Source organism: Quercus lobata, chromosome 4 (genome assembly GCF_001633185.2).
Source record: "Quercus lobata isolate SW786 chromosome 4, ValleyOak3.0 Primary Assembly, whole genome shotgun sequence".
NCBI lineage: Eukaryota > Viridiplantae > Streptophyta > Magnoliopsida > Fagales > Fagaceae > Quercus > Quercus lobata.
The window spans coordinates 48,549,691-48,621,779 of record NC_044907.1 but is presented as its reverse complement, the minus strand read 5'-3'; the positions used below and the strand labels follow the sequence as shown (position 1 = coordinate 48,621,779).

The window sequence follows — 72,089 nt, the reverse complement described above, 5'->3', positions numbered from 1 at the left end:
TAGGAGCATACTTTTGGTGACATGGAGGGTAAATAACAGAAGCACGAGGGTCACAATCCCAGGATGGTAGAAAATTCCTCAATAGTTGGGTAGAGTTCAGCATTGCCAAACCAAAAAACATGATCTTCAATATCCCAAAATCTAACAGTAGCAAAACTTAGTCTCCAAGCATAAAAATCATGTTTAGGGGTCTTGAAATAAGGTTTTTATAATGTTTTGATAACCTTTTTTTATTTCTCATAAAAATGGTATCAAAACTTTGCTAAAATGGTTTATTAAAAATTGCTCTAAAGGCACCCATTAACATGACCCTTATTCTTTTTATTCTTTTAGGAAGTGAAATAAGAAAATGCAGAAAATTCGAATTTAATTAAGTAGGTCAACATGTGTCAATTTTTTATTTGTGGAGTATAGAGTAAAGCAAAAAAAAGTGGGACAGAAAATTTGGACTTAATCCAATCAGACCATAAGTGATTGTTTAATCATATAACTAATCAGATAAGCCGTGCTTTTGCAAGGACCTAAACATGCCTATAACATGGCAGGACTACAATAATTTTCATATAAGTATTTGTCATACAACGAATTCAAGCCACCGAGAAGGTTTATGTTTGTGTGACCCAAAGATGACAAAACAAGTTGGTTAAGATAGCTTGGTTTTGCAGAAAGATCAGTGTGCTAGCGCCAGCACAGACATATAATAAAGTAATTATAGTTAAAGGTGCCACATGTTAATGAATTTGATGAAAAATTTAAGTTTGATCAAAGTGCTGCATTTTGAAGAAGCTGAAGAGAAGAGCCTGAGCATCTAGTTTTACATAAACTAGTCGCACATCCACACGTTGTGCGTGATAATTTTGTTAGAGTTATCTCATGTATATATATATATATATATGTATATATGTATGTATGTATGTATTTATTATTGTTATTATTATTATTATTATTGTTTTACTTTTGTCTATATAACTTATGTAAAATTCTTATATGGTAAAATTATCCAAATCATGCTATGTAATAGAATAATATTATATTCTTTATAATGTAATAGAATAACATTTAACAATCAAAATTCGTCAAAATGAGCACTATGATCGCTTTTGCTCTCGGTGATCTAACTCTAAATATGGTCATTCTCACTTTTGCACCTTTTGTAGGACTTGAGGCCATTTTATTGAATATTGTCGAAAGCATGTCCATGTCACACTAGAGGCCCGGCTACCTCAAATTAGTTAGATAATTTTTCATACAATTTTTTCTCACTTTGATAAGTATGGGTGGGATTCACAGTTTTTTCATTGAATTTAAGCTTTTTCAATTGGTGGTTGAGGAAGGAGGAAATTTTTTCTCCTTAAATATTTTTGAACGGGGCAAACACTTCATGAAGTCAGTATTCATAGGCAAGAATGCAGCGTTATGGTTGATGAAGAATATAGAACACATTATGGTCGGAATCAATCCCAAATAGTTTTTTACGCTTAAGGAAGGAGATATCGCATACACATTGCAGCAAGGATCAAACTCTTTTGGTCAGCTTCTTTTAGTGTCTGAACTCAAAGTTGGCGGGTGTCAAAGGTCTATCATAATCCCTGGAGGCAAAGCACAAAATGGTTGGAAGGTCTTTGGGCTTGAATCGAGGAAGATGTTGGAACCTGACCAATATGCTTTAGGTGGTTCAGGCAAGGCCAAATTTGTGCTCATCCACAGAGGAGAATGTCAGGGTTTCATCCCTCTCAGTCTTTTGTTAAGACATTGAAGGGTCAGGTGCAGTCAAGGGATGTGATTCAGTCACAACATATTACAACCAAGGATAAAGATAAGAATATGATTCAAGAGGAATTTGTGGAGAGGCAGAATCAATCAAGGGGGTTGTTGGCGATGAATCCAAAACTTATAGGTGCTAAGGGGGGGAATATTCAGGTGGGCAAGCCTAGTACAATGGTGGTGGGAGGAGGGGATAGGAGGGAGCAATGCATTGATGTGGATACTAATTTAGGAGAGCAAATTCCGGCAGAAAATGGGAAACAATTCCCATTAAGTTTCAGTTTGAATTCAAAATCAAATAAAAATGGGAAGAGGAGTGATATTAGGAGATCATGCTTGATAGGGAGTGGATTAATTGTGGAGGTTGATGAGAAAGGAAAGAGACGGGTTTCTTGGGATAGCACTAAAGAGGGAGTAAAAAACTTTAAATGGGTAACATGAGCCGATATAGAACTTGGCAAATGTAAGTTGGGTTTGGGCCCTAACAAGTTGGTAGCCCAACAGACACTTAGTAATTCTAGTTTAGGCCCAAGTACCACAAGCCCAAACACTTTTGAGCCTGGGGAGTGTTCCAAAGATTCTGTAGGGCCTATACTCTCTTCCCATAGTCTCGAGAAGGTTGGGGAGAGCCCTTTGGTGCCTCCGATGAGCTCTATGGTGCTGGCACAGGTGGCGAGATGTCTTGTGATGCCATAGAAGGCATGGGTTAAGGCTGAGAATGCCCAAAAGAGTTGCTCGATGCCTTTGATGAGTACTGTTTCTCTGATACAAGTGGCGTGATGCACCAAGACACCTCATAAGGACTATGATGAGGCCAAGAAGGCTGGAGAGAGCCTTTTGGTGCCTCCGATGAGCTCAGTGGTGCTGGCACAGGTGGCTAGATGTATCGTGATGCCACAGAAGGCGTGGGTTAAGGCCGAGAAGGCTGGAAAGAGACTCTCAGTGCCTCTGATGAGTATTGTTTCGCCAATACAGGTGGCGTGATGTACCACGTCTCAGAAGGACTATGATGAGGTCAAGAAGGCTGGAGAGAGCCTTTCGATGTCTTCGACGAGTGTTGTGACCTCGACACAAGTGGTGCATTGTCCCGCTAAGCCTTGGAAAGTTTGTTCTGACATCGAGAAGGATGAAGAGATTCCTTCGGTGTCTCCGATGAGTATAGAATTGTCGGAAAAGGTGACGTACTGCCTCTAGAAGCCTTAGAAGATGGTAAAGAGTGTCATCTGCGATGGAATTTGCTCTTTTGGCTTCAAACTAATGAATGGAAGATCAGGTTTGATAGTTCTATGGTCGTTGAACCTCATCCCGTTGCCATGATTGGTTAGCCCTTCTTTCTTCGATCTTCTTATAGGGTTGTCGAGAGCTAGTCTTTTGGGCTTGGGAGATATGGGTGGGAAGGAGAATGTAGTGTTTCATGCAGATTCTCTTAGCTTATCTAGGGTTTCCTTTTCAGCGACAGATGCAATGGTTTTATCAGTGGGTTTCGGTGAGAGCGAGGAATTCTCAGATTGTGCTCCTCTGAAGATTATTACTCCAAATGGGTTGACTACTTCGGTAGAACAAGAGGAGGACGATGAGATTTTGAGCCTTGAGGCTAAGTTGAATATTTTTGGATGGGTGAAGCAAAAAATTTCCGGTTTCAGTAAATTGGTTGGGCTTTCTATGAGCCGTCATGAGACACTATGCATTGCTCTATTACAAAGGTTGGAATCTGTGAAGGAGGCAACCAATGTGTTACATAGGGAAGTCAGTGGTAATCAAAAAGTTGTTAAATCTAAGAACAAGGGAAGAAGAGAGCTAAGAAATTTGGTCTCATTGGTGAATTATGATTGGAGATAGAATGTTTAATTGGTGCTTCTGTCAGTAGTTGGGAGACTTTAGTTGTTATGAAGCTAAAAATGATTTCAGGGAATGTTAGAGGTTTAAATGATCCTCAGAAACGTTTGGTAGTGAAAAATTTGTTACAAAAGTGGAAGTGTGATGTAGTATGTCTATAGGAGACAAAGATTGCAAGGATTAATAGACAAATGGTTTGTAGTTTGTGGAGTTGTCCGTATGTGGATTGGGTTGCTTTGGAGGCGGATCAGACTGCTGGTGGGGTATTGATTATGTAGGATAAGAGGGCTTTGGAAAAGATGGAGGCCATGGTTGGTACTTTCTTAGTATCAGTTAAGTGGCAAGGGGTGGTAGACGGTTTTATATGGGCATGCTAAGGGGTTTATTTTTCATATTAATTGCTCAGTAGAATCCATGGCCCGGAAAAAATTCAAACGATTGGAATTAAGAAGAAATAGGTTTCTAAATATATAAATAGAATAGTTTTTGTTAGAAGTCAATCATTGCACATGAGGAGAGAAAAAAAAAATCAAATGAAAAGATAACGTATCAAGTCTAAAAGGAATTTCATAGAACAAATGTCATGTTGTACAAAAATAACATATACAGAACAACTAAATAGGTGAATTCAAAGCAACCCAAACTAAGCATTTAAAGAAAAACACATGTAATAAAATTAACAATTAAAGAGAGAAAAAAACTTCAATCACAAAACTAAATCACATAAGCTCAATATAAAGTTCTAAAGAACATAACAATTTATCAACCTAAAGCAGAGATGCAAAAAAAAAAAAAAAAATTCACCAAAAAATTGAGAGAGAGAGAGGGTCTTTTTTTGTGAGGGAAAAGAATGTAAAGAATTGAAGAGAGATTGACAAATTTATAGTAAGAGTGTGAATAAGAAATGACAAAAAAAAGGAAGATGAAGAGTGATACGTTTTAACGTAGAGGGTAGTGGGGAGATGAAAATGTAAGGTAGAGGGTAATGGAGAGATGAAAAGGTAAGGGATAGAAAAATGTTAGAGAAAGTATAAATATTTTTTAAAAAATTAGTAAATGTTAAAAAAAATTATAGGAAAATTGGAAAAAAAAATGATAATGATGTGGACACTGATGAGGCTTAACTGGAGTGTAGCAACAATAAATTCTACCCTTAAGCTTTTAGATATATATAGATTATGGACCATCACTAGCAAGCTAACCCAAAAGGCTTTTCATGGGAGTCTAGTAATTCCGAAGGGGCATAGTTAAATTGAATCAGCTAATTTTTTATACCTACTCAAATTAACATGGTTTGGCTAATAAGTTCTTGCGCATATGATTCATCTTCCAACTATCAACACAATTCATGCCAACCTAACAAAACTACCCATCTTTTATCACTGTAATAGTATAGTGCCCATGTAATATAGTGACAATCTCCATAGCTCTTTTGATCATCCTCCACACTAAAAATTTAGCTCCATCATGTGTCACGGCCATTCTGAACCCTAGCATCAGTACTGATCTTATAAAATGATAAAGGCAACATTGCAGGCATAAGGGTATGCATGGAGCTTCCTAGATCAGTAGCTGACATGCACAAATCCAAATTTCCTAACCTGAAGGCACGAAATTATCATGGAAGTGAAAACCCAAGCCCAAAAATAGGATCACAAAATTGCAATAGCTTTGAATGTAGAGGTTGTACCTTTCTAGGATCAAAATCAGATAAAAAGAAAATATTAATGTAGGTGTAAATCCACCACCAATACCATTCTAGTAAAGATATAAAGGCCCATAAGTTATGAAAATTATTCATCAGAAGAACATTAAATAATATCATTGCAAATGCCATTTTAGCCTAGCTTGTTCTATATAAGTATGCATGAAGGCTTCCTCCAATGAAGTCGTATATGGTAATAAATCACCTTCAAACAAATGAAGTTGAGAGGTAAGGTGGCATTTAATCAACTCCAGCTGAACATAGCTGAGAGACAAGCTTGACTACTCCCCACATGGGTGCATCATTCTGCAAGTAATACAATAAGCTGTATTAGCAATATAATCCTTATTAAGGATACGATATCTTTGGCAAAATCTAGCTAGACTACCCCAACATCCAGACGGGCGTAGTAATACTAATTTTTGTGCTTGTGTAGAGATCTCTTGTAACCAAAACAGTCTTAACTTTACATCATAGAGAGTTGACTCCCACATTTTTTTCTGATCAGAAGTTCCATTAATGTAGACCCTGCATACAAAATGCTTCAATACTTGGGATGTCATATGGTCAAGAAGATTACTGATGCGGGGGCAACAAGGACAAGGAAGAAGCTTTATCAAGGCCATTTCAAATTTATAAGTTTCAGTTTATTCAATTTTAGACAATAAGGATATTTTAGGAATCTAATAAAATATGGAACGGGACAGATCTACGGGATGTAATTAATTGGAATTTCATGTTTTGTAATAAGGCCACACTTGTTCTATTCATGGTTTTAATTTGAGCCCGAGATAGCTTGTAGACCAAGTTGGCTTCTGGTTTTAAGTAGATGCAATAGGCGTTAATTTTTTTTTTTTTTTTTAATCATTGGTTTATGAATTTTGTAGAGTTTGGAACTTTGATGCGGCCATAGAAGATTAATTTTTTACTACTTCACCAATTCGTCTATTCAAGATTTATTTTATGGGGTCCATATGTGAAGTCCAATCAAAGTTTGGTCATGTGGTTTTAAAAATCTACTTGTGTCCTAGAGTTAAATCAATTTTTAATTTAGGTTTCTGTTCGTATCAACCCAAAAAAAAAAAAGTCTTTGTTTAACACAATATGCTCAATTTTGTATTAATGGCAAAAAAAAACCTGTAATTTCTTCAATCCCTTGAATAAAAGGTATTTTGATAGTTTAGTCTTTTTTTTTTTTTTTTTTTTTGGGAAGAATTTTGATAGTTTAGTTGAGTCTAGAATTTTCTAGATCATAAGTATCTAAGATTTTAATTCATTTATGTCCAATTTAGTCTTTTTTTTCTAAACTATTATCAATAGAACATATATTTTTGGTGTCCACTTTTCAAATTTTCCAAAATGCCCTCACACATTAATCACAATAAATTTTAAAAATTTCAAATCATAGGACCAAATAAGGGAAATAATAAATTTCAAACACCTAAAATTTAGGTACATTTAAAATTTAAAACAGATTCCCTCATATTCCCCAAATTCATATAACTAAATGTATGTTTCTGGCTTTAGAATATTAAAATAGAGTATAAATATGAAGTTCTTATAGCTTCTTCTACTTTTCTATTTTTTTTTTTTTTAAATTTTTAAAAACACATGTAGTTCATGTAAGAGACTAGTTAGTTATAAATCTTATTAGAATTCAAACTAAAATTTCTAATACTACTAGTACAAGAAAGAGTTCTTACACATATTTATGCTCAATATACTTAAAGGATAGTGCTCAATATACTCAAAAGATAGATGGAATTGATTAATTATTGGGTGTTTTCAAGCACCTTTGTGTGTTCTTTTCTCATTTTTTCTTCTCTCTTTCCCTCCTCTTTCTTGTGTTATTATTCACAGGTACTATTTTGCATAGTTATCAGAATCAAACCAAAGGTCGACCTGGCTAAAGGATTGGTTCATTAGTTCAACCATACATTAATTAATTATAATAAAATATTTTATATTTATAAAAATAAGTATAAAAAAAGTCATTAATGTAAATTATAAAAAGGAAAATAGAAAAATTATATCATATGACAGAAATTTAGAACAAATAAAAAACTAAACACATCATTCATGCAATTGTAAAATGTTATATAATTATATATAAATTATAGAGGCATGTAGATAATCCATTCTAATATATATAAGATTTAACAACTAATAATATAAATACACTGAAAAGTAAATTCTTGAAGTAACATTATAGTTTAATAAATTAAAAAAATACATAAAATAAGAATAACATACTTAAGGTTTTCAGGTTTGACACATCTCCTAGTAGCTCTTAGTGGCTAGAAGTACTTTTTTGCTTATTTGAATAGCTATCATAGTTAGGCTTGAAATACCATTGTATCCATCAAAATAAGAATAGCTATCGTAGTGGTAAATGGTATTGACTGAAAAAATATAATAATAAACAAAAATGTAACTTTTCTAATAGTAATGCACAGAATGACACAAACAAGTAGGTCTGGGGCTTAAGATTCTCTTATTTTTCCATTCGGTCTTGTCTTATCTGTGGTTCAAAGCAATTCACCTGTAAAGTTTCTGTGGTTTTCACAGTTTGAGACTGTATCGTTGCTTATCCGGTATGTAACTTCAAACCATTCCAGATTTTATTTCGAAACACAGTTTAACCAGTGGTCCGGTACGGCATTTATAATACTTCTATTTTGTTCATTCAGCACATAAACACAAAATTTCTTTCTTTCCTTCTTCAAAACCCTAAGTCAAGCTGTATCTCTTACCTATCGAAATCCATAAACCTCACTTTCTCTATCAAAAAGCCATAAAAAATAATAAATAAATAAATAAAACTCAACAACCCCTAGCCAATCTCAAGCCCTAACCCTTTCTTTTGCAACTCAAAACCCAAGATCCAGAAATCAAGCCCTCACCCTTTCTTCTACAACTCAAGACCCTAGATCTGGAAATCCTACTAGAACTTAATTCACCACAAGTACATGTTAGACATATTCCCCAATTAATCCAACATCACTCTCTTCAGTTAGGTTCTTAGGAAAACCCTTATGTTTTAGGTTATTTTTCTCTCTTTCTTATCACAAATCTGGTCCTACATCAATTACCCAAAGACAAAGTCATTCTAACAAAATGAATGTTGCCAAATCCACAGATTCATCTAGATAGCTATACAAGATTTTTCATCAGATATTTTGATTGCTTAATTTAGTCAGATAAAATCATTGCCTAAGGTTGTGACAGCAGTCCAGGAGAAGAATACCGATTAACAAGACTATTCTTGAGGCACACCAAAAGGAGGAAATAGACAAACCAAATATGTGTTGTTACAAGGCATTCAACTCACTAGGCCCACTGGTGCATGTAGTAACTTATTTACCAATTAGAAAAAGAAAAGGAATTCAACTCACCAGGTAAACAACATCAAAGGCTTTGCTGTAGCTACTAAGAGATTTCTCAATATGGTCATTCCTGAAATACCATTTTATAGGGTTTAGTAACTAAAAAAGTATGTGATTACAGAATTAATAATAAGCAAGGAAGATGGACAAGTAAAAGAAGCCTCAATATCATGATTAAAAACTAACAAATAGATTGCCTGTCCTCAGTATTATTTTTTATGCGTGATTACAAGGATACAACATTAGTGGTGCTTTAAAGCTTTAACTAAAACAAGTGATCACTCAAATCTGCAACTGAAAATGACCATAGCTTCCCGCAGAACCAAATAACTGATCCTTTTCTTTCAGCAGCTATTGCACTTTACACACAGATTCCAACTTGCCAATCAATATAAATTTTATGGCATGGTTTTTACTCTTTTTTGGAGGGTGTGGGGGATGGGGGAGAGGGGGGATTGGTTACTAGTCATGCCCAAAGGTGACACAAATAGAGTGCCCATCTCAAAGTATTTATAACAAGAAAAACTCACCTTAACCAGTCCTTGGTAATATAATCAAGCATCTATAATTTAGTGATAATCTGATATTGATAACAAAGACAGTCACTTTTTTAAGCATCTTTTTCCCATTAATCAAAACTAATCCCTATTTCTCTTCCACAATTACAAAGAAAACATCTTCTACGTCCACACTTAGCACTGCATAGCTTGATAACCTGCTAACTGTAAAGTATTCCTCTACAATCTTAACAAAGTGTTTGTTTCACAGAAACAGGTCAATAACAAATCATATGATCTTATAAACCATCTTTCAGCAGCAATGTAATCAATCTATACACAATTGAAAAATAAAATTAATAGCTTTGAAAAGGCACCCTCAGTTGAACAACACAAATTCCTGTAAAGAATAAGAGGCTAGAAGTCTAAAATACGTTTTACTTGCAAATTATTGTAATTACAACTTCAGATGGAGTTTAAGGAACTTGGCAGTTTGGAAAGCACAGCTCTTATCTTTCCATTTAGCTGCAGGCTGTTGGATCAATTGCACCCTCTTCTGGTTTCAACAGCATGTATGCACCTCCTACCTCAATCTATTTTCCATCAGGCAGGCTACCCACATCCATTCTTACCTTAAAACAAGGACATTATAATTGACACCTTGTTTTCTTTTTTTATTTCCTTTTGAATGGTATGGTGTGAATACACACTTGCCTTGTTGGTATTTTGGCCCTTATGAACTAAGTGACTATAGGTGAGGTCATTCTTCTAAATTAGAGTCAATGATGGGCTTCAACGCTGAACCCAAATCTCACTCTCCTTTGATTAGATTTTAACAAAGAGTTGCATGATGTTAACTAGAGCAGTTACCTTTATCCAATGCCAGTGAGAGCAAGCCCTAGCTCATTCTATCTTCCTAGTTTCTGTTTTTGGATACGTAATGATATTTTATTAAGAGAATAGACTACTATATGCGCACAACAATGAACACAATGTACCCTAAAAAACAATGCACAAAAACAAAATCATTCTTTGAAATCTACAAGGGAATTGCTATTTAAGACCCCACCCACACACAAGACCAATCATATATAGATCTAATCATCAATGATTCCAACTGAGAAATTGATCTTTCTGGATCTTCAAAAGTTTGTCTGTTTCGTTCCCTCCACAATATCCACATCAAACATAGAGGGACAACATACCAAATATCCAATGAGTGCGTCCCAAACCAATTTCTACGTGCAAACAAGAGATCAACTACCCACTTAGGTAACCCATTTAATCCCAAAAACTCTAAAGACAAAGCTCCACAAAGCATAAGCAAGATCACAATGTATCAATAGATGATACACCATCTCCCCACTGAACCAACCAACTAAATATGAACCTCTCTTGATTAGATTATCACAAGTAAGAATCATCCACCATGTTGCTATCCAAACAAAGAATGAAACCCTTTTTGGAGCCTTTACCCATAAAAAACTCTTCCTAGTTTCTTGAACTGCTCAAGAACATTCCTGAACAAGAAACTTGTTGGATATGTTGCTACGCTACAGTCTCCATCCTCAAACAAAAATCCTAATCAGGAAAACCAAAAGAGCTCTAACATGAAAAGAATAAAATCAGCAAAAAGGATTTGGAAACAAACATTTAGTTTACAGAAATAGAAATATTAAACAAAGTGCAGAAACAGTAAAAAAAAAAAAAATTAGATCTATTGTCTGGTACCAGGATTTGAGAAATTTGAAATGTTCGATTGTTATCCAAGAGCATTGTGCAGTGAAGGAACTAAATATGCATTCTATATGCTTTTACAGCGACTGATGTTAATCCAAAATTAATTTTCCTAGAACTCTTCATAAATGTTTCAAAATATATTTTCCAATGACAAAAAGAAAAAGGAAATATGATAGCGTCTCACAAGCACTTTACATTACATGAGGATATAAGTACATGTAGTGATAACTTCATAGAATTCAGACAAAGGAAGACTTATATGTTTAAAGATGGTTAATGAACAGGGATATATGTACAATTTATTCAAGTGATATACTAATATAATAAGAATAGTTTTTTCTTTTTTTTCTTTTTTTTTTCTTTTTTTCTTTTTTTATATAAGTAATATAATAAGAATAGTGGGTGTTGGGAAAGTTTAGAAAACTTACAGAAAACCCACTGATATTCGAGTCTCATAGTTCAAACCATCAGACATTCCCAAGTCTCCAATGTGATCACCAAGAAGCAGCACATTGGTCCTCCTCTTCACCGAGGCATTGTCATCAGTTGACCCATTAATATCACCCAATCGGTCATGTAAAGGAGCAGCCATATCAAGAGCATGCTCATTTTTATTGAGGCTATGAATAGTCTTCCCTGTAAATATTTGCAAGCATAATTAAAAACAGATCCAATATGAAAACCCTGTTTTATAGGTCTAATATAAAAACCCGAAGACAAAAGTAACCAGAAATGATTAAGTTATTATACATTACTTGCTTAAAGATTTTTTAACGATATGTATATAACGGAAATACTAACATAGGTATGAAATTAATATTCTGTTGTAAACTGGCACTACTCAAGGATCATTCAATTGATACCCAAAAAACTTGTCATCAATCAAATATGAACTTGACAAAATAATCACGTCAATTTCACTATACGACTTTCTTGTGTGTTAGTTTTATCAAATAGACACAAATATCTCAAAAGAACTCATTTCCACTGTTTCAGAAAGGAGTTCATAAAACTCAAAGAATGCGTGCCAGATTTTCTAAGCTGGCACAGCAAACTCCATGGACAGAAACTCAGAAAGTAATCTAATCAGGCCATTATAGATCAATTGAAAGCTTCAGACATGCAACTTTATGTAGATTACAGGAAACGCATGAATATGAAGTGGAACTCACTCCTATTATTATAATAAGTTTCTTCAAGGGTTAGAAGAACTAAAGGATACCTTTAAAAGAGACAAGGCGACCGTCACTGTCAAATATCATTCTGTTTGAGACAATTTTAACATTTTTGAAAGATCTATGAAGTTTCTGCCTCAGGACCTAGTACGGTGAGAAAAAAGGCATCGACGCTTAAAAAGAGTTCAAGTCAGGCCTAAACTTAATGAATAAAGGTGACGTGTTTGGAATATGAACCACTGTAAGGAAAAATTTGTTAAACTAACCTCTTCTATGATATCAGCAAGCCCTGCGGAAAATATAAGAACAGGAATGTCTCTTTCCTGCAAATTATAAATAGACAGAGTAAAATATTAAAAAAAGGCAGAATGTCTCGGATAACCAATAACCAACATAAAGCGATCAGCTAAACTAGCTAGTACTATACAAAACAGACCCAAAATCAAAAGACCAAATTTTTCATTGGATAGCTTGGAATACTTTGTGTCACAATCATACAAGTCCCAGATTAGAGTCCAGCGAAAAAGAAAATACCTTGGTTGAGATTAGACTTACCTCCAAAAATTCAAAAAGTTCAGCAACACCCTCCCTAAAAGCAATTGAGGCATTAGCAACGGATTGCTTTATTGCATCATATGTAAGGCCTCCCTCAATAAGAAGTGCATGAGTTTTCCCCCACCTGCAACAATGGAATCAACAGTTATATTCATAGGCCATATAATTAACAAGGGATAATTTTCCAACAAACATCAACATTTAGATGGATAATTTTCTTATTGGTACCAAATGGGTCTTGTACCCATGACCTTATCGTCCACCCACACTTATGAGACAAGGAAGTGCCATTAAAGCAAGGGCTCAATGGAATTGTTGGGGAATAACTAAATTGTCTCATTTAGATGCTTATAAGCTACAATAATGGGTATATTAGATTAAAGAAATGCATCACAGTTATTGATTTCATGTACCACTCCTCCATGAGCCTTGTTTTCTCTTCGATTGGAATTGTTGGGGAAAACTCTAATGGATGATAATATTCAAATAATTGCCGCCTCTTGGCATCAAATTCTGGATTCTCCTGTCGCAAAAGGCCATGACTGCCTACACATGTTATTAGAGAAAACTGAAAGCTAATCCTACAAACAGAGTAATAAGAAAGAAAATAATTACATAACAAAGTAATTGCCGTAAAGACTTACTTGACCCAAGTTGGCCATTGATCGAATACTTTGTTAATGTGCGATCAAAATCTGCAATTACCTGATATTGAAAATAAAAGAATACAATGTGGGTTAAAGAGTAAACTATGAATATCCACTCCAAAAAATTATTCAAAAGAAATGAAGAATTAATTGATCCTCTCTCCCATTTGTTTTCAATTCGATAAAAATAAATTTATATTATCTCAAGCCCAATTCTTCTTGTTACCTAATAAGAACATAAACAACAACAAAGAAAATAAACAACACGATTTCTAAATATGAGCTCTGATTACCACTAACATAATGCAGTAATTGAACCACGGACATGTGCTTATAGAAGCAACAAACTACCACTATCCATAAACGCCTCTCGTCACATAAATCACGTTTCATATCCAAAAAACAAACAAATGTGAAATTCTATTTTTTTTAGTGGTAATTAAAGTACCATGAGCCCCTCTATTTCAGCTCGATGGAATGAATTCTAGAACAATGTTTTAATACATAATACAATCACCATAAACATAGCATTTTGTGAAGAGAATCTAATATACCCCTCAACATCCAAATTGTACTAGGAAATGTACTTATAGAATACACCAATACTAATAATATGTCAAAAACCCGAAGGAGTTGGTTTAGTGATTCTTGGGTTCAAAATCTCTTGCCCCCATTGGGGCCACCTCTAGTGGATTCTTTCCTGTAATAATTTAGCGTGTGTTGGACGAGGGACTACATATACTCGAGAGAATAGACAGATACTCAAACATAGCATTTTGTGGTAATTAAAGTACCATGAGCCCCTCTATTTCAGCTCAATGGAATGAATTCTAGAACAATGTTTTAATACATAATACAATCACCATAAACATAGCATTTTGTGAAGAGAATCTAATATACCCCTCAACATCCAAATTGTACTAGGAAATGTACTTACAGTATACACCAATACTAATAATATGTCAAAAACCCCAAGGAGTTGGTTTAGTGATTCTTGGGTTCAAAATCTCTTGCCCCCATTGGGGCTGTCTCCAGGGGATTCTTTCCTGTAATAATTTAGTGTGTGTTGGATGAAGGATTACATATACTCGAGAGAATAGACAGATACTCAAAGAGGTCTGGACACCCTCGTTTGTCAAAAACTAAAATAATTAATAAAATTGGAATTGTTTTTTATTTTTATTTTTAATTTTTAAATGTTTGGTTAGAATTATTCAATTTTAACATTAAGAATTGAACATTGTTTGGTTTTTGAATTATTCAGAATTTCACCATAATGAAAGCCAAAAAGACCTGGAGTTTTTGATGACCGGTGCTTCGAATTGCAGCGATTTTCTTGTCGAGAAGCTCACGGTCACCGACTACCATCTCAGAAGCAACCGTGGAGATGGAGATATCATTTCCTTCCATGCCGATTGGTAAACTATTGAACCAAACCCTAGCCAAGAGAAAAAAATGAAAGTATGTATATACATACATAGATGTACGTAAATGCAGTGATTATGAGTGTGAAGGAAATGTAGATGTATAATACTGATAATAATAAGTATATGAATTATGAAAGTGTGAAGTATTGATTTGGGAGTGAAGAGAGAGGAACCTGGGAGTGGGAGCAAAGAAGGAGTGTTTGCGAACGGTGGTGAAGGTGCGAGGGATATTGGTGATGATGCTGCCTTGCAGTCGATTACTCATTTGAGTGTGTTTCTGTTGATGGAAAGGGAAATAATTTATTGCCCTTCCCGTATATCGCTCTTCTCTTTTTGCATTGCATTTAAATACTCTACATTTATGAATTTTTTTTTTAAGATAATAAAGTTTTTTTTTTTTTTTTTTAAAGTAATCGGATATACTTATTAGAACACACATGAAAATAGAAATATTAGGTTTCATTTGGGAGTTCAAAAGGAAATAGAATGATTATAAAGGAATGAAAATTAATGGAATGTATTTAAGTAAGGAAAATGAATGGAAAAAAATGGAATGGAATAAAATTAAATAACTTGATTGGATGTTTTAAAATAAAGGAATAGAAAGGAATGAAAATTAATAGAATATAAGTAATCTTTTTTGGAAGTAATATGGAGAGAATGGAATGGAATCATTTTATGACAATATTACTATTAGACCCTTATTTTAAAATAAATAATTGAATATATAGGGGTATTTTGGGAGTTTTAGTAAAAAAATCATTAAATCTAATTTCATTCCCTCCCTTTCCTCACAATTTTGGGGAAAATGAAAATTTGAGGTTTTAAGAAAATAGAAAGGAATGAGTGTTCCCTCCTACCTATTTCATTCACTCCCACTTAAACTCTCAAATAAGGGAATCAATTTTTCATTCCCTTAATTAAAACTCTCAAACAAAGGATTGAAAGAATATTTTAAAATGATTCTTTTTATTCCTTTCCATTCCATTTCCTCCTCCCATACGAGGCCTTAGTGTTTTAAATCGGGATAATAAAGTCAAATTAATGCATAATCATGAAAATGATTTTTTTTTTTTTTTTGGGTAGGTAAAATATGTATAATTATTCCATAAAAAAAAAAAAAAAAAAAAAAAAAAAAAAAAAAAGAAGAAGAAGAAAGAATGTACAATTCTAATATTTACTTTAATGGACACTCCTAAAAGGCTTGGGCTAATTTCAGCAAACTTTTCAAAATTTGATCAACTTAGTCTCTAATCGAAAAAGAGGAGATTGATCAACTTAGTCTTTGATCGAAAAAGGGGAGAAAATTGTGTTACGGTTTAGAGATTAAATTAGTCACTTTTGAAAAATCTTGAACATGACTGACATTAGCCTAAACTTGTGTTAACTATATTTTACCCTTTAATTTATGGACAAAACTTAAGTACAATATCTTAGGTGCTATTCCTTAGAATTTCCTCTTAAGATTCAGTCATGTGTCTACTTAATTAAAAAATACACCTTCATCCCATAAGAAAAAATCTCCATGGCAAAATCTTAAGAGATCTAAGGAACAACACTTAAGTACCGTACCTAAGTCTTGCCCTTAATTTATTATCTATTCTACACTAAGGTTTTTCTTTTTAAAAATATTATATCAACAACACTTCACATTAGATTCTAAGTGGCAAGTTGTTGCTAATTGTTACCAATGAGTAAAACAGTAATTTTAGTAGTGGGTTTCAAATTAGAACCAATAAAAACTTACTACTTAGAATTTGTTGTGAAAATATTGTGAAAGTAAACTTAGCACTTCTCTTTTCCTTATAACACTAATTTTTTCTATAGTTTAAATTAAGACACTCAATTTCTCTAAAATACATTATTTATACTAATTTTCATTAAATGATTAAAAAATTTAAATATTTTCTATTTTCTATTTTACCACCCACTTAAAAAAAAAATCATCAACACTGCTTCTAATAGGAAATTCGGTATTTATTAAAACAAATATAACTTTTTAAGATTTGTTTCAAGATGAATGAATGTACATAGTTTATATTTTAAGAGAAATGAATATCTTATTCTAAATTAGTAGAGAAGTGAGTATAATATGGAGGAACATTCCCCAGGTCCAGTTGAAACATTGCTTTAGAGAAGCTAATCGTTGTGCAGACACTCTTGCCAAGTTTGGAGCTGATATGGAGGATGATTTTGTTGTTTTTGCTTCTCCTCCTTCTATAATTGCTAATCTTTTGTTTTCGGACAAGTTGGGCGTGACCTAAGATCGTATTTGTAATTCTGTGGTGGCTACCACTTAGTTTTTAATATATTTATCCAGTTTACCAAAAAAAAAGAAGTGAGTATAATAATAAAATAAAATAAAAACATAGTTGGTGGTCACTTCAATTTCCCAACTATTTTCTGTTTGGTAAACTATCTAAACAACATATTTTCAGTTTTTAAATAATATTACACACTTTTTCACCCACACATATTTCAAAAAACTACAAACAACATTACTCAAACTCCTCTACCAAACGGGCCTGTATTAACAACTCCTCCTCCTGGCTCCATGAATCATATCCATTTTTTAAACCGGACAAAATTTAGGTATAGTTTCTTAGGTACTATTCCTTAGATTTCTTTCTTAAAATTCAGCTATATAATTACTTAACTTAAAAATACACTTCCATCCCATGAAAAAAATCCAGATGGCAAAATCTTAAAAGAGGAATCTAAGAAACAACACCTAATTACTGTACATAAGTCTTGCTCTTTTAGATTATACTTAATACTTAGGGATAGCTAGCTAGCTAGCAAATATGATTGTGTAGTTTTCTTATTAAAAGATTCATGTCACTTCATTAATAATTTAAATGTAGGAAATTGCTACGGATTTTCAAAATAGGACAAAGTTTAGCTACAAAATTGATTGTAACTTTAAGTTACAATTTTATTCAATATCTTTTTATTGGAGGTAAATTTTTGCAAATTCATCGTTAGATTATATTTTTTTTTCTTATATCCTTCATGCTTGTAAAATTTCTAAAAAATTAAAAATCAATAGCTATATCATCAATAAAATGTTTAAATTGCAAGTTTTTGTATTTTAAAATTATGCATAAAATATAACCTTATAGATCATATAGTAAATAATATCCGATTAATACTAAATTTGACATGTGTATTATGAGCGTAAAAAACATGTAATTTAACGATTAGATTTTCAAAATATGTAATAATATTTTGCAGTTAAATTTTATCCTTTAAAATATGCACTGAATTGCATTTTAGTAAAGATTGAGGTAGGGTCTGTGCCTGTGAAAGACATCTGAATGTAGTTGATATTTGTGGCTGCAACATTAATCTTAAAAACATGCAATATTCAATATATACTAAATAATGTAACTTATTTCTTTTTCCGTACAAGATTATTATTTGGTAGAATATTCAATAAAGTAGATTATTTCTTTCTCAATTTACTTTTGACTCCCTTTTTTTCCTTACTTTTCTTTTCTTCCATCCTTTTGTTTTTTGCTTTCATATCAGTCGTCCCTCCTCCACTACGATTGCATTTTCTCTCTCTGCTCCTGCTTATCTTTTCAAAAGACAAGTTTAGTTTGAAACATGGAACTCATCTTTAAAAAAAAAAAAAAAAAGTTCCACTAAGATTCCCTATTTAGTCAATATTGTCTTTCACTTTTTTTTTTTTTTTTTTTTTTTTTTTTTTTTTTTTTGTGAGAAACACAAAGCACTGCTATTTAAGCAAATAAATTTTAAAATGTATTATTAAACAACAATGACCTGAAAAATGTGATAAAAAAAAAATTGAAAAATAAAAAACAAAAGGAGTGTAAGACTCAAGTTAGTGTAGTATATATAATTTAGAGTGAAAAAACATGTTTGTGTTTTGGAACATATAAATAGTGCCAACTAAAAGAACAGAGAGAAGGGCAGTAATAAACGACAATGAAGAGATGATTAAAGGAGAGAAAAAAATATTAAAAGAAGTTAAGGGTAAAACATGAATCATTATTTTAGTATACCAAACATCATTCATATATTAGGAAAAAAAAAAAACTATTGTTAGAAATTGAAGAGTAGTATGAAAATGAGATACGACTTAAATCAAATAGTATGTTTGATAAAATAAAAATAAATCTATTGAAAATAAAAATTTGACAAATTAAAAGTGATAAGCTTTAGGATGAGAGGAAAACTACACAGGCTTATGAAATATATAAAAAGCTAAACATTGGCATGGATATGCTTGTTTGGCTAAAATGCATTTCACAACATTCTAAATTTCAAGTCGCTTTTAAATCAATCCATCAAAGAGATATGATATTTTACAATATTTTTATAACAAATCTTAAGTGGCAGGTTACTACTGGTTGTTATTATTGGGTTAAAAAAGTAATGTCAGTGCTAAATTCAAATTTGAACCAATAATAACTAATCACCTATGATTTATTATAAAAATGTTATGGACATAACACTTCTCATCCATCAAATTTTGATAGTACTATTTACACCCTCAGGAATTAAATGATGTGTCAATATTCCCCTTTGTCCCCTCCTTTTATATTTGCCATTATTTTGTACAGAATCGTGTCGTTTTTACACCACAATCAGGTACACCATTTAATTAGCAACACCCTAATCATCCTAGGCAATTTGTCCACTTCCAATGATCCATCAACTACATCATCAAAACCTCTTCAATTTTCCTTAAAAAATTGTAAACACTATTATTATACTCTTATTTCGTTAAAAGATGATACTGATGGTGTCATAAATAATCCCAAGTCCATAACTCGTCCATATGTCTCGTCCAACGAAAGAAGCTACAATAGGCGGAGAAAATTGCAAGCGTACTGGCGAACCTCGTCCATATATGGACGAGCAATACCTCATGAAATCTACTCATCATTTATGAATGACAAGCCTTCCAAGATGATCTCGTCCATCTTCCACTAAAAATGGACGAGCTCATCCTGGAGGTCTCGTCCATCCTTACTATGGATGGACGAGTTCATCGGCCCGTCCGACCTAGGTAACTTCCACAGCGGTTATGGAAGTTACTCCCAATTCTTCGGACTCCTCGACATTGGGAACGGTTACTAAACAGATAACCGTTCCACACACACACTATATAAGGCTTCTTCGATGAAGGATAAGGGGATTAAGACATTTTTTCACTTTGGAGAGAACATTTCTTCGTTACAGAGAGTTCAAAGTAACTAACTTGATCATTGGAGGATTTTTGGCCGGTCCCCTCTGATTCTGTGTCCTTTGTATTACAGGAGATAGCCCAAAAATCAACGTTCGAGTCCTGTCAACCCACTGATAAAGAAGGAATCATCAGTTGGCGCCGTCTGTGGGAAAAGAAATTGTTTCACAGTTTACTTCTCTGTGACAAAGGGTTGATGGTTCGGACTAGATCAAGGGCTACTAGCCCAGGCCATCAGGGAAGCAGCAACCCGCATCGTGATCGCTAGTCTGCACCGGTCATGCAGTCATCTGCCCAACATGCACAATCTATGGCAGACGCTATGGCGGAGTTGACTCGCCAAAACCAAGAATTACGAATGGAGATCAATATGAGGAGGCAAACGCATGAAGAGCGTGAAGGTGGATAAACACAGAGTCATGGCGGAAGAGAGAATACCAAAGTTGGAAGTCAGTTTAGAGGCACCACTTCACGAACGGTACCACACTTGAAGGAAGAAATGGACCAAATGAAGAGAGTTATGGAGGAAATGAAGGAAAATATGAAAAGGGCGAATCCGATAGAAGATTTGGTTCACAGGACTGACTTTCCCTTCACGGCTTCCATCAACGGTCACCCCCTACCATCAAAGTTCAAGTTGCCTTCTCTGGATTCATATGATGGAACATGTGACCCATTTGATCACATAGCCACTTTCAAGACCACCATGCATCTTCAAGGGGTGCCTGACGAGATAATGTGTAGAGCCTTCCCTACCACCCTTAAGGGTTCAGCGCGAGTTTAGTTTAACAAAATACCTCCAAATTCGGTGAGTTCTTTTGAAGAGTTGAGTAAGTTATTTGTTAACAATTTCATTGGAGGACAAAGGCACAAGCGTTCCTCGTCCAGTTTATTGACGATAGAGCAGGGAGAGAACGAGAGCCTTCGGTCGTTTATCACCTGTTTTAACAGAGAAGCTCTTAGTGTGGATGAAGCAGATGATAAGCTTCTACTGGCAGCCTTCCACAACGGGGTGAATTCGGATCTGTTTATACACAAGCTCTATGAAAAAGAGCCCCAGTCAATGGCCAAACTCGTCCATTCGGCTCAGAATTTTATGAATGCAGAAGATGCAATCATCGCTAAGAAGAGGAAGAGGTCCGAGAGAATGGACGCAAATCCCAGTCGTCAGCACGAGTAAGGCACTCGTCCAAAGAAGGGACAGACGGAGGAAAGGAGAGATCGAGAAAGTAAGAAGCCAGGCCTTCCAGTACGGAACCAGCAGTATACCCCTTTAAACGCCCCACTTGAGCAAGTCCTTATGCAAATCAAGGATGATCCTTCCCTGAAGTGGCCGGAGAAAATGAAGGGTGATCCCAACAAGCGCAACAGGAACAAGTATTGTCGCTTCCATAGGGATCATGGTCATGACATGGACGAGTGTTTTGACTTGAAGCAACAAATTGAAAATCTCATAAGGTAAGGGAAGTTGAGGAGTTTCCTTGGACGAGACCAGAGGGACGAGAAACAGAAGGGAAAGATGGAAGATTCATCGCGACCACCACTCGAGGAGATAAGAGTCATCATTGGGGGAAATTCAACTGGCCAGTCGTCCAAGTCCAAGAAAGCATACTTGAAGGTAGTACAGAGCGTCCAGCTTTCTGGACGATCACCGAAAGCAAGGTCTACGGACGAGCGAGCAATCACTTTCACGGACGAAGATGCTGACAGGATTCATCACCCTCATGATGATGCCTTCGTCATCTCCCTACTAATTGCAAACTACACAACCAGAAGAGTGCTTGTGGACAATGGAAGCTCAGCAGACATTTTATACTATCCAGCTTTTCAGCAGATGAGATTAGGACGAGACCAGCTCCGTCCAGTGAATTCCCCCCTAGTGGGTTTTGGTGGGATGAAGGTGCAACCAGTGGATACCATTTTCTTATCCGTGGTAGTGAGGGCATATCCACGACAAATTACTAAGGACGTGAACTTCCTTGTGGTAGATTGTCCATCCTCCTACAATGCCATCATTGGGAGACCAATTTTGAATAGTTGGAAAGCTGTTACCTCTACTTACCATCTATCAGTCAAGTTTCCAACAGAACACGGGGTAGGACAGGTACAAGGTGACCAACTGGCAGCAAGAGAATGTTACTTGGCCATGCTGGCCATGGATGAACAAGTTCAAGCAATGAATATTGAAGAAAGGAAGGTTGTAGCAGAGCCTACTGAAGCATTGGAAGATATTTCCTTGGATGAAGATAACCCTGAGAGATGTACCAGGGTTGGAGCAGATTTAGAAGAGAAGATTAAAAAGGACCTCGTCCAATTTTTGAAGAAAAACATCGATGTGTTTGCGTGGAGTCACGAGGATATGCCGGGTATAGACCCTAGTGTCATTACCCATTGTTTGAATGTATGTCCTTCCTCCAAGCCTGTGCGGCAAAAGAAGAGGGTGTTTGCCCCTGAGAGAGATAGTGCAATCAAGGACGAGGTCCAAAAGCTGATGGTAGCAAAGTTCATTCGGGAAGTGTACTACTCGGATTGGTTGGCCAATCTAGTAATGGTCAAAAAAGCGAATGGCAAGTGGAGAATGTGTGTGGACTTCACTGATCTGAACAAGGCTTGCCCCAAGGATAGCTATCTGCTACTGCGCATTGACCAGTTAGTAGACTCAACTGCAGGCCACAAATTGCTTAGCTTCATGGATGCCTTTTCAGGATACAATCAGATAAGAATGGACGAGGCTGACTAAGAGAAGACATCTTTTGTAACCAGTCAAGGCTTATTCTGCTATAAAGTGATGCCGTTTGGTTTAAAGAATGCAGGGGCGACATATCAGAGGTTGGTCAACCACATGTTTCGTCCGCAGATTGGGCGGAATGTGGAAGTCTATGTAGATGACATGCTGGTGAAAAGTCAGGACGAAGGAAGACATCTAGACGACCTGCAGGAGACATTTGAGACATTGAGGCAGTATCACATGAAGCTGAATCCTAGCAAATGTGCCTTTGGAGTATCATCAGGGAAATTCCTTGGCTTTATGGTATCCCACAGGGGAATTGAAGCGAATCCAGATAAAATTCAAGCAATATTGGACATGAAGCCACCGCAAAATACCAAGGAAATCCAATCCCTCACTGGACGAGTCGCTGCGCTTAACAGGTTTGTCTCTAAAGCTACTGATAAATGTTTGCCATTTTTTAAGGTTCTCAAAAAAGCATTCGAATGGACCGACGAGTGTCAGAGAGCTTTTGAAGATTTGAAGGTATACCTTACCATGGCACCGCTGCTGAGTCCATCAGTGGAAGGAGAGGAACTCCTAGACGAGGCTCTAGACGACGGATGTCAAGGAAGAAAATCTCTGGAATGAGAAGGGTTAAGGGAGGCATTCCACTATTTATAGGATGCTGACTTGGGTAATCGAAACGACCCAACCAATACGAAAGCGACACGTGGCATCTACCTCGGAAATATAAATCGACGGAATCAGTCGCCAATAAAAAAATGACACGTGGTGCAAATAATTATTAACCAATTATATATGTCCAAGGACGTTCAACCCTTTGGACGACTCATATGGACGAGGGGGCAACTGATGGTGTCATAAATAATCCTAAGTCCATAACTCGTCCATATGTCTCGTCCAACGAAAGAAGCTACAATAGGCGGAGAAAATTGCAAGCGTACTGGCGAACCTCGTCCATATATGGACGAGCAATACCTCATGAAATCTACTCATCATTTATGAACGACAAGCCTTCCAAGATGATCTCGTCCATCTTCCACTAAAAATGGACGAGCTCATCCTGGAGGTCTCGTCCATCCTTACTATGGATGGACGAGTTCATCGGCCCGTCCGACCTAGGTAACTTTCACAGCGATTATGAAAGTTACTCCCAATTCTCCGGACTCCTCGACATTGGGAACAGTTACTAAACAGATAACCGTTCCACACACACACTATATAAGGCTTCTTCGATGAAGGGTAAGGGGATTCAGACATTTTCACTTTGGAGAGAACATTTCTTCGTTACAGAGAGTTCAAAGTAACTAACTTGATCATCGGAGGATTTTTGGCCGGTCTCCACCGGTCCCCTCTGATTCTGTGTCCTTTGTATTACAGGAGATAGCCCAAAGATCAACGTTCGAGTCCTGTCAACCCACTGATAAAGAAGGAATCATTAGATACTATAAAATATTATGATTATAAGAGACAAAATAATAAATTTAATGTACAAAACATTCTTTCACCACATTTTTCTCCCAAAATAGGAGATGGTTTTTTGTGGGTCTCGGTGGAAAATATCATCCACTTTCTTTTCATTCCTCCCTCATTTCCATCGCACCTAACAATGAAAAATTCTAATCTTTCATCTCTCTCATTTTCCACCCAACCAAACTCAACATAAATTTGGTAGTCATGCATAGTGATCAGCTTTAAGGCACTTGGCAACAAGTGTTGAAGACGAAAAGAAAAGTTTAAAAAGCTTGGCCTTATTCCTTCTTCTAACCCTTTTTTTTTCATCTCAGATTCCCACTTTCTGTTGGATCACCATATTTATTTTCATAAATATTGTACTTATTATTGTAATGGTAGGAGTTTTTAGGACTAAAGATTGGAGTTATTTGTAATACAATATATTTGACACTCCTACACATTTTCAATTACCACAAAAAACAATATAAATAAATAGTATAAAAATAAATATTTCAATTTATTTATCAATTAATATTAAAATGCACCAACACTTTTCACAGACGATGCATTTATTAAAACAAGGTGGAAGCATAGAAAGCTCCCAAGAGCATGATTAATTTAATCTATTTGAATTTTACAATGTATGTATTAGCTTTAGAAAGAATATTCATCACAAGAGCACCCCAACAGAAAAAGAAGAAAAAACAAAATAAACAGGGATTCAATATACTAAACAAGGAGATCAGAGTCTTTGTAGCTTCTTCAGCAGCAAATTGGGCATACGATCAACCCATTCTCATTACACTCTGGACACACATTAGACTCTCCCTCTGTGGAAACAATCCTGTGGCTGCCATTGCACTTGGAACAAAGCACAAAACGAACTCCAGCACACCCTTCACATGCACCATTAGATCGATCAATCGGAACTCCATGGAAGAGTGGCCGAAACTTCCCTTGCTCGTGTAACGCCAAAACCTCTTCTGCTCCGCCTATATATCTCCCCTTAATAAAAAGCCTTGGAGGAGCTGCTTTACTGTCCAAAATCCTCCACAACTCTTCCTTAAATTCCATATGCATCGACACATCTTTCTCGTAAAATACCACCCGAAAACTCTCCAAAAGAAAGCGGATACTATTGCAATCTTCGAACGTCTTTCTTATTCCGTGGAGTGTGGTTGTGTAGAAAATTACTGAGTCTTTTCCTCCTGGTGGGCATTTCTCTTCGAATTCTAATAAAGGGTTCTCTTCCTCAACTCGACGTGTTTTCGATGGAGGCTCTTCTTCTTCTTCTTTTTCTTTTTCTTTTTCTCTTTCTTCTGCAATTTTTTCAAGATTCTCTTGCTCAATTCTGGCTCTTCTCTCTGCTTCACTCATTCGAATATGCTCTTTCACGGCTAGCTCAAAGGCAGCTAGTAGGTTAGGGTCGAAGAGTGTACCGGAGTTCAAGTCTGGCTTTCGGAACGACGAGATGTCAATCTCCGATAAAGGTGTTTGTTGACAATTACCGTTTCCCATTTCCGATTCTTCCAAAGCTCTGTTTTCCCGAGTTTCCGGCTTCGATTTCTCGTACACAACTGTCTCTTTTGCTTCCAATGGTGGTCCGATGTTCTCTTTGTTGTTGATTTCGTCATCAAAATCCATATCTTCTTCATCTTCAAGGTCTCGCATAAGCTCCTCAACATCGATAATGTCAGGCTCTTCCACTGTCACACCTGTCTCTATGCTCTGCTTCTGCTCTGTTTCTTCGCAAATCAACTCGGTCTGAGCTCTGAGACTTGGACTCTTGGGGAGAAAGTCAGCGTACCCATCTGATGCATTTACTTGGAGAACTCGATCTTGTTTCAGATACCCAATGGGTCGAATCGATTTGAGCTTCTTCAGTATCTTCCCCTTCATAATTGCCTTCATTTTCCCCAAATTGAGCTACCAAAATCTGATCTGGCAAAGGGATATTCAAAGCTCAAAATGGGTTTTCTTATCTGATATACGAGTGAGAAGCTGAGAGCAAAAAAGTAGAGAGAGAGAGAGAGAGAGAGACTTTTCCAGGTTAAACGGCTAGAAAGTTGTGGTGGCATTTAAAATTCGAAAACGTTTGGTGGGGATTGAGGCTAAAAAATCACTGAAAAGACACGTAGGCAATAAAAAGATTATGCAGTGGAAGACAATGAGGTTATCGTTGCAAGTTGCAACGGTCATAATTCATTGGTGGGTCCTACAGTCACTTCACTTTTATTTTTATTTTTAGAAGATGCAGCCACTTTACTTGAGCATGCATAATTGTTGTTGATTATTAGCTTTGTCATGCGGATTTGTCCATCTCCTTTCGGCAAAATTCAATTATACTATATGGAAATCTGGTTGATTTTTTTTAAGGGTTTATAATGATTTTAACATTTATGTTACATTTAGGTTTATAATTTCGAATTACTTTAAGTTTATTTTATTTGGGACTAGGAAGTTTTGTTACTTTCTTCTTTGTGTTGTTTATCTGGTGGGTCTCACTAAAAACAAAAAATGAAAACAAAAAAAACATCATCGTTTTCAGCTAACCAAATATCCTCTAAAGTTCAAAATTTCATTATGATTGCATTGAACTCTTCCCATACTTGGATTGATAACTTCCATAATTCTTTTAAATATAAAGTTTATTTATTTATTTTGTTTTTGTTTTTCCCTTGTCATGTGATTTCTTATAATAGGAAAAATGGGTTATAGTAATACAACTAAAAATGTTAGAGCAACCACATCAGTTCGTGGAAAAGATTCCGTCTATTTTACACAAAAATCCTACTTTTTGTATTTTATACCATCACTTTTACAAAACACTCATATCAGTTTATTTATTTTACAAGACTTTTCAATAAAATATTCATTTTTCATTAATTTTTTTTATTATTTTCCCTAATGGTCATACTTTTTTAATTTAAACTTATATTTTAAGTAAACTACCAACATCGGTGGCTCAGCCAATGGAGCTGCTTGTGGTGGAGGTCCGATGGCCGAACTGCCAAAATAATGGCTCTGACAAATGCCGCCAGATTGGTCTCGCCGCCCATCGTACCACCAAATAGTGACCCATCAGTCGGTGGATTGTTAAAATAGTGGCTTTAACGAACGCTGCCGATGCCCAAACTACCAAAATAGTGGCTTTGGTGACCACCCACTGGATTGGTGTCTCTGACCATTGTACCGCCATCACCGGTGGGCCGACTATTGTGATAGTGGCTCCAACGACCACTGCCGAATCGATGTCTCCGACCAATGGTCATATTTTTTTTTGACCCAACAGTCATAATTTTTATTGTTATATCCACCAGTCATAATTTTGAAATTCAAACGGTAAATTCAAACTTAACTTTAAACCCAATGGTAAAGTCAAACCTAAAAGTCATATTTTTTTAACTTTAAACCCAAACCCAATGGTAAATTCAAACCTAAAAGTCATATTTTTTAACTTTAAACCCAATGGTAAATTCAAACCTAAAGGTCAAATTTTTGAAATTCAAACTCAAGTCACATTCTTGCTCTATAAATATGACCATTTTCTCTCTAATTTCCATCCACTTCTACAAAATTATCTCTTCCATTCGGTTTTTGTTCTCTTTTAATGGATTTCCATTATGACATTGATTTTATTTTTCCAAATGATGAGCCTCCATTTGACTCATCTTCTGATGACGATGAGTTGGAACTTACTCTAGCTATTGCCATAGAAGAATTAAACAATGAAGGAGCATCAACATCACGTCGTCGTTCGGTTCAACCTCGCAGGTTTATCTGGCGTAATCCTTTGCAAGGTCATGATAGGCTTTTCCATGATTATTTTGCTAAAACACCAGTGTATCCTCCTAATGTATTTCAAAGGAAATTTCGAATGAGTTGTTCTCTTTTTCTACGTATCCATTCAAGAGTTGAAGTAACTGAACCATACTTTGTTCAAAAAAGAAATGCGGCTAACAAACTCAAGTTGTCTTCCCTTTAAAAGGTGACCGCCGCAATTAGAATGCTTGCTTATGAAGTGTTGGAGGATTTCATGGATGAATACTTGAGGATTGGAGAAACCATTGCAATAAAAAGCTTAAAATTTTTTTGTTAAAACGGTAGTTTCAATCTTTTCTGAAGAGTACTTGAGGTCACCAAACAACAATGACATTACAAGGTTGTTAGCGGTTGGCCAACACCGTGGATTTCTAGGAATACTAGGAAGTATCGACTGTATGCATCGGAAATGGAAGAATTGTCCAAATAAGTGGAAATGGCAATATATTGGTCATACCCGTGATCCAACGATAATTTTGGAAATCGTGGCATCGTATGACCTTTGGATATGGCATGCATTTTTTGGGTTACCGGGATTTCACAATGACATCAATGTCCTAGAGCGGTGTTTTGTATTTTCTGAGCTTGTTGAAGGGCGTACTCCTTCGGTTAATTACTCGATAAATGGTAATGACTATTTGATGGGGTACTATCTTGTAGATGTTATATATCCATCATGGGCAACATTTGTCAAAACAATTCTAGCACCATAAGATCGTAAAAGACAACATTTTGCTTTTGCCCAAGAGGCAGCTAGGAAAGATGTCGAACGTGCATTTGGAGTACTTCAAGCGCGATTTGCAATTGTGCGCGGGCCTGCACGTTTTTTCCACCTTGAAACACTTAAGGACATTATGATGGCATGTATAATATTGTATAATATGATCGTTGAAGATAAGTGACATACTTACCTTGGAGCAAATGGCTTCGATTATGATCAAATTGATGATAATGGACTCGAACCAGTGTCACATAATCCCACTTGTAACCTTATGTAGTTCATTGAACGTCATAATTCCATTAGAGATAGAGGAATTCATTCTCAACTTCAAGCGGATCTCGTCGAGCATCTATGGCAGCTACAAGGCCAGTCATAGGAATTTGGAATTCTAAATTTCTAAGTGTTACTACTTTTATTTAATGTGAACCTTTATTGGAATTTGAAATTTACTAAGTTTAATATTACTAAGTTTCCAAAAAGGACATTGTAAATTTTATTCTAATATTAAACTTCATTGTCACGAATTTGAAATTTACTAAGGTTTTTTTTTTTTTTTTTTTTGAGATAAAAGATAGAAATTTTATTTGATATATAGGGGTATTTAACCCTCTGCTAATAGCATAACAATAATGCAGAACTATGCAGAAAATCACGTTTGTAGAATTCAAAAACAATACATAGAAACCTATAAAACAAGCAGAGGAGTCGGACCACAATTACAACATTACCGGACCTATACTGCAGAAGCAAGAAATATGCAGAAAAACAAAACAGTTTTTGCAGAAACAAATAATTATGCAGGAAAATAGCATATACAACCAATAAAATTAGCAAGTACAGCCACCTTCAATAGAGATGTTGCTTCACCCAAAACAGAATAACAAGAACAGAATCACAAATTAAATTGAATAATCAAGTGCTATTATCCGTGCACAATACAAAATTTACAACATTGCATTTGTTTCCTTGCACAAGTGAAAACTACAAAAATATATCTAACATGATTAGAGATTGCATAATCATGTTCCCTGCACAAGTAAATACTACAAAAGAGATGTCTAACATCAAATCATCTATGTCAACCATGTGCTAATATCTTTGCACTATACAAAAAATTACTTGATTAGATATTGTCAATAATAATATTCAAATTATGATGGAAATTTAGACCTTAACCTCTTCAAGATTTCCTTAAGATTTCCAAATGACGTAGATGAATATATTCTTTTTGCTTAGGATCCATGGTTCTTGTATCTTTCATCATAATTTCATCTTCCATTTTCCTCTTTTCTACTTCATTCTTCTCTTCCTTGATACGAATCAACTCTCCATTCTTCTCTTCCTTGATATGAATCAACTCTCTTCGTTCTTTGGATGCAATGCGCATTAACTCTTTTCGTTATTCTAATGCAATGTGCATACTTTCCTTTTTCTCCTCATGCATTCTCCTCTTTTCTTCCTTGATTTCGTCCAATTGGGAGGAAATTATTGGGACCACTTCATCACAATTCTTTCTTTTCTTTAATTTCTCCTTTTCGGCCTTCTTGCCTATGGGTCTCTCCAAGGTTTCGCCGAAGTTCGTCTCATCATTATCTTCATCTAGATTTATTGAGCTTGCAAACGTATGACGAGATTGTGTGGCTGGTTGTCTTGTGCGGACCTTCAAATTATCTCTTAGAATCAACCACTTAGCTTCATTACTTGAAATTCTCCAACAATGTTCCAATTGAAATGCATTTTTGCTATTACTTTGATACATAGCTTTTGCATCATTAATCTACAAAAGTTAAAAATTGAAAATAATGAGAATCATAAAACTAAAAGTGTATTGATGTATAATACATATTAGATGTTGAGTCGAAATACCTTGTCATGCTCAGTTCTACCACTTTCATTCCGGTTCTCAATTTGGGCCAAGTATCCACAAAACTTGTTGGTCTCCCTTTGAATTGTTGACCACCGATTGTTTAAAGAAACCTTGGTGCGGTTAAATTTCTTGTCATTGTGGAAGGTGGACCAAATTCTATCCCAAAATGTTGTGTGTTTTTGGTCCGTCAATGTCACGACATCTAAGCTAACATTGAGCCACACTGACACTAGCTTAATGTCTTCATCTACGATGAAGTTCATTGACTTCTCTTAGTAGTAGTTTTTTTTTTTTTTTTTCAATGAAGGGGGGGGGGGGGTGTAGATTGTCCCATTTCAACTTGGGGTGGAGATTGATGGACATTCACGTCTGAATGCGGAGTGGACATTAAAATACTACTGTCAAAAGACTCAAAACCTTGTTCATTGTCTTGTAAAACGTCAAGGAAGAAGGGATTTTGTGAGTCCATCACCTAACAAACACCAAAGTAATTCAGAAGCAGCACTAATAAGCAACAAAATTGAAGTTGAAATTTATCTACTAGATAATGCAGGGGAAAAGAATTGACAGAGGTGGGTAAGCCAGGCATGCCAGAAATGCTTAATTTGAAGTCAATAAGCATTTAATTGTATAATCTCAAAAGGAACTATAGTGCTTTAATATTTGACTCCTTTTTACTAGCATATATAAAGTGATGGAGACGTGGGGTTTAAAGGCCAAATCCCACGATTGGTGATTGATCCAAGGAATAATCACTCTAATTTCAAGGCCATCATCTTGTTAGCTATACTACTTGCAACTTATAAGATTAGTCCTAGAATATAAAAAAAAAAATTAAAGATTAGTCCTAGATTAAAATTGCTCCACAGGTAGAGACATACTAGGCAGTTCTTTCATGGCCAACAAATAGTATATGTTTCTCAAGTATACCTTAAAAAAACATCCAAAATCAATGTAAAACCTTTAACATCAGGTTGAAGTAGTTTATAACGAAGTAATAAGAGACTCCACCAAATCAGCACTGGGAAAACAATCCGAAAATTAAGTATATAAGTAAGTAGTTTATAATTAAGTATATACCCTGTTCAAGTAGTTCGAAAACAGGGGAGAAATAGAAGTTTAATACAAGTTTAAAAAACTCCAAATTCTTCAAACACTCCCTACACATGGGGAAACTAATCCCTATCAAAAGATATAAAATTTAATCCTTACCTAAACTCTAAAATAATCAAATATAAATACACACAAAATTTGAAATACTAATAAATTCCAAAAATAACTTCAGGTATGTTCCGAAGAATACCTAAAAAAATTCCCAAACCAAAAAAAAAAAAAAATTGAAACAAGAAACTCCCAAGAAACCCTAAAAAAATTAGTTTAGAGAAACTCCCAAAAATTTTGCTTGAAACCAAAAAACAAAAAAAACCCTAAAATTTCAATGAGAAATACCCATACCTTTTTAGAGAAATTAGCCCCAAAGTCTGTCAATAGAGAAGATGAGTCTGTCAATTGATTCACCCTCCTCACGGGGCTGCAAAACCCCCAAACCGATCACATTATTTCTCGTGGTGATGAGAATGAGCAAAAGCTGATAAGAAGTAGATGAAGAGAGAAGATGAGAGGAAGAGCTCAGGAATGAAACAGGGAGAGACAAGTTGAGACCTGAGAGGCGTTGGTTGCTTAGTGAGAGGAGAGAGAAAAAAATGTGTGAAAAATGTGTTTTTATACTGTACGAAGATAATATTAAAATATAAGATAAATGAGCTACAATAACCGTGTAAATATACACGGTTACCGTAGCTAATGTGTATATTTACACATTTTTACACCCACTAATGTGGGTGTTTTTTTGCTTAAAATGTGTAAAATTGGTACATTTTTCTATTTTAGAAGATTATACACATGCTGATGTGGTTGCTCTTAGGCTCTTTTATAATTGTATTCTGGTTATATAATATATTATAAACCGAGTTCAAAATACTAGTATTACTATTTTCGTGTGTACTCTAATAAGTATTACTGTTTACTTAAAAAAAAAAAATAGAGATGTTTATCTCAAATTAGTTGTGTGTGTCTAGTGTCTGCTGTTTATAACCCCAGTTTACAATTACAAATGTTAGGCTCTTTTGTAATTATATTTTGGTTATATAATGATTTATAAATTCGGTTTAAAATACTAATATTACTATTTTTGTGTGTGTTCTAATAAGTGTTTACTAAAAAAAAATCTCTCTCTCTATCTATATATATATATATATATATATGTATGTTAGCAGCTAGGAGTGGATGGATTTGAATCTGAATATTTTTGTCGGAAACTAAGAGATGTCAAATGAGTAACAAGGCACTTGACATGCGGTTTGCTTTAAGAGTATAGATTTGACAAATAAAACCGTGTCAACTCTTGTTACTTGTAATAAATATTTTATGCATTTTACCTGACATGTATATATGCATTGTGGGAGTTGAGATTTTTCTGAGTTAGGAGGAAGCTTGTGGAAGTTAAGTCAGGGTGATTTAGCTTCAGTCTGTACAAACACGAACGAAAATCATTATGAAATCGATTCTCCCATGGGGCTCACAAGCAAGGGTGGCTGCACATACAACTCAGGGTGATCTTGCTAAAGAAAAAAAAATTATATATACTTGAAAAAAAAATTATAACATAATTATATTTAAATTAGCATGTTTTGTCTACCCTAAAAAAAAAAAAAATATTAACCAGCCTTGATAATTTCAAGAATTTGAATTCAATAATAATAAGAGTAATGCTAAGAACACAATAAAATGTCACAACAATTTCATAATAAATCCAAATCTAGCATGCCAACTCACACATGAGCTTTTTTTTAACCTCTAATTTAAAAAAAATTTGTATACTAATGTAGAAATTGTTGTGACATTTTGTTGTGTCTCTAGGCATTATTCACAAAAATAATCTTGGCCCTCCAAAAATAATCCTTAATCCTTTAAACAAAAACATAAATAAAAGTTCAAATAACAATAAAAATGAGCCTAGATGACATCAAAAATAGCCTAAAAAACAACAAGATTAAAACAAACAACAATGTAAAAAAAAAGAACAAAATATTCAACAAAAGCTCATTAAAAAACAAAAAATAAAATTCCTAATCATTTCATAACTCATTCAACCCATTCAATAAAAATAATTAAATAATCCATAATTTTATTTTCCTAAAAAATGATACTAAGAGAGTGATTGTGGTCATGAGTTCTCTCCTCAGTGATGCCGAGAGCTCTACTCTTCAATTACTTGGCTTGCAATCGCATTATATATCATTCATTGCTCTCTCTCACTTTCTCCATTTTTCTTCTCTATTATTATTTCGGACTCTTTTTTATTTTATTACTCTCATCTTAGCTTTCTCAATTCTCACTTAATTTCTCATCAATCCCTCTTTGCTTTTTAATTTTGTTTATAGAAGGAAATTGTAAAACTTCATGTATTTTCATTTTTTTCGATTATTCAAATTCTCTTTCTATTAGATTTCATATAATTTAAATTTATTAATAATCACCAAGAGTTTTGTAGTTTAATTGACACATTTTCATACACAAAATGCTTGGGGTTTAGGGGGATAAATGATTGAAATTACGAAATTAGCAGCATATTGTAATGTCACTGCTCACAAATGACACTCCGATGATAATCTTAGGCTGGGTTTAATTCCACAAAGTAAACAACAGTATATTTGCTGAGTTTTGAATTTCATAAATTCTTCTATCGTTTGGTGGCTTTTATATTTGCTAATTGTCCTTCCTTGTCCCAAAACGTGATCATTAATGATGATGAGGCTGGGGTACCTTTGTCATGCACAACCTTTTTTATTTTATATATTTATTTATTTTTTATTATAGGAAAAAGCGTAACAATCTTTTGAATACTATTAGGTAGGTACACAATATATGTTTGAAATTGTTTTTCTTTTTTTTTTTTTTTTTTTTTGAGTTGAAGTTAGAAAATGTTTGAAATTACCTTGAACTCACATTGAACTGGGATATAACAATACCAAAATATAAAACTATTATATTAATTTTATTTCATTAAAATACACGTTATTTACAAAACTTTATTTAATTAGGCCTAGGTTAACGAATTCTGTCCCTGCAGGAAAAGAATAGAGAACCACAAGCTGATGATTAACGGGCTCGGCCCAACGTTAGCCCACTAGAGCCCAGTGTCACTCTGGGACAGTCCACTCTCCACAGCAGCCCCACACCGTCCCAAACCAACACAGTTTTTTTTTTTACTTAAATAGTACAGCATGACCACTCTCAACTCAAGACCCCTCTTTCTTAAAATTAAGCTCAGAGTTAAGAAAATAATAATTTAAATCATAAAACTCATGCAGTGAGACATCTGATACTATATATATCCAACATTTGTCCCCAAAATCAATAAATATCAAGCAAAAACAATAGCATGTAAGATTGCTAAAGTACACACCATCACCAGTCAATGTGAGATTCCACCACATTCCAACCCAGATTGCACCCCTCTCCAGCATGGCTCATGACACGTGTGGCCCCACCAATGAGTAGGACACTGCTGCTTTGATACCATTTGCAATCCTTCAAGCCTAAAACGCTAGCCCAATGAGGAACGAGTGCTCAAGAGTCATAAACTTCTCAACCTCGACTAGTGAAAAACTCTTACACTCCTGCATTGGGCTAGCCTTTCGGCCTTGTAGGACCCTGTTACAAAAATTCATATATGCGTGTGTGTGTTTTTGCTTCATTCCCATCATTCCCATCAAATATAAGATGCTAGACAAACAACTTCATCTCTAAATTCTTTAAAATTTTACTTTGAAATGTTTTAAAAATAAAGTAATCCATGAATATATTAAATCTTTTTTTTTTTTTTTTAAGTAAGTGTTGGGAAAAATAGCTTGGAGTGAATAAGAAATTGATATTTTCTATGTTCACTTGAAAATGTTATTATAAGTAATGTAAATCCTTGAGTCTCACATTGGAATTGATAAAGAATATAAGTTTGGGTTGGATATTGGGTTGGGCTTTAGGCATATGTGGACTAGACTCACTTATCTAATTAATAATAATATTTTATTATTTTAATTATTGAGTCAGTTAGTTTATACACAGCAATTATCACTGAAACAGAATTTCTGTTCAGTAATATATAAGTTTTATAGTCCCTCATTCATGAAAAGGACTTTTTAGAAAAAAACTCTCAGAGTGAGAATATTTTTGTTCATTCATTTTGTGTCAAAGAGAGAGAAAGAGGCATTGAGTAGTTTGCAGAGCACGACCTTGTATGCTTCGTTTTCGTGTTGTAGATTATTTTATCCTGGGAGGCAGATGTCCACGAGTCTCAAAGCACCACAGGGATTGTGTGAGGGGTGAAATCTGCTTTAAGGAAATTGTGTAAAACACAAGACTTGATCTCAATTGTTCATCCTTTTACGCATCTGGTCTGTGAATCTTTAATTATTTGCAGATTTCTTATTATATATATTCAGTATTTGTTTATTACTTTTGCCTATCATATCTATTTGTGTTACTGTTTAATTTTAGATCTGTGCATTGTTCCTTTTGTTTTATCACAAAAGTAAATTGTTGAAATATATCAAACAGGAAGAATATAAAAACTCATTTATGGATTGGATAGTAAATGGCATTCAATTAACATGAAATTTGCGTGCATGATAAACATTGGTAGGATTGAAAAAAAACATTAAGGCTAAATTACAAATTAAAACCTGACTTTGACATGTTTTCCATTCAGCGCTTTCCCTCCATCTCAGTTCTTTAAACTTATATTCATTTCCAATATAGTCCTTCCATCCATCTCCGTCCAATCCACACCGTTAGGTCCAGCAAAACATCATTTGGAAAGTGAAAATACCTAAACAATCAACATGATTGGACAAAACTAGAGGAAGAACTAAACTGAAAATAGAATAAAATTGAAGGACGGAGATGGGGAAAAACGATACGTACCTGAAAGACTGAATTGAAAACAGGTCAAAGTTATGCATGTAATTTGTAACTTAACAAAATATTAATCTATCTAAAATGAAATTAGACAGCAGCGTATAAAAATGAAATAAAGATAGTACAAGTAACATGCATAAAGTGTAAGCCAGTTTGCCAGTTTGAATTCTCTCCAAACTAAAAAGTAACTTGCCAGCTTAAGATGTTCTTAGCCAGAGATTAATATGGAAGAACTGGCAGAAATGCAGCACTGCACCCTCCCTATCAAAAAGATTCGCTCTTAACCGTGTAACTACTTGTATAAGAGCATCCTTGGCAACATCAAGGTCTCCGGAAATCTACACCATCTCATCATCATCGGATGCAACTTTGGGAAGGTTTTCCTTTGAGAGTATTCGAATATTAGCTTTGGTGAGTCTCCTCATTTCAGTTACAATAGCTCCTCCTTTACCAATAAGACAGCCAATTCGTGAAGTCGGCACAAGCAGACGGGTTGTAAATGAGATAATTCCTGAATCTCTATCAACTTTCTCACTACACCTGGGTTGCAAACGCACAGCTGCTTCTATAGTTGGAGAAAATGTGTCTTCAAAAAACTCCTTTGCTGAAATAGTTATTAAGCAATCATCTCCTTCAGAAGTTGAACTGTCAACTTTAATGACAGCCCCAGATTCCTGTTTAATCTGATTGATTATGGTACCACCCTTGCCAATCACGCCTCCAATATTGGCAGTAGGACCAACACAGTTATATAGTCAGAAAATTATCGGATAAACAAATCAAAAAAGGAATGAATGTTAAGAAAATTTTGCCAATTTCAAAAATCGTCAACTCTAATTATGATAATTGTTTATCTTCGCGCGAAAGAATAAAACATATCTAGAAAATCAAGGATTGTCTACAACCAAAATTATAGGTACTAATTTGATCCTTAAACAAAGGAATATCCCATTATAAAAAAATAATCCCTCATTCATATTTGTTTTATACCATATTCCCTTTTGTGTGTGTGTGTGAATCTCTTACTTATTCTTGGTATTTTTGTTTTACTATATTTTTCAGTCTCTTAGTATCTTAGTTAGAAAGAAGAAAATATGTCTAGAAAGTCAAGGATCCTCTATTACTATAAGCAAAATTATAGGTACTTGGTCCTTAAACAAAGGAGTATCCGATTATAAATATAATCCCACTTTCATATTTGTTATATATCATATCCTCCTTCTTCTTGGTATTTTTGTTTGACTATATTTGTTCAGTTATAGTACTAGCAGCCATGGTTCTAGAGAAAAAGGTCATGACTAAAGGCAAGAAAAGCATAGGGCGACAAAGGATAGAAATCAAGGAATTAGACGACCGAGGCAAGCAACAAGTAACCTTCTCAAAACGCCGTACTGGGCTGTTCAAGAAAGCAAGCGAGCTTTGTGTTTTGTGTGGTGCTGAAGTTGCTGTATTTGTGTTCTCTCAGAAGAAGAACATGTACAGCTTTGGCCACCCTAATGTCGAAACCATCCTCGAACGCTACCTCGATGGGAAGACCATGTCAGACTCATCATCCTCGTCCCAAGAACTTGTGCCTGTGGATGAGTTCAACAGGCAATATGATCAGCTTCAGAAGGAGTTGGAAAAGGAAAAGATGCATTTAGCAGAGATCGAGGAGATGAATAAGAAGATGAAGAACACTAATGTTGGGTTCTGGTGGGATGAGCCATTTGATGAGAATATGGGGTTGGAGGAGATGGAGCAATATATGAAGGCTTTACAAGAGGTGCGAAGGAAAGTGGAGGCCAGAATTGAAGAGTTTAGAATGCCAAGAACATCTCTGATGCAGCCAATGAATATGCCTATGGGTTTGGGGAATGATTTTGTTAATGTTAATAGTTGGGAAAGCAATGCTTGTGGAGGTTTTGTGTGTTGGAATAATATGTAAATTTGTTATTTTTTATCATCTTGAATAAGTACTGGTTTATTATGACTTTTTTATTAATTTAAATTTTTGGGCAAATTATCATTATGGGAGGTCATAATTTTGGCTCTGGGTTTAGACATGGGTTGTTCTAATCTGAAACTTTCTCTAACCTCTCCTCTTTTTAGGGTTGCGGTTAGAGATGTTGATGATTTCTAGGTTTCTTACATAAATTATGTTTGAATGAAGATTAATAATGATCTTGTTTCTTTTTGGTATCAAGCAGAACCATATGGCAAGCGATCATTAATGCAATTTTATTTTATTTTGAGCCTGATAAAATTTAAATCTTTAACCTCTTTACAATGTTAGAAATTAAGCCACCAACTTCCTTTGATAAATAGTGATATGATTGTGTTGCTTTAATTCCTGCACTAACCATTGTGCTAATTATACTCTTATGTGTACTTAGCATCTTTCTTCCAAATCTCAAATTGCACATTTCTTCTTGAGTAGCAAATTCATGATTATGTATATCATTTAAAAGAGCAACATTGAAAACATCATCCTTCATATCAAATCGGATTCTAGCACAACAACCCATTCTTGTCTCCAAATGATTAAACTTTATTTATTTTTATTTTTCTATAAAAGGATCTTCAAACTGTTTATATTCTTGTTTAGAACACACATATTCTTGTTGCTTAAGAATGCCATCAACCTCTCATTTATTCCATTTTTGAATACTAAACCCTTTCTTTGAAGCATATTCACTGTATAGGTTGTATGCTTCCTCTTAAGAGCCCACTTGCATTCCAAGTTTGATTTCATTACATTCAACCAAAATTACATTCTCATAATCTTCTCTTTTATCATTATCCACAAACACATTGGGTATATTATTTGAAACATCCATCAAATTAACATAACCTGATCAAAGAAAAAAGTATATTGCATAAACAAATAGTTTTGTTTACAACCAAACTAGATAAATGGAAGTTACAGAAAAAATAATGAATTATAATTTAAACTCAAATATGAAAAAGGTGGGAAAAGTTTTACCCTCTCAACTTTATTGGTACATTTACTGGTGCATGCAATAATTTCTAAATTGAAAAGAAGAAACTAGTACAAAATTTTCATTATACTATACCAAAAGTTTCCTTTGTCTATGCTTATCACATTGGAAAAAAAAAAAAAACATTTTAGAATACCTCTCTCTGTATCACAACACATCTGCGACAAGTTGAAAAATAAATACCAAGTATTTAATTTGTCAATCATTTTCTCAACATCCAGACAAAAGAAATAAAGAAAATACCATTTTTCCTTACAAACTACAGCAAGTGAATATCATGATATTCACTTGCTGTAGTTGATCAACACAACTACAGCAAGTTACAAAAAGAAAAAAATTTATTTACTTTATTCGTTGTTTACTCAACACCCAAACAAAAGATATAAAATATATATATATATATATATATATTTATATAAAACCACTTACATTAAACAAATAATTTGGTGTAGATGACAGCAAACTAGGTGAGAAACCCAGGTAAACAGAAAAGTAAAACTCAATAAATTGGTTTAAATTATTGGGCAAATAATCATTATGGATAGTCACAATTTTGGCTTTGGGTTTAGACATGGGTTGTTCTGATCTAAAACTCTCTCTAACCTCTCCTCTTTTTAGAGTTGGGGTTAGAGATGTTGATGATTTCTAGGTTTCTTGCATAAATTATGTGCGTATGAAGATTACTAATGTTCTTGTTTCTTTTTGGTATCAAGCAAAAACTTATAGCAAACGATCATTAATGCACTTTTATTTTATTATGAGTTTGATAAAATTTAAATCTTTATTGGGTGTGAGGGGTGAGGGCTGGGGTTCAAGTCTCCAGGAGAGAGCTGTACATACATATACATTTAGATTAGGCTAGAGTAGAATTTCTATCTTGTAAAAAAAAAAAAAAAAAAAAAAAAATCTTTAACCACTTTATGATGTTAGAAATTAAGCCAACAACCTTGTTTATTATGGTTAAAGTGTATAATTTAACAACACCATGGATAAGACAATGAATGGTGAAGGAAAACTGAAATAGAATCTTTAATTTTGATTATGGTATTGAGAGAGAGAGAGAGGGAAGGAGAGAGAGAGGGAAAGTTGAAATAGAATTTCTAATTTTGACATTGAGAGAGAGAGAGAGAGAGAGAGAGAGAGAGAGAGAGAGAGAGAGAGAGAGAGAGAGAGAGAGAGAGAGAGAGCTGAAATAGAATTTCTAATTTTGATTTTGGTAAATATATATATATATATATATATATGGATTAAATTTTATAAAAATGTGGTGTGAAACCTAAATTTTACCCCTCCAATCCTAACATGCCATATCATTATATTACATATTAAAGAATAGGCACTACCAAACTTAATCAATTCTAATATATATGTATGTATGTATATATCTTGAACTAACTTAGAGTTTTAATTTGGATAGATTTCTAAGGATTTGGATTTTGGATTCGAAATCACTACAAATCTGTAGTAAAATTACTATGTACTACTATAACACATACCACGAATCACACATTCTCTTACTCCTTTTTACTTTATTTTTCAAGTCAATTTTTTCGCCTTTTAAAATCAAACTATAAGACATGATAGAATAATAAGGTAAAGTTCTTTCCACATTGAAAGATTACTAGTTTAGACCACAAATTACCGTTTATATCAATTTTAAGCTAACTACTACCCAATTGTTAATTTGGTTAGTCAATTGATATATGCATGGATACGCAAACACATTAGCAAATCCCAAAACACCCAAACATTGCAAAGTGTTGTTGAAGAGAAAAACCCAAAATCGAGCAAAAACAATTCTCCAAGACCTATAGCACCAAATCAATATCACTAGTAAGAATAATTGCGATACATCATACTTAAAAACCCTTCAAGCTATGTATATAAAAATAATAAATGTATTTGAGCTTCTTACTCCTACTTGCAACCAATTGCACCAATTTTTTCTCCTTATTAGCTATTGGTTTTGTAAGTTAAGCCATTAAATGCTAGACCAAATCTCCTTAGCCAATCCAAGGCCTCTTAAAGATTTAGGGATTGTTCCAATGATTCCCAGTACCAAGCCTCAACCAAGATTGCTCAAGTATCAAAGTGTGTAAGGTTCGGGTCCCCTGTTTAAGAACTTCACAATTTGAGAGGATGAAGGAAGAGACTACAATGAGTTTTTCTGCTAAGTAAAATGGGTAGCTCTCTCACTCTTCAATATGAGAATTAGGTTTTGTATCTCGTAGTTTTTAAGAATGCTATATGAGAGGATTATTTGGATGGGTACTGCAGAGGAGTGTAATTGAATAACAAAAAATGAGAAGAACAACACCTGGGTAGGATTAATAAATAAAGTAGGTTTGAAATTATTATTCACACTTTTCTTTGTTACCTTGTAAATAACGGAGGAACTAGAGGAAAGAAAAATAGAAAAGAAAGAAAAAGAAGGCAGACATAGCAGAAAAGAAGTTAGTTCGACACTTCACTGCTTAGTTGAGACGCCAAAGGGAGAGACAGAGAGAGAGTCACTACAGGAGGAATATTAGAAAATTTTCCCCTTTTATTTGTTCAGATAATTGTGTCTAATTATTGTAATTTTTTGACATATATATATATTTATCAGTAATTGTATTGTGTATATTAATTGGGTATGGGGATTTTTTTTGTTGGGGGTTGGGGGTTGTGTGGGGGGGGGGGGGGATAAAAGAATAAATGTTCCCTAGAAATTTTCAAATTAGTTAGGATAACTCCAAAATATATACATCTACTAATTTTTTCCCAAAAATTTTGGGGGGGTCATGAGTGGTTGTGTGGGGGGGGGGGGGGGATAAAAGAATAAATGTTCCCTAGAAATCTGAAATAAATGTTCCCTAGAAATTTTCAGATTAGTTAGGATAACTCCAAAATATATACATCTACTAATTTTTTCCCAAAAATTTTGGGGGGTCATGACTCATGACCCCCTTCGGTCCCAACATGGCTCTGCCATAACTTAATTGGTTGGTACCTCCTAGTATTTTCATGTCATCCAATATTCAAATTCTTTCTCCCTCATTATAACTATAGAATTAATTATAATAAAAAATAATTATCCTTCCCTTGAGTTGAATCCAAGACCTCTTCAAATAATAAGTTTATGGACACACTTTGCTACACAAATTACCACAACTTGTGCATGTGTTAAATGATGATTGAATTATTTTTTTTACCAATTACTAGCATTGGTTCCATGTATAAGTGATGTAATCTAATCACAAGTTGACAAATATGCATTTGCAAAATAAACCTAACTTCTAATCCTGATAAAGACTCTCCCACCTCCGTGTGGGTTTTCCTCCACTCCATGTGGCCTTCTCCACCACCTCAGTGTGGGTATTCTCCACTTTCGTGTGGCTCTTCTCCACCACCAGTGTGTGGGACTTCTCTACCCACTCTTATTGTGGGTCCTTTCCTAACTATCTGAAATTCCTTAAATCTAACCCCAAATTTCAGTTTTCATACCAACCCATCTTCCTATCCCATAAACTATATAATATAGCTTTTTACTTTGGACTAGCGGGCTTCGGTGTGGGTATCACTGGTGAATGAATTCAGTCCTCGGATCCATCACGGAAGTGGGTCGCTATCTGATTAGACCAATTTCCGTTTTGCAACTTAGTAAGTGCCTTGATTCTCTAACTTTCAGTGGTTTAATCTTGAGTATTTTTGTGGCTGTTGGGGTTTATATTTTATGCTCATCATTCTTGGCTTTCATTGTACCGGTGTCGTTGTCATGCCCCAACCTTCCCATTAGGATCTTAGGATGGAATTGTCGAGGCATCTGCAATGCCTCCATAGTTCGAGCCCTAAGGGCTCAAATAAAAGGGTCCAAACCAGATTTTGTGTTCCTAAGTGAGACAAAAGCTAATGAGACACGTATGGAAGAGGTTAAGAATTCTATTGGATTTTCTGGTAAACTAGTTGTTGATGCAAAGGGTAAAGCGGGTGGTCTATGTTTGATGTGGAAGTGGGGAGTAAATGTGGAAGTTGAGGAATTTAATAAAAATCTATTGGCTATTAAAATAAAAGAAGCTTTATGTGAATGGTTGTTGGTGGGTTTTCATGGACAACCGTATCTTGCAAAGAAGAGAAAGGCTTAGGAAAATTTTTGTGCCATCCTTGAATCCTTCTAGGGCCCTTGGGTTTGCTTGGGAGACTTTAATTACATAGTAAATGTTGAGGAGAAGTATGGGGGAGCTAAAGGTGGAACATCGGCCCTTAATTACTTAAAGGAGCTAATGTTTGATCTTGGAGCAATTGATTTGGGGTACTTAGGAAATAAGTTTACGTGGGCTAAAGGAAGATGGGGAAGTACTACAATTAAGGAAAGATTAGATAGGGGATTAGCTAGCATATCTTGGAGACTAGTATTCCTGAAAGCATCTGTTCAACACTTAGGGGCTTTAAACTCAGATCATCTGCCTATTCTTTTAGGCAAAAATCCTGATGATTGTTTCAGCCCCCATCCTTTTTGCTTTGAAGCTACTTGGATTCGGGATGAGAGGTGCCAAGAAGTGGTTGAAAAAGCTTGGAATATAGAAGTGTGGGGTTCACAGCTAAGTAGACTTTGCAAGAAACAAGATGCTACCAGAGAAGCACTCCGTAAGTGGAATAAGGAAATTTTTGTCAACATAAAAATACGGATAAGCTCATTGATGCAAAAATTAAAGGAAATTCAAGGAAACCCAATCTCTAAAGAGAATAATAGATTGGAGATAGGTCTGCAAAATGAACTAAATGAATGGCTTTACAGAAGTAAGGTGCTTTGGAGGCAAAAATCTAGAGAATTGTGATTGATAGAAGGGGATAAGAACTCCAGGTTCTTCCACTTATCAACAATTGTTTGCAGAAGAAGAAACACTATAGAGGCAGTCAAGAATAATGCTGGGGATTGGATCACAGAACCTAAGGAAATAAGGAATTTTTTTTTGGAAAATTTTAAGATATTATTCAGTGAAGAAGAGGTTGAAACTCCATAGCAACTGGATGATCTTGTCAACCCTTGCATCTCGAATGTGGAGAACCAATTGTTATGTAGCATACTCTCCCCAGAAGACATCAGGAATACTTTGTTCCAAATGAGTGACCTCAAAGCTCCTGGACCTGATGGCTTTCCTATGTTATTCTACAAAAAATATTGGCCAATAGTGGGAGAAATGGTGATAAATGCAGTGACCTCATTTTTTGAAGTTGGCAAGCTACCAAGTGAGGTAAATAGCTCTTTAATTGTCCTTATACCCCAAACTGATAATCCTTGCTCTTTAAATAATTATAGACCTATCAGTTTATGTAATGTTGTTTACAAAATTATTTCTAAACTGTTAGTGTCCAAGTTGAGGACTGTTCTGCATAAGCTTATATCCCTTTGTCAGTCAGCCTTTATTCACAATAGGTGGATCACTGAGAACCAGGTTATTGTCCAAGAGATGCTACATAGTTTTAAAGCAAGGAAAATGAAAGAGGGTTTAATGGCTATTAAGCTAGATCTTCAAAAATCCTATGACAGAGTTAATTGGAGTTTCATTAAAGTTGTGTTGATCAAGTTTGGTTTTAATGAGGTGTTTATCAATTGGATCATGGAATGCATCACATCAGTGTCTTTTGAGGTGTTGATAAATGGTGGCAAGTTAGAAAATTTTAAGCCGGAAAGAGGGTTGAGACAAGGGGATCCTTTATCCCCATATATCTTTATTTTGGGGCAAGAGATTCTCTCAAGGCTATTGGAAAAAGAGTTTAGGCACCATAACATTAGTGGTGTGAAAGCAAGTGTTGGAGGGCCTGCCATTACGCATGTGATGTATGCTGATAACATTGTATTGTTTTCAAAGGCTTGTAGGAGAGAAGCTGCTACCATAAATCAGTGCCGTGAAACATATTGTAGCTGGTCAGGCCAAAGCTTAAATAGAAGTAAATCTGGTGTGTTTTTCTCTAAAAATTGTCAGAAACAAAAGTGCAGAGAAATTAAACAAATCCTTCAGATGAAAGGGCTTAAGAAAGACTCTATATATTTAGGTGCCCCATTGTTTCTTTCTAAAGCACCTTTAAAGGACTTCAAATTTCTACAAGATAGACTTGAAGCAAGGCTGATGGGATGGCGTAGTAAATGTTTATCTTGGGCAAGAAGCACACTCATCAAGTCTGTGGCTCAGGCCATCCCCACTTACTCCATGTCTACTTCCAATATACCGGAGAAGATTTGTGACAAGCTGGATGTAGCAACCAAAAGATTTTGATAGAGGCCAAAAAAGGCTGAAGGAAGGTTCGTAGCTTGGAGGGCTTGGGATAAGTTGTGCCAACCAAAGTGCCATGGTGGGTTGGGTTTCAAAAAAGCCAAAGATGTGAATCAAGCACTTTTGGCTAAACTTGCTTGGATGATAGCTTCAAAGAGAGATAGCTTATGTTTGAGAATTCTCAGGGCAAAGTACAAAGTTATAAATGATTGGCTTCAGAAAAATCCTCCTAAGAGAGCTTCACCAGTGTGGAAAGCAATAGAAGGGGCTAAAAAGCTTATAGCAAAAGGGGCTTGTTGTTTGATTGGAGATGGTACATCTGTGGATGCTTGATTAGATCCATGGATTCCTTGGGTTCAAGGGTTCAATCTCCAAGCAATGCTCCATATAATGTGCCTTGGCAGAAATTGTGGAGGCTGAAAGCTCCAGAAAGAACAAAAATGCTATTATGGAGGATAGGAAAAAATGCTCTCCCCACTAAAGAAAATATTGTGCTGAGAATTGGTGTAGGGGATCCTAATTGCATGTTATGTGGCGAAAATATAGAAAATTACTGCCATCTATTTTTTAAATGCAATGTTGCCAGGGCACTTTGGTTTGCTAGCTGTGATGGATTGAGATCTGACTCCATACCGATCTCCACTAATGAGGATATTGTCAAATTCATAGTTAGTCCTAACAACTTTTTGGGCGTGGAAATAGCAAGGAATAAAGAGGATAATGAACTAAACTCATTAAGAATGATGATCACATTAGGAGACATTTGGTTCATGAGGAATCAACTATTGCACAATGCTGGGCACATTGACATTTGGGAGGCCTCCCAGCTTATAAAGAAGAGAACATTGGAATATGCAAAGACCTTATCAAAGGAAAAGACCGTATCCAAGGACAAGAGCGTAGATGGTTGGGAAGCTCCAGAGGATGGGTGGATTAAACTCAATGTGGATGCTGCTGTGTCTGAAAATGCCACAGCTTTGGCGGTGGTGGCAAGAAATAGAAATGGAGAGGTGCTTAAAGTTTGGGCTAAAAGGCATGAATGGTGCTTTCCAATGCAAGCTGAAGCTGCAGCTGTATATTGGGCAATCCAGCTAGCGCAAAAAGAAAAATGGCAGCATATCATCATCGAAGGAGATGCTATGTCACGCCCCAAACCCAAAAGGGTCCAAAGCGTGAGGGAAGAACCATTAAAAGCGAGAACGCAGGAGATATATATATATATATATATATATATTTTTTTTTTTTTCCATTTGATAAAATAAATAAATATATTGATCTCTCCACAATACAAGTCAGAACTTTATGACACATTTACAAGCAATACAAACTACAAATCATGTGTCTCCAAATACACTTAACAATCCAACGTTCCAATTAAAATAAACACAAAATCATGATCCTCTCTAAGGTATGCAACCTCAATAGAAAATCTAGGCCTACCACACCCAAGGCTAACAGACCTTAAGTATCCAACCTCCAATAGAATTGATTATGATCTCGTTGAACTTTGCAAGATTGAGTCACCAACCAATCATAGCATAAATCTCTCACTTAGCATAATGCTCCAATCACCACCAATAAAACAAGCTCCATGCTCGAGGTATAGCAACTTTATCTGAAAAACTGTTGGAGAGTGGGATGAGCTAAAGCCCAATAAGTAGCATAATTAATGGGGGTGGGGGAAATGCAAATTTCATGATTATAAATTGTTTGCAAAACATGTTTTAGTTTGGGAAATTGCTAACTGAATACTACAAGATCATTTTTAGTAATAATGTAACAAGAATGATTAAATGATGAAACACAAAGTTTCTCAAAATAATACCATGAAATTGTATATTATAATCTGTGAGCACTAACAATATAATTTCCAAAGCCATAAAATCTACACACGGTAATTTTATCACAAATCTACCATACTGCCACATAGACTGGTCAGGGGATCCACCCATTCACAACTGGCATGATATTGTCCTCTCTGGTATGCAGACTCTTGGCCCCATGGATAGCAGCCTTACCCATACGCTCAAGGTTTTTCTCTCCTCCCATGGGCAGCAGAGAGAGCGCGTCAAATAGGACCTCTCTTGCATGTGGTCTCTTGGCCCCATAGGCAACAGCCTCACCCACACACAATCAAGGAACCTCTTCCCCTCATAGGCAGCAGGGAAGAACGCGTCATCTAAAGTGAAAGGGCATTGACCTAGATCTGATTCTGTTGTCACAAAGATTACGAAAACCAAATCGGGTGATCACCGGGAAATCACACATGGCATGGTGTTAAAACCACATAAAGCTCATAGGTTACATATACTTTCAAACAAATAGTTTATATTTAGGTAATTTCAGAAAAACCTTAAATAATCTAACTTCCACGAAGTTTGTAAGGTTTTCAACTTCACTCTTGTCAAAAGATTTTCTAACAATTTCCCACATAATACAAGACAAGATAAGCGTCTTTGAATTTTTTAATATACCATAAAATCCATGATTTTCTTATCAAAGATTACGTAAAAGATGCTCACTTTTCCATATCAACAATTCATGCATTTCCCCAAATGCAATACCAAATATGATGCATTTTTATATATATATATATATATATATATATTAAGGTTACGACACAATAGTTTTTAGGAAGATACAGTTTTCATAGGTAGTTTCCAAAAGCGTGTCTAACCCAAAAACATTTATATAGCATGGTCATTTTTCAAAATCCCATTAAAAAGCTACTTACCTCGGAAGGCCAACCAATTTCACCTCAACCGGGCACTACAAAATCAACTAATCCAGTCACTAGGTCCATCACCAAGAATATCAGAACCTAGAAACACAATGATCAAACCTATCAATAACAAGGCCTTTCACAAAGTACCATCACACTTATCTCCATAAATCGTAACAATACCCTAAAATCAAACCAAAGGCCCTAAAGCCTAGCTTGCCCATCCTAAGACAAGTACCCTTCCCTAGCAGGAACCAAACAAGCATCCAAGAAACTCATAGTGCTGACACAACCAAAACATTTTAAATTCACTACCGCAAAAAATGTGCATCATAAGATAATATAACATACTCATGAATCTCTTTGAGTACTAGATAATATATTTAAGCCAAGATAAGATCAACCGAGGTTTGGGATTAATTCCACAATTTGTCAGTGTTTTAGTCTTGCTTTCAGATTCAGTACATAACAGGGCAGCCATTTGTAAAAAATTTTTGGTCAATGAAATGTTATCCGATTGATTCAAAACTTTAAGGGAACATTCCCCTATATGTATGAAATGTACCACAGAAAGTTTAGCCCAAAACGATTTTTCTGTAATTTATTAAAAATCATGCATTGCGGCTGACTCAAATCTGTCATGACAGCTTTAGAAAATTTCTGTAGTTGTAAGACTAGCCCAAATTATTTGAGAGTTTACTCACATTTAAACCACCATATTTAAAGCATATTAAAAACAAGGAATCAAATCCAAAAATCTCATATAAACAACTTATCAAACACTTGGTATGCAAAAGCACATGCTCACACTTAACTTGCATAAATTCGTAGTTATCACTCCACTCACACCCACATTTGCCAAAGTCATCAAAAAATGCAAAGAACACACTTCCAAAAATCAACCCAAACTTCCACAAAATCAACCCACACGAATTGCTCAAGGAAACCCAAGTTTTAACCACGAAGAAAACCCAATCGATCATCATTTGTAAAAGCCCTTAACCATATAACAAATAAATCCACCAAATCAAAAACCCATGTACTTAATCACATGTATACCACTCATGTAGCTTAGATTAGAAAGAAATCTTAGAAAAAACTTGAAAAGCTACCAAACAATTAAGAGTTTTACCTTTAAAGCTTTGAGAGAATGGAGCATATGGGGTTTCTAATGGGTTTCTCCGGTGAAATCCGCCAAAAGTGGTGGTGGATGGCTGGTTTACCAATGAGGGAGTGAGAGAAATAGAGGGAACTAGAGGGTGTATATGTGTGGGCTTCGGTGGCTGAGTGAGATAGGAAAATAGAGAAATGAAAGAAGGGGCATACGTATGGTGATAAGAGAAAGGGGTTGTGTTGATGGGAGCATTGTGGACCACTTGTTCCAAAATATCTTAGGATCAAAATTACCACTTTACCCTTAAAAGCTTCTCCCATATTTAAATTGGTCCATTCCAAAATTTACTAATTACTATCACATGCCCAAATATTCAAGACTCCTCCATAAAATAGTTAACCACACTAATTAAAAAAGTCCAATTTAGATATTATTCTCATTGAAAATATTTGCTTTAAAAAAAAATATTTGGGGTGTTACATGCTAAGTCCTGTTTTGATCCCCTAACCTCATATGCATTGCAGCCTGATTGGTCCATTGCTACTATTATTAGTAATATACTTAATCTTCGTAAACTCCTTTTGAATTGTAATTTTAGTTGGGTTAGGAGATGTTGCAATATTGCTGCCATGTGGCTGCAAAGTATGCAATTAGATTTTGTAGAGCATGTTGTTTCAATATGTATAGTCTCCCAGTAGTAATTGTTGATGCTTGTAAGGTTGACAGCCATTGTTTTTCTTGTTGAATGATAAAATTGTTGTTTAGCAAAAAAAAAAAAAAAAAAAAAAGTTGACAAATATGCAAAGTATGCACAACGTAAATGTACCCTGACAAGTACCTTTTCAAATGGAGAAGTGACACGTCACTTTTTTCTTTTAATTTATTGATTTGTTTTTTTGTCATGATTCTTAATTAAGGGATTAGTAAAAACGTGTGGGGTTCATAAAAAAGAAAAGGTAAAAGCGTGTGGGGTTGGGATGAGAGTATTAATCAAAAGTTTTTATTTATGGAAAGAAATAGAATGTTGAATAGGGAAAATTCTTAGGTATTTCCGGAGTATCGATAAATGGTGCTTTATTCTCTCATATTCATGGCATCCTATCATGAATTTAATGATCGACTCTATCATAATATGAGAGGAGGGAGTATCATTCTTCATGCTCCAAAAATATCTACGAATTACTCATTAAATAGTAATTTTTTCTATTTCTAAAAAAAAAAAATAGTAATTTTTTCTTAGCTAATGTAACATGTGAGTATACGATACCGTGTTATACATCATGTTTAATGTTGATTTTAACATTTATTGTGAACCTGAAAACCCTAAAACATTAAAAATGTATAATTATAGCAACGGTTATCTTGATCTCATCTTACATCTCATGAGTATTCAAAATTCCTTCCAAACATAAAAAAGATAAAAAAAATCAATTGTCTAAATGCATAACATTTTTGTTGCATTTAAAAAAAAAAATGCTGGTTTTGAAAAACATTTCATATCATGAGTCATGAGTTTTTTCTCTCTTCTTAACAAAATCTCGGCTTGGAGCTTTGACCAGAGCTGGAGGCAAAAGCCAAAAGCATGAAAAAATTGATAACTTTAATTCTTTAATTACTTGACACCTTCATCTTTCCGTTTTGGTCTTATAGCAATAACAATTCATTCTCAACGTACGTTCTACTTAAATTTCTTCTCCTATATTAATAGACCGTTACATCTCTTTTCTTGCTGTGCCCTTAACCTATTCATTCTCTGTTCTTTGCGTCTTGTCTCTCTAACCTACGTCAGAACCAAAAAAACACTGAGAAAAACACAAACCTCCTCTCTCTCTCTCTCTCTCTCTCTCGCTATGGCTAGGCGTGGACACCCTTTGTTTCAATCAGGCATGTTGGTATTGGTGGTGGTGGCTGCATTGTTTGGTTGCACCTCTGCTTGCCCAAGTTGCCCACCTGGGTGCCCACCTGCAGTGCGATACCGAGTGGGAGACTCAATCTGGTCCATAGCACCATCCCCAAACTATTACACCAACTGGTCCTCCTCTCATTTCTTCCGAACCGGCGACTCTCTCAGTAACTCACTCACTTAAATATCTATTAATTAAAATAAAACTAATTTACACTTTTGATGTTTATTGTTTTTGGTTGTTTTCATTTTAGTATTTTTTTTTTTTTTTTGGTTTGGTTTATCAAATTTAATTTCATCTTCAAAATGATCATTTCATCAATTTTCATGATTAATCTGACCATTATGCATAATAAAATTGTGTCATTTCTAATTTTTTCCCCTCCTTTTCTCTGCTTAATTGTCAAATTAGTTATGTTTACAAGTGAAATGAACACGTTGAAAATAAAATAAAATTTGATGGATCAAAATGAAAAATCTCGAATATAAAAAACTGAAATGAAAACAATCCTATATTTTATGGGTCAAAAAGTATAATTTTGTCAATAGTAATATTGTAGTGCACAAACATCTTTGCATGCCTAATTACAATGATGTTCTTTTTTTGTTTCTCTTGTAGGTTTTGACTTTGAGACGGGTGTTAACAATGTAATTCAAGTGTCAAGGCAAGAGTACCAGAGGTGCACTGCGTGCAACCCCTATAAGGTCTTCAACAATGGTCCCGCAATTGTACCACTGAATCAGATAGGTGTCTTCTATTTCATCAGCAATTTCTCAAACAACTGTGCTCTTGGGCTCAAGGTTTCAGTGAAGGTGCATGCGTGCTCCGATAAATCTCCACTTACTCCATTGCCATCACCTTCTCCTTCTCCTAGTCCTCGATCATCAACGCCCGCATCATCTCCCGGCATGAGGAATGGATCTAATCCATCAGTGCCAGATATAAGCCCAGCGGCATCCCCTTATGGCTATGCTCCAGAAGCTAATGCTCCCACTTCCAAGTCTGCGGCATCGGGGCTTAGAAGGATCAGTACAAGTTCTTCTGAAGTCCTATTTGCATGGGCTTTTGGATTGTGCATGGTGGTATTTACCATGCTTGGATGATCTAGGAAATTTATGATTTGCATTGGGGTATAACACATAAGAAGCATTACTTTAAATTTGATTCTTTAGGATGTGACCACTTGTTCCACTAGCTAGCTATTGGAATGAGATTAGAAGTTTGGAATTTTGAATTTGAGATATTTAAAAAAAAATAAATTTACTTAGATTTTCTGTATTTCCTTGGTAGCAAGTTGTTTAAGTTATATTAAGGGGAGAGTGAATGACAGCCTACTTATTCAGAGTCCAATTCTAGCTACTATTGTGCTAGAAATGTGTTATTTTCTTCTATTAATTCTTAGTGAAATTTAACATCCTTTGCAAATGTGTACTTTTTTTTTTTGGAGAAAGTTGCAAATGTGTACTTAGTTGGAAACATAAAATTTTTGGTCTTGTGGAAATTTGAATGTGTAAGCTGCTTGGTTAGCAGTCAAAATAAAAATGATTTTGGATTGGTAGAGGCCGTTTATTTGGCCTTTTAAGAAGTTGGCTTTTCTGATTAGTCAGTTGGTCCTCTCACACTTTCCCCACGACACTTCAGGCAATCCGGATTTAAAGAAGAGAGGCACAGATTGTATAAATTTTACAAATATTTTCACTTTCACAATCAGGATACAAATTAATACAATGAACAATATAGTGGTGTGCTTAAAAAATTTGCAAAATCTTCCCCAAAGTGTCTTGTAAGATTTATTACTTTTGAAGGTGAATTAAAAAAAAAAAATTTATATATAGGCATCCTTTAGAGATACTGTATTTTTTTTTTTGGGTGAGAATCAAAGATACTGTAATTAATTGCATTGCCTTTTGCTTCTCAAAATAAAAAAAGAAAAAAAAAGAAAAAAAAAAGCATTGTCTTTTGACGGAGATATATATAACGGTCCAGTAAAATTAATAATTGCAATTTTGTTTTTAAATTCAATGCCATGTCCAGCGGTTTTCATCTCGAACATTCCTAACGTCACCAATTCACGTTTCTTGTTTTCTTTCTATATTTACGTTTGTTTTTTGCTTTGAGTTTGAAAATTTCAATTGAAATTCATTAAAAGATCATCATATAAAAAGAGAAACCTCATGAGATTATGGAGAATATGAGATCAATACAAAAACATTTAAATAATAATAATAATAACATGAGATTATGAAAGAAAATATGGATCATTAAAAAGATTTAGTGCAATGGTGGAGCCAGAAATTTATTTTGGGGGAGTCATATATAATTATTTATTTATTTATTTTCTGTGTGTGTACAAAATGTAAAATAGTAATGTACAATATTTCTTAACTAAATATGTATAAGCAAAAGTATATTTAATTAAAATTAAACAATCATGAGAAAAATTGACAAAATGATTTAATATCTTTAATCAACTATGAAATGGGAAAAGAAACAAAACATACAGTAACATAAAAGTTAAACATCTTTGTTCAAAACTATAACCATGAAGAAAAATAAAAAAATTAAAACAAAGAAAAAAAAATAGTTGGAAAATGTTAAAAACTTATGGGTCAGCTGGTTTTAAGGGCATAGATAGAGTATTGCACACTGCATAACTATGGAAGCTTCACAAATTGAGGGGCCCACGGCAATGAGTCACTGACTATGACAATGACAAATAGACAAAATTGAGTCACTCTTTCTTGTCTAAATTGAACACATAGTACACTGCACTACTGCAAAACTTTTACTTTTAAACAAAGGGACAAAACTTTTCTTTTAAACAAATGGATGAAAAGCAAAGAACTAAAATCTGAAAAGATAAAAAAAGAAAGAAAAAGAAGACAAAGGTAGTGGCGAGAAGAAGGCAAAGAGAAAGAACTGAAAGTCTGAAAGAAGAAAAAGAAGAACGCAAAGGCCAAGTCCTCGACGGAGACAGAGAGAGCGAGAGAGAGAGAGAGAGAGTCACCTGTGTAAGAAAGATTGTTTCTGCAAGACTACAACTGTGTGGCCGTGTGAGAGACTTGGTGGTGCAGCATATTAACAAAGTTTCAGACTTTTCAATTTTCTACTATGTACAAGTAATCCCTAGATGTGTTGGGATGAAAATTAGAATTTTTTTCATTAAAATACCTATGTGTTCATTTTAAAGATGCTGAATGAGTAATTATTGTAATTTGTCGACATGTATTTGTGGATTGTATTTTATTTAAATGAAAATTGTGTTTATTTTTAGACTTTCTTAAATACATATGTATATTATCAAGTTTGGGGGCAGTTTATTTAAGAATTTTCAATTTATTTAGGATGTTTCAAATAATTTTTTTTTAAAAATTTTTTTCAAAAATTTTGGGGGGACTAAGGCCCCCCTTGGTCCTTAAGTGGCTCCGCCACTGATTTAGTGGTGGTTCTATGAATTTTTTCTAGGGTGTTCATTAAGAAACTTAAATTATACAAAATCTAATAAAAAGAGAACTTTATATATTGACAACCAAAAAGGGGGAAAAAAAAAACACGCAAATACATAAAGTCTAACAATTTCTTTCTACAAGTTTTTTAATTTTGAAATCGTTTCATTATAGTCTTATTATCAATATTACAATTTACAGTTTTTAATTTTGAAATCATTCATTATAGTCTTATTATCAATATTACAATTTACATCTCTCTCAAAAAATTTCTTGGAATTTTTCTTTTTGATTGTAAGGGACCAAAGTATAAGGAAAAGTTTGGCTACAAACTTAGTTGTAGCCTAAAGTTATAACTCTCACTAAACAAATTAATATGATTACATATTTTTAAAATCTAACCATTGAATTGCATTCTTTGTTCTTAAAACACGCCAAATTTCATGCCAATCTGATATTATTAAACATTTGATTGATGATATAGCTATTAATCTTTTATATTCTTGAAATTTTGCAAGCATGAAGAATATATGAAAAAAAAAATGTAATTCAATGGTAGATTTGTCAAAATTCACTTCCAATAAAAAAAAAATATTGAGAGGAGTTGTAGTCTTAGTTTACAACCAAGTTTGTTGTTAAATTTTGTCCAAAGTTAAATTATGTTGGGCCTAAAAAAATTTTAGGGTTGTCACAAAATTTTTTTTAAGAATAAAAAATTATAAAATTTTTAAAATTTATATATAAATTTTTTTTTTCCAAGCCAGGATGGTCAAAGGACCATCCTGGCTTCAATGTGGAGCCACCCCTGAGAAGATCTTCATGCCTTACTCCATTAGATATAAAGTTGACGACTGATCTCTCAGTTGGAATTTGTTATGGCAACAATGTGTGTTTAGATCAACGGATTGGAAAAGGTTTTGGTAAGGCTATGTTTATTGGCTTTGAACCTTAGATGAACTAATGGAAATGAATGAGAGATGTAAAGTTGAAAGTTGCAAAATATGAGTGAAAGATTAGTTTCCTAGCCGCTGAGTGCCAAAAATCTCAATTAGCTAGACTCTTACAAAATCTACCCTCTCTACTTAGGTCTCAAAGAAAAAAAAAAGTATATAACAATAACATTTCGACAGAGTTTTAGTATATGAGATTTTTCGAATCCTTTGAAATGATAAGGTAGGGTCATATTTAAAGTTCTTTGGAAGCTTTTAGGGTTGGTGAAGGTTCTAGCCAATTAGAGAGCTGACCAGAATTGATTCTCAACAAGATGAAAATGGAAGAGAGTAATTTAGGGTAAGTGAGTGGCATGACATACGATACTTTGAGGTGTCTATGTAATGTCTGGAAATCAGACAACATAAGATAAAGATCATTTCAAGTTAACTTCAAATAAAGTTCTTAAGTTGAATTCAAGTAATATCATGTAGCTAATTAGGGGATTATAATTGCATTTCATTTGAAGTTGTATTTAAATTTAAATAGGAGTTGGTTCCTATTTGTTAGGATTAGATTGTGATGAGGTTATTTCATTATTAGCTATTTAAGTACGTGGAAGACATTAATGAGAATTAAACAGAAAATTAACTAAAAGGTCTATTCTCTCTTTATAAGTTCAAGAGGCTAGTCACTTCGAATTGACTAATCTATCTTTCAACTATCAATTTGAAATGAAATGCAATCTTAATCCCCTAATCATCTACATGATATTATTTGAATTCAACTTAGTCACTTTATTTGAATTTAACTTGACGCAATCCAAATCTTATGTTTGATTTCTGGACATAACAATGTTGTGAACCAGGATAATTGAAAGACAGATTAGTCGATTTGAGATGATTAGCCTCTTGAATTTAGAGGGAGAATAGACTTTTTAGTTAATTTTTTGCTTAACTTTGAGGCATCTAACAATAAATGGGCTTAAAACTAGGCTAGGGCCTTGCATCTTGGCTTGTTGAGCTTAACACACGATGATGTTTATTTTGAGAGTAATTGAAGCTTTCTTTATCATTGGGGTTGAAGATCTTGTGGTATAGATCGGAATAGAATGGTATGTTTACACTTCCAAACCTAGAAAAATGCCGAAGTACTTCTGAACCTACTATATAAGCACATTCTTGTTTTTCTAAAAAATACACCATGTCGATAATTAGATGTAGTGTGTGCTTGTTATATCTACAACTTTTTTATTACAATTGTTCAGCAACACATATCTTTAATGGTAAGGGCGTAATTACAACCCCATAGATTTTATCCGTCATATGCTATTAATTTTGGGAATGCCTCTTACCCCAACTCTTCCGGATGATTCTTTGATTTGAAATTCCACAGGTAATGGTGTTTTTTTCTGTTAGAAGTGCCTACAAGGTAGCTATGGATTTAAGATATCGTCAGGACACAAGTGGCAGATCCTCTGAAGGTGATATAAAGAACTTTTGGAGAAGAATATGGAACTTACAATTCCTAGTATAGTGAAAAACTTTGCTTAGTGTTCTTGTAAAAATATTTTACCAAATCTCTCTAGTCTCAAGAAGCGTGGTATTGTGGGGGATGACACTTGAGGAATGTAGAAATGGTTTTGAACCCTCTGGTCATGTTCTATGGGGCTGTAGGTGTGCGAAGGATATTCGGGAATTGGTTCCTTTTTTTGGTGTTGACAGCAACCTTATTTTTTTGGAATTTATGGACTTGTTATGGTTTTTAATTTTTTCCAGGGAAATAGACGATGGAGCTCTTACTTTGGTGGTGAAGAGGCATGGGGACAAGGTGAAGACTAATCAAGTTTTGATACAAAGGAGTGTAGATTACATTCGAGAATATCAAACAGCCAATGAGAATATCAAGCCAAAGTCATTCTTTTTATATATTCTAAGATAAGATATCTATGAACTCTACAACACACCGACATCAGCATGGCACAATTCAGGAAGGTATTGATTGTTTTCCCAAAAAAATAAATAATCAAAATGTAAACAAACAATAACAATGCTTATATTGTAAATGAAATCATCAAGGGAGAGCAAAAAGATCACCTATAAACATTGATCTGAATGTTTTATTACATAAACCCCCCACAAAAGATATTCTGATTGTCCATTGCATGCCTCTAATCATACTTGTTGTGTTGCCAAGAGAGGCAATTGATTGACTGGAGTAATAGCGCCCGGAATCGGAACTGGCAAGTTCCGGCATATTGGACATGTGGGGTGCAGCCTTAACCACGAGTTGATGCAATGAAGATGGAAGAGATGGCCACAATCCGGCATCAACTGCAGCATGTCAGTTTCTTTATATTCCATTAAGCATATGGAGCAAGAAGGGGAAGTTGAGCTGCTCTTTTTGAGTTTAGATTGGCCATAGAGAACCTTTGGGAAGCTGTGGAGGGTGGATTCATCAAGGCCTACTTCATTGGTGCCGGTGTTTCGGGCATTAGCGACTTGTGGCGAGTATCTGTGAGTGTGAAAGCGGGTGCAGAAGAAGGAAGCAAGGGTTAAGAATATGACCACTAGGAACAGACACAAGAAGAACAAGATGGTCTCAACTAATTTACTAGTGGCATCCATGGTAGTATATATCACTGGATTGCGTATTGTTGTTCTTGAAATCACTTTTGAACAATTGTTGAATGGAATAAAATGGAATGAAAGTTGTCAGGAGAGGGATTTTGGTATGTGAGTTAGGAGAATTCCATCGGAGATCTTCTACTAATAATGAGGAATCCCACCTCTCTAACATCAAACCATTGCTTTTAATAATGAAAAATCTATCCTCTCTAACATTATCTACCTACCCTTTTCTTTATTTCTTTAGTTTTTGTTTTTCATTGAGCTATAGTGCAAAGAAATCATTTTTCTCGTGTATATGGAAAACTAGACTGACTTGGATATGGAATTACCTACAAGGTAATTTATCCAAACAACGACGTACGGGTTCCAACAATAAGTTAATATTTTCTATCTATATATATATATATATATATATATATATTAACTTACTCAAATTATTAATTATTATTTGGGGCAAGACTACCTAGAAGGAAAGTAAGAGATTTTTTATTTTTTTTTAATTATTATTATTCTTTAACAGGTCTATCAAGAAGAATTGAGGGAGTAAACTAGGTGATCTAGCAATGGGTTTTATGATGTTAACAACCATTTCAAATTTTTTGTCCATTCTCTCACAAAATAATTTAAAATCTCCTTGTCCTAAGTCTTATACTTGTAACCTTATCGAAAATATGCCCGCAAATCACGAATATGAGGGAGATATATATTGTTAACCAGCCAGTCGTTGATGGAGATGCTTGAATTTCTCTTTCAGCCCCGTGCTGTAAGGGAGTGCCAAGGATGCATGAACTAGATTAGTATTAGAGAAATTATATGTTCATAACATTTTTACAATAAATCTTAAGTGACAGGTTGTTATCGGTTGTTATTGTTGAGGCAAAAAAGTAATTTTAGTATTAGGTTCAAATTTGAACCAATAACAACTAACCACCTATGATTTATTATGAAAATGTTGTAAAAATATTGTGAATGTAATATCTCTCTATTAATATTACCAACTTTTTTCACCCCCAAAATACTAAAAACTTGTACAAAAGACTTAGTTGGATTAATAATTAGTTTTCTTAATACTAATTATAGATTTTTTTTGCGTTTTCCTGTATTTGGTAGTATCAGAAAAATACGGTTAAAGGAAAATTATTTATTGATCCCCTTTATTTAGCTTAGTTTGAGATAAAATTATTTTCTATTTTTCCATAAAATTTTAGTAGAATATATATATTTATCTTAGATCAAGCTAAATAAGAGAAGTCAAAAGATAATTTTCTAACTCATTTTAAAGTTGCTTCCAAACTTATAAAAATGAGTTAGTTTTCTAGAAGATACTTTTTAAAAAAGATTCATTTTCTAGAAAATGTTAATATCAAAACAAGCAAGTGTCAACCCATCATTTGATTCAATCTTTTTAAGTTGAGAGCTTTCTCAAATTGCTTTCAATTGATTTCTTTGTTAATGTCAATAATACTCCAATTTCAGGAGAACAATCGAGTTTTGGTTGAGGGGTGTTTACCAGGGATGATGGCAATGGGTGAGAGAGAGTTGGGGGGGGGGGGGGTGGTGGTTACTTTTTCTTTTATGGTTGTAAATATCGAATTAAAAAATATTAAATAAATAAACACTCCAACTTCTGCCAACAATTTTTAGTGGTCAAAATTGACAGTAACTATTCAAGCTAGATCAGGTTGGACGGTTTTTTGAACAGCCCTACTTCAATCATAGTATTTGTTGGACTAGTCAACAATTCAAACAATTTGCCTATGAGGATTACTGGGCATGAGAAATACGTGGTCTAATTGGACCTAAGGATTGCTGAACATGAGGAGTACGTGGGCTAAACCCACATTGAAAATCCTTCCTCTCACCAATCTAGTTAATTGATCCAAGTACTCTAATGGGACGCATCTTAAGCCCGTTAATTTGGTGTGGGACAATTTTTTTTCCCTTCATTAATTATTGAGTGTTTAGAAACAGAACTACTATTCATTTATTTAATGAAATGTTTTACAATCCCAAAGAAGCATAAAACATTTTCAGTCTTCAGAATAGCATCCCCTCTATCTTAGAGTATTCACATACAAATTTTAATATTTAGTGATTCAAAAAACTATTTTACCTATTTTAACCCACAATTTTACAACTTATCTTACATCCCATTACCTAATTTTCACAGCTATTCATTTATTTAGTATTATTTTTTCACTCTCTTTCTCTCTCTTCCTCTTCTCTTTTTATCTATGTTCCTCTTCATCTCTCTCTCTCTCTTCTCTAAAGTCACATCTCTCTCTTCGCAACCTAGAAAGCAGTAACCACACAGACCCATACCCACTACCACAACTCAACCACCGCAACCAAGCCACGGAAACCATATTAGAACCCACCAACCACCATACCATTGTTCACCGACCAACACACCGTCGTTCACCAACCATCGCCAACAAACCAAAAAACCACCAACCACTACAACCCACTGCCATACAAATCACAAGCCCTCGATCCTCAACCCAACAACCAAAACTCAACCCTACCGCCAATCTATAGTCACCCAATTAGCCACCCAAAATCGATCCACAACCACAACCAGAAACACCCGAGAGAGAGAGAGAGAGAGAGAGAGAGAGAGAGAGAGAATAAAATAAAGTGATTTTAAATTTAGCACCAAAATACAATAATTTCTATAAGTACAAACTTATTGTAATAAATTGCTAATTTTTTAGCAAAATAAATCGAGTGTTGTGGCATTTTGGCATTCTAGCAAGACTACACTTGCACTAAATGATGAGATCTTTTGGGAAGGTGATTAGTAAGGGTGTGTTTGGATATCGTTTATTTTGCTGAAACTGAAAAATTATTACTGAAAGTACTGTAGATAAAGGTAAAAGTTAGTTGAAATAGTATAGTGGGACTTATGAATAGTGCCAAAAAATGCAGTGGGGCCTATGAATAGTAGCAAAAATAAGCTGAATAGTGAAATAATTTTAATTTTTAATCCTAACCCAAACACACACTTAATAACAAAAATATTTAGCTATTGAACTAATTAAAACTTCTTTAATACAATTAGTTATTATAAAAATAAAATAATATATGTAGACTGTGTATCACACATTGATGTACATTGTAGGATCTTATAGTTTGTTTATTCACCCTTTATGGGTATTACACGTAAGCTAGTTGGAAAGTGTTAGTAGTTCTACTACACTAAAAGCTAGTTGAGTGTAGCCAGAAAAATGAGAAGTGCGTATCTATACGCATATTTGGTCTTTTTTTTTTTTTTTAGATTTAGGGGTATTTTGCTAATTTTAGAGAATTTTAGGAGTACTTTAGTCATTTTTAAGTTTTGGTGGCATTTTGATAATTTTGATAATTGGGTAATTGGGTTGGTTGGGGTTACCCATAATAATTAGGTTGGGTTGGATTTGGGTTAAGAGTAATTAGTTAAATGGACAATAAATAGGTAAATGAGTTTTATGTACCCAACCCAATTATGTTCACTCCAAACCCACCCATTTGAGACCCCTAAAATAATGTGATGAATAATATATTAAAATGGCTGATGACGATAAATTGGTAATCGGATCATACTTACTAGTTACTACCAAAAAAAGAAGAAGATGAGTATTTGTTCATATATGTTAAAGATAAAGTATGCAACATAATGAAAATTAAATAATAATAATAATAATAATAATAATAATAACAATTGTAGCAGAAAAAAAAAAAAAAACATTATAGTAGCAGACAGCAGGCATGCAATACAAAATGTTATCCTATAGACAAAAATAAGAAACATGAACTGCAAAGATTTCAAAATACCTACTGATATACAATTAAATAATATTAACGTTTTTCTTTTCCTACCCTCCAAATCAAGATTAGCTTTAAATGATTGGATTTTTATTTTTTATTTTTAACTTTAGCTATGCTTTTGTTAATGATTGCTATTTTTTGTACTATAGGCAAGGGCGGACCCGGGGTGGGGGGGCTTCCTATTTTATCATTTTTTTTTTTTAGATTCAAAACTCGTAGGATAAAAATCAAAATAAGGATAAAAATCAAAATAATAAAGAGAAAGTTTTAATTGAAGGGAAAAAGTAAAAAAAAAAAATTAACAAGAACACAATTACATTTCAAAAGATTAAAGAGCTTCAAATTATTAATATAATAATTTATTATTGTTCATACTTCATAGAAATGAGTAGGTGATAAAATTTAGAAATAATTATAAAATAATCTTCATAATTTGGTATTTTTTTCAAGTTAATGATAAAGATTTAAATGCACAAATAAATATTATATGGCTTAAAATTTTTATTATTTAATCATTTTACGAGTTTAACAAAGCGCAACGTACTTGATAGTTGATATATGCTATCTTTTTACAGGTTTTTTTACATTAAAATACTGCTTAGTATTTACATTAGTTTCATTTTAATGTTCATATTAGTCTTAATATTATATACTGCTTAGTTTCTACAGGTGTTTTTACATAAAATACTGCTTAGTATTTTTTTAGGGGGTCAGCATTAGCAGAACTAGGAATTTATCGTGGGTAGGGAAGTTAAAAACAAAATGACTATTTTTTTTTCTTTATATATCACTTCCAAACAATTTAGTATACAATACAACTATATTTTACAGTATTATAAAAACATTATTAATAGTTTAAAGATCGATAAGACAACAACTATAGAATGCATAAAAAAAATAGAATTAAATAACTGTTAGTGCAAACACAATAATAATGAAAATAACATAAAGAGAAACTGAATAATACTTTTAAATATTATTAATTTAAAGAGAAAAAATTACACAACACTATTTGAACTAAGGCGCGACACTCGCTCTCTTTAAGGGGATTCAAGCCCTTGGTTGGCTAAACTTTGTAACCGATATAGACCTTCTCAGACTTGTCTTCAAGCCCAAAGCTCCACTAGAAAAAACACACTTCCTTGCTAAGAATCTCTCTAATTTTTTTAGTGTATTTTTGTAGTAACTTGGATTGGGTTTGAATGAGTCTATTTATAGGCTCAATGGGCTTCATAAAATTACTACTCAAATTAATCTAATTAATTAGGTCAATTATTCTGATGTAGTGGGTGTTACAAGATCAATTGCTAGATATTAATCTGATGGGTTGGAGTTACACAATTAATGGTGAGATAAGGAGTTTCTGAAGAATGAAAAGGTCTAAACAGATAGTCCATTAAGTGGGTTAATGGTTCTTCATTTTCCATAATAAAAATGGAGTATTAATTCGGGCCATTTACTTACCAACGAATATGGTAATTATTTTGAATAGATTGTCAAGTAGGAGGATCCAAAATGCTGATTCATTTCCATTTTTGACAACTCCATCCTTTACCTCCCACTTGTGCATGTATCTAACCCAATATCTAAGTCAATTCATATTAGCCCATTAATCACCACAATTAAAAAGAATAAAATAGTTTCTCTCATTTTAATGTGGGATTAAATATTTTCACTAACTTCTCATCTTTCAAATTCACTCCCACATCTTTACATTTATGTTATAATATTTATTCATTTTAATTAATTAATATTAAAATGCTCCAACAATAATTAATTATACATTCTTGTCAAATAACTAATCATACATTTAATAAAACATAGATGTAGTTATAAATCTGTTGGTTGTATCACTTTTTTTTGTTTTTGATGATGATGATGAAGAAGAATAGTGCAGGGAAAAAACAACTTCATTTTGCTGTCAATGCCAAAGTAAACTAAAGTTCAAGAGAGAAGGTTATTATTATTTTTTAACAAGTTAGCAAAAATTTGAAACATTTTTTTCTTATAAAATTATTCAGTAAATTGAAAATTACTCTGCTAAAGTTTGGGGGGTTTTTGGATTTTATACCTTGAAATTTCATAATTTGGATTTTATCCCTTGAAGTTTGGGAGCATTTAGATTTTACACCCTGATGTTTCAGAATTTGGATTTTACTTCCTAAAGTTTGGGGGTGTTTGGATTTTACACCTCAAAATTCTGAAACATTAAGGTATAAAATCTAAACACTCTCAAACTTTAGGGTTGTAAAATCCAAATACTCTTAAAATTTAGGAGGTAAAATCGAAATTCTGAAATATTAGTGTAAAATCCAAATACCCCCAAACTTCAGGAGGTAAAATCAAAATTCTAAGACTTTAGAGTATAAAATCCAAAGACCCCCAAACTTTAAGGGTGTAATTTGCAATTTACGCTCTTTCACAACAAAATCTAAGTGACAAGTTGTTAAAGGTAGGTAAAAAATTTATGTTAGTTTGTTGGATATTTTTATAAAAAATTATATATTTTTTCAAATCAAAATATAATATCTTTTAATGTTTTGATTTCATTTTACTAACCGTTGTAGAAACTTACCAAATGTGATAAGAGTGACTTTTAATGTAATATAATGTCATGGGTTCATAGCTGTGAATCAGTAAATGTAATCCGTTGAATTTGTATGCAGCTTTATACTCATTATATTACCGTTGATGATATTTTTTTGATGAAACCGTTGATGTTTTAAGTCATCATAACTATTTTATTTAATATAATTATGGCATTACTATCTGCTACTTTTACCGTTTATTATGCTTGTAATTTGATCGGTCACAACATTTAAGAGAGATTTTTTTTTTTTTTAGGAAGAAAGTTACTCCTAATATTTATACCAGTTAATCATGAATTTCAAAGTGGGATTCTTTGGTCTATATGTATGGGTCAAAATGTAGAAAATAGAAAGAGGATATAGAGTTGATTTGGTCTATAGTAGGATTCTTTGCAGCAATCCTTTTTGATAAAATCTAGTGCGTAAAAGTGGGTTCCAGTTTGCTCAACTGATAAAATCTCTAATGGTTGTATAAGAGATCTGGAGTTCAATTCTCGCCTACACCAAAAACTGATTGGTGTCTTGGCTTGATGATAAAGAATTATCATCAAGAGCGGATACCATAGATTTAAACTCTCTAAAAAAAAAAAAAAATCTAGTGCCTAAAAAATAAAAATGGTATTAAAAATTTAAAATATTTGTCACTTAACCTTGGTAGAGCAACTAAATCTATTAATAAAATTTTCAACGAGCATGAACAGTGGCAATATGTTGTTGAGATTATAATGATATGGGCATCTTAATCTGGTTGGATTCAAATAAATTTTTGAAAGCTCAAATAGTGCAAAACACTATTACTTGTTTAGATCCCCAATTTTAAATTACAGCTTGATTAATTTTATACTTAACATACTTAATGCGGAATATACGTGATTAGCAAATTAATCAATCGTAGCATTCAACAATTGCATGGATAAACAAATAAGTGCAATGCTAAAATGGAAAGGGCAATGGGTAAAACAATAGCAAATCCAAGATAACACGACTATATGTTATCGAAAAGAAAACCAAAGAACTCGGCAAAAAATCTTTTCGTGACCCTTCAAGTCGAAATGATCTACCAGTGAATAAGTTGGAGTACAAGGAGACCAAAAAGACCCTCCAAACTTAATCTACCTAAAGTACTTGAGCCTTCCAAGTTCCAGCTACTAATGGACTTCTCAAAGTCTTGTCTTTACTAGTTATTTGAATCTCGTAACACCGTCGGCCCAATTGCATCTGCCAAACTTCACCGGCTTATTTTAGCAAATACCCAATGCTTCCCAAATTCTAAAACACTCTCTATGTAAGGTTGAATTTATTCAATCATGTGTTGGCTTTATCTTATGCCAAATTTGTTTGTATTTTAACAATTAGATACCCTGTATTTAGGTGGGAATCATGTAAGGGTTGTGTGTAAGAAAGTGTGAAGAAAACTCAAGATGTGTGCAAATCAAAGTAGTCTCGCTTCTGGATCTCACGACTGACTCGCGACTAGCAAGTCGCCAAAGTGGCACACGTGTGAAGCATGCAAGGAACTGAGGGTCACGACAGCTAGAGCACTACAGGACAAAATATACAATCTGGTTAGTCAGTTAGCTCGCGACTCAAACTCACGACTCTTTTCAGTTTCAAGGCTAAGTTGCCAGAATGCCCTATTTGGATGAAACCTGACTTTTCACATTCCTCACATACACTACTATAAACACCCTTATACCCACGAAAGGTAGTGATCTTCTAGAGAGAATTTTGAGAGAAAAACCCTAAAGAAAAACAAGATTAACTCATCCACAATCTTCATCATTTAATTCTCCAAATTTCTTTACTCTCACCATCTCCATTGATATATCCTTGAGAGGTACTGTAACGTCCCAGCTTTAAAAAAAAAAAAAAAAAAAGGTAATAATGGTAAGATTTTTGGAACCACACGTGCCCCACCTACTACATCACTTCCCCACCACTCATTTTCAATCCACCTTATTCTATCTTGGCCGGCTCATCCATTCCTTGCTCTCTTTTCTATTTTCTTCTTTTCTCTCAAACACTCTTCTCTTCACTCTCATCCTCTCCCACCGGTACCTCCATGCCATCATCTCCACCATCATTTTTCCGGCAATGTCACCGGAAAATCCTTAGGAACCTCTAAGCATCTTCATTCTTTTTATTTGGGGTAAAAATTTCTAATCTTTTTGGTGGGTTTCACACTTTTGCTTGAGGTTATTTTTATCTAAGTTTTAATAATGATACCCATGTGATTTATGAGCATTGGAAGTGATATTTATGTGTTTATATGTATGGGTTTTGTATTGGTGGAATTATTTGATGAGTGGTTATATGGTTTGTGCTAATGATGACTACCTAAGGTTTATTTATGGTAGAAAATTTATGAGTTTTGAGTTATAACATGTGATGGTTGGTAAATCTAATTTTGCCATTGCTATTGGGTTTATTTTGAGTTAGTTGAAGTTCTAAATTTCTTGTCTTGGAGGATATTTTGATTTTGCTTTCATGGGCCTCTTAATGATGTAGTGTAAATTTTATGGAAATTAGTCATAATGTTGGAGATGATATTAAATGGGTTAACTTTATAAATTGGAGTTTATGTCTTGTGAATCAATTTGTTGAGAAACTTTGGAAGTGAAATACATTACTATTGATGAGGTTAAATACTAGGCTTGCCTAATTAAGTGCTCTTTTGGCAATTCCTAAATTGTGGCTAGATGCAATTTCAAGCTTTATGCTTATTGTGATAGGTTTACTTGATATTGTTTGGGTTATAGCTAATCTCCTTGGAGCTTGGAGAATTAGGATTTTGCGGTTGCGAGGTAAGTAGCTTTTAATGGGATTTTGAAAAATATCCATGTTATATAAATGTTTTTGGGTTAGACATGCTTTTGGAAACTACCTATAGAAACTATATTTTCCTAAAAACTATTGTGTCGTAACCTTAATATATATATATCTATATATATATATATATATATATATATATATATTTATATATATGATTATATATGAAAATGCATCATATTTGGTATTGCATTTGGGGAAATGCATGAATTGTTGATATGAAAAAATGAGCATCTTTTGTTTAATCTTTGATAAGGAAATCATGGATTTTATGGTATATTAAAAAATTTAAAGATGCTTATCTTGTCTTGTTATGTGGGAAATTGTTAGAAAATACTTTGACAAGAATGAAGTTGAAAACCTTACAAACTTTGTGGAAGTTAGATTATTTAAGGTTTTTTTGAAACTATCTGGTTATAAACTATGTATTTGAAAGGAAATGTATACCTGTGAGCTTTATGTGGTTTTGACACCATGCCATGTGCGATTTCCCAGTGATCACCCGATTTGGTTTTCGTAGTCTTTGTGACAACGGAATTAAATCTAGCTCAGTGCCCTTTTACTTTGGATGACACGTTCTTCCCTGTTGCCTATGGGGGAAAGAGGTTCCTTGATTATGTGTGGGTGAGGCTGTTGCCCATGGGGCCAAGAGACGACATGCAAGAGAGGCCCTATTTGACGCGTTCTCTCTACTGCCCGTGGGAGGAGAGAAAAACCTTAAGGGTATGAGTGAGGCTGTTGTCCATGGGGCCAAGAGTCTACATACCAGAGAGGACAATATCATACCAGTTGTGAATGAATGGATCCCCTGACCGGTCTATGTGGCAGTGTGGTATATTTGTGATAATTTACCTTGTGTTAGATATTATGGCTTTGGAAATTATATTGTTGATGCTCACAGATTATAATATATAGTTTCATGGTATTATTTTGAGAAATTTTGTGTTTCATCATTTAATCATTCTTGTTACATTATTATTGAAAATGATATTGTAGTATTCAGTTAGCAATTTCCCAAACTAAAATATGTTTTGTAAACTGTTCATTATCATGAAACTTGCATTTTCCCCACCCCTATTAATTATGCTACTTACTGGGCATTAGCTCATCTCACCCTTTAACAGTTTTTCAGATTTATTAGCTATACCTTGGGTATGGAGCTTACTTCTTTGGTGATGATTAGAGTGCCATGTTAAATTTGAAGACTTTTGCTGTAAATGGTTGGTGATTCGATCTTGCTATGTTCAACGAGACCTTAATAAATTCTATTGAAGGTGGGTTGCTTGAGGTTTGTTAGCCTTTGGCATGGTAGTCCTAGACTCGATGTTAAGGCCCTTATTCTTGATAAGATTGTGACTTTGTGTAATTTAATCCGAGTTTTGTAATATATTCATGTTCCATGTGGAGGCATATGATTTTTAGTTATTGTTTGTAAATGTGTTATAGAGCTCTGACTTGTAATGTGGAGATTTTAGTATGGTTATATATTTTTATCCTGTGGAAAAGAAAGGAAAATAGATCTCCTATAGTTTGATTTGCCAAAAGGAAAAAAATCTACAGGTACCCTTAGGATGTACTTCTCATGCTTTAAACCCTTTTGGGTTTGGGGTGTGATAGGTCCATTTTGCTAAATCCTTATCTTACCATACCCATATCAGTGAGGAGGTATTTTGGTACTTGGGAAGCAGTTCAGAGATGAAAAATTTACTTGGTTGATGCAATGGGTTTATTGCGGGATCCGGGAAGTTAAAGAAGACAAGGTTAGGCGTAACCCTGTTGGAGTTAGAAGTTTGGAGGGCTTAGGTGCATTGGGTAGATTAGGCTTGGAGGGTCTTCTACTATTCATGTATCCCAACTATATTCTTTAGTGGATCATTTGACTGCTTGAAGAGTGGTGGAGAAGTTTTTTATCGAGTTCTTCGATTTTCTCTTCGATAACACGTGCTGGTGTTATCTTTGTATTTGCATCTCTCTTCCCTTATTCTTTACCTTTTAATTGCTACTGTGTTTGTGATTAATTATGGTTTAGAGTGTTTTACCTAATTGGTTATAGCTTATATACATCATTTCGCACATATATTATTTGTGTATAAACTTGTGTTGGTATTGTTAATATTGGGGGTCTAAACATTCATTAGTATTTTACACACTAATTGAACTTTCACTCTACACTCTAAATATGTGTTGGTTGTGTTTGAATATAAATCTTTTCTCAAGGTATAACAATGGGAGAGGGAAAGGAGAAGAGACTACAATGATTTCTCTCTTGAGGATGAGTAGCTTTCTCTAACAAGGTGAGTGTTGTAGAAACCTATCTAAGGTTTTCTTCTGAGTAGCCTCCTTTGCAATTTTGTGGGTAATGTGGGCTTATATAGTGTGGATAAAGAAATGAGGAAAACACTCTTTAAAATCATCTAGGTAGAGAGTTTCGCGGGTCACTTGCAACTTGGCCTAGTCGCGAAATGACTCACCAAATACAACATGGCAAAAGACTGTTCAACTTCCAGCATGTGCTTCTCACGTGACCTTTTGCGGGTTGTCCATTTGTGAGTCAGTTGGGAGCAAGTCGAGAGATCAATTGTTATGATCAATCTTCACCAACTTAATACTAAGCCCATTACAAATAAATCTCACAAAATACAAAGAAATAAATTAATGGAATTACAATACTTTTTGTCATGGAATAAAGTCAACATAATATTATGTGAAAAACAATAACTTAACAATTTTGATGCAGTAATTCGTGATGATATGGTTGCAGTGGCAGAATATATGTTGTCAAGATTATATAATGGAGACCTTCTTTTTGAAGTTCCAATTTTCATGTTCGTGGGGATGCAAGCTAGAGTAAATCTCAAGTAGCTCTTCATATTGTGTCCACAGCCATACACTTTGGTCTTAGATATCAATTTTGAAGGAAATGTACTTAATGTTATCATTGCAATCCAGTAAGTATATGCTGACATTGAGGAGTCTAAATCTTCTATCCCAACTCTTCCTGCTCCACTATATACTCTACAAATAAAAACATGCACACGTCCATCTAATTTATTAAATACTAAATTTATGCCTTTTGTTAGTTCAATTTCCTAAAATAAATAAATAAATAACCCATCATATTTAGGCAATTGAAATAACAGAAGACATAAATTTAGCATTTAATAAATTAAATAGACATGTAGCATTATGCCTTTTGTTATTTCAATTTCCTAAAATAAATAAATAAATAACCCATCATATTTAGATAATTGAAATAACAGAAAGCATAAATTTAGCATTTAATAAATTAAATAGACATGTAGCATGTTTTTATTTATGGAGTATATAGTGGAGTAAGAAGAGTGAGACAGAAGATTTGGACTTGACATTGAGTGGCCCAATGAAGTAACTGTAAATGATATCAAAAGTCTTTTTCCTTTTTTGTTTGTTGGGATTTCATTTTTGTTCTAAGATCAACTAATTTTGTAGTCCACACAATCAAGCTCGTTCCCTCTTTAGAAATGGTACTTTGCACATTTTCTCCTTCCATTTTTTTTTTTCTCTTTTAGTAGGAAGAAAATGGTTTAGGACCATCCCTCTTCCTTTAATAAATTCTTTCTTATTCAAGGAAAAAATGGACCTATGACAAATAAGGAAAGTTATTAAGTACTCCAAATTATAATAATATTGTATTTCTTTCTTTCACATAAATAGTTGAATCCACTTTGAATTTAATATTGGATCTACTATTATATGAGAAAGTGAAGTACTTTTTTTTTTGGTTGGAATGGAAGAAAATGAAGTACTAGATTGCTATACTTCTAAAGTTCTAAATGATTACTCATCAAAAAACGATATACCTCCATCTAATTTACGAATGTCACCTTTAGTAGTGGCTCACGGTAAATGATTACAGTAAGTCTAGAGTTATTGTGTGAAATTTCACATCCCATTTCTCTTGTATTTGGGATGAGAAAAATGCTGAAATTAGTATAAATTTTACTATATAAACTTACAAATTAATGTAGCAATAAATTTGATTAGTGGGATACAATAACCAAATAGATGAATATTTAAAATTTTTTTCTTGTTGCAATTGTTCACGTCAGTTTAATTATAAACTCTACGTAATAAAATTTTTAATATCCCTATCATCATTCTTTAGGTGGAGCCATAATAATTGAGTGGCTAATTCAATGTAAGAGGTGTTGTGAACCTTTCTCTGTTGGTGGCATGATTGAAATGATAAATGGGGGTTTGTTTAGGCATTCAAGTTTGCTGCTAGATACCACTGCACACCCTTGGTGCAGTAGTCACTCAACAAGTATAAATACTTATGGGGTGTTGGGGGTAAGGGCCGAGATTCAAGTCTCCAAGAAGGAG

General features: G+C 34.2%; 7 protein-coding genes, 1 long non-coding RNA gene and 1 pseudogene across 12 annotated transcripts in view; 3 read left to right on the top strand and 6 right to left on the bottom strand.

Moving 5' to 3' along the window:
* LOC115987097 (7-methylguanosine phosphate-specific 5'-nucleotidase A) overlaps nt 1-15,049 on the bottom strand; it is a 15,451-nt gene extending 402 nt beyond the window's left edge. The window contains exons 1-11 of one of the 5 annotated variants that reach the window (XM_031110554.1): nt 14,906-15,049; nt 14,599-14,743; nt 13,303-13,363; nt 13,072-13,204; nt 12,659-12,782; nt 12,370-12,426; nt 12,151-12,247; nt 11,357-11,564; nt 8,701-8,761; nt 5,511-5,611; nt 4,773-5,201 (exon numbers count right to left, since the gene is read on the bottom strand). In XM_031110554.1, coding sequence (XP_030966414.1) covers nt 5,546-5,611; nt 8,701-8,761; nt 11,357-11,564; nt 12,151-12,247; nt 12,370-12,426; nt 12,659-12,782; nt 13,072-13,204; nt 13,303-13,363; nt 14,599-14,743; nt 14,906-14,997 — 1,044 coding nt within the window. In that variant the 5' untranslated portion in view covers nt 14,998-15,049 and the 3' untranslated portion in view covers nt 4,773-5,201; nt 5,511-5,545. Of the gene's footprint in view, nt 1-4,769; nt 5,202-5,243; nt 5,612-8,700; nt 8,762-11,356; nt 11,565-12,150; nt 12,248-12,369; nt 12,427-12,658; nt 12,783-13,071; nt 13,205-13,302; nt 13,364-14,598; nt 14,744-14,905 lie in introns of those variants that run through there. The other 4 variants (XM_031110555.1, XR_004090969.1, XM_031110553.1 and 1 more) reach the window with 4 other exon arrangements.
* Nucleotides 15,050-24,720: 9,671 nt separating this feature from the next.
* LOC115986901 (uncharacterized protein At3g28850-like) lies at nt 24,721-26,255 on the bottom strand. Its single transcript, XM_031110267.1, has one exon. The coding sequence runs from the start codon at nt 26,042-26,044 to the stop codon at nt 24,896-24,898; it is 1,149 nt and encodes a 382-aa protein (XP_030966127.1). The 5' UTR covers nt 26,045-26,255; the 3' UTR covers nt 24,721-24,895.
* Nucleotides 26,256-30,075: 3,820 nt separating this feature from the next.
* Nucleotides 30,076-30,806, bottom strand: LOC115985373 (glutathione S-transferase T3-like). Its single transcript, XM_031108316.1, has 2 exons — nt 30,543-30,806; nt 30,076-30,453 (listed from the first exon to the last, which is right to left on the bottom strand). The coding sequence occupies exons 1-2, from the start codon at nt 30,804-30,806 to the stop codon at nt 30,076-30,078; spliced, it is 642 nt and encodes a 213-aa protein (XP_030964176.1).
* Nucleotides 30,807-36,719: 5,913 nt separating this feature from the next.
* LOC115985372 lies at nt 36,720-37,268 on the bottom strand (annotated as a pseudogene).
* Nucleotides 37,269-37,816: 548 nt separating this feature from the next.
* On the top strand, nt 37,817-38,449 carry LOC115985371 (agamous-like MADS-box protein AGL61). Its single transcript, XM_031108315.1, has one exon. It carries the CDS (start codon nt 37,817-37,819, stop codon nt 38,447-38,449), a length of 633 nt encoding a protein of 210 aa, XP_030964175.1.
* Nucleotides 38,450-46,098: 7,649 nt separating this feature from the next.
* On the top strand, nt 46,099-47,554 carry LOC115985370. Its single transcript, XM_031108314.1, has 2 exons — nt 46,099-46,929; nt 47,486-47,554. The coding sequence occupies exons 1-2, from the start codon at nt 46,099-46,101 to the stop codon at nt 47,552-47,554; spliced, it is 900 nt and encodes a 299-aa protein (XP_030964174.1).
* Nucleotides 47,555-47,566: 12 nt separating this feature from the next.
* Nucleotides 47,567-49,777, bottom strand: LOC115987443. The gene is made up of 3 exons (XR_004091089.1): nt 49,612-49,777; nt 48,492-48,578; nt 47,567-47,969 (listed from the first exon to the last, which is right to left on the bottom strand). It is a non-coding gene; the product is annotated as an uncharacterized LOC115987443 (long non-coding RNA).
* A 1,666-nt stretch (nt 49,778-51,443) lies between these two features.
* Nucleotides 51,444-52,600, top strand: LOC115985369 (cucumber peeling cupredoxin-like). The gene is made up of 2 exons (XM_031108313.1): nt 51,444-51,663; nt 52,116-52,600. The coding sequence occupies exons 1-2, from the start codon at nt 51,444-51,446 to the stop codon at nt 52,598-52,600; spliced, it is 705 nt and encodes a 234-aa protein (XP_030964173.1).
* A 5,447-nt stretch (nt 52,601-58,047) lies between these two features.
* On the bottom strand, nt 58,048-58,500 carry LOC115985368 (putative RING-H2 finger protein ATL71). The gene has a single exon (XM_031108311.1). The coding sequence runs from the start codon at nt 58,498-58,500 to the stop codon at nt 58,048-58,050; it is 453 nt and encodes a 150-aa protein (XP_030964171.1).
* Nucleotides 58,501-72,089: the final 13,589 nt, after the last annotated feature.

Bases quoted from the DNA above. Each gene is read 5' to 3' on its own strand.
- LOC115986901 (XM_031110267.1), bottom strand. From the start codon at position 26,044: ATGAAGGCAATTATGAAGGGGAAGATACTGAAGAAGCTCAAATCGATT.
- LOC115985373 (XM_031108316.1), bottom strand. From the start codon at position 30,806: ATGAACTTCATCGTAGATGAAGACATTAAGCTAGTGTCAGTGTGGCTC. The intron at 30,454-30,542 runs GTATTTCGACTC...TAACTTTTGTAG, and splicing joins GTAGAACTGAGCATGACAAG to ATTAATGATGCAAAAGCTAT.
- LOC115985371 (XM_031108315.1), top strand. From the start codon at position 37,817: ATGACTAAAGGCAAGAAAAGCATAGGGCGACAAAGGATAGAAATCAAG.
- LOC115985370 (XM_031108314.1), top strand. From the start codon at position 46,099: ATGGATTCCTTGGGTTCAAGGGTTCAATCTCCAAGCAATGCTCCATAT. The intron at 46,930-47,485 runs GTGAGGGAAGAA...AACATGTTTTAG, and splicing joins AACCCAAAAGGGTCCAAAGC to TTTGGGAAATTGCTAACTGA.
- LOC115985369 (XM_031108313.1), top strand. From the start codon at position 51,444: ATGGCTAGGCGTGGACACCCTTTGTTTCAATCAGGCATGTTGGTATTG. The intron at 51,664-52,115 runs GTAACTCACTCA...TTTCTCTTGTAG, and splicing joins CCGAACCGGCGACTCTCTCA to GTTTTGACTTTGAGACGGGT.
- LOC115985368 (XM_031108311.1), bottom strand. From the start codon at position 58,500: ATGGATGCCACTAGTAAATTAGTTGAGACCATCTTGTTCTTCTTGTGT.